General features: G+C 45.7%; 1 protein-coding gene and 1 long non-coding RNA gene across 2 annotated transcripts; both read left to right on the top strand.

The window, feature by feature from the left end:
* Nucleotides 1-21,405: 21,405 nt before the first annotated feature.
* Nucleotides 21,406-26,978, top strand: FOXQ1 (forkhead box Q1). Its single transcript, XM_082234595.1, has one exon. The coding sequence runs from the start codon at nucleotides 24,017-24,019 to the stop codon at nucleotides 25,148-25,150; it is 1,134 nt and encodes a 377-aa protein (XP_082090721.1). The 5' UTR covers nucleotides 21,406-24,016; the 3' UTR covers nucleotides 25,151-26,978.
* A 9,892-nt stretch (nucleotides 26,979-36,870) lies between these two features.
* On the top strand, nucleotides 36,871-40,224 carry LOC309538933. The gene is made up of 3 exons (XR_014222522.1): nucleotides 36,871-36,996; nucleotides 37,434-39,475; nucleotides 39,698-40,224. It is a non-coding gene; the product is annotated as an uncharacterized lncRNA (long non-coding RNA).
* Nucleotides 40,225-72,089: the final 31,865 nt, after the last annotated feature.

The raw sequence follows: 72,089 nt of genomic DNA, 5'->3' as shown, positions 1-72,089 counted from the left end.
CCTGCAGACATCTGAAACCAGGTTGCTATCCCGTCATCATTTACACTTATCCATATGTAAGAAAGGTTATCTGTGATGACATAACAAAAGCCCGCAGGATCAGGCCAATGGCCCAGCTATGACAGCGTCCTGTTCTCAAAGCAGCCAACTGGATGCCTGTCGGACACTTTCAGGCAGGACCCGAGAACATGAGCGCTCTCTCCTGTGGTCTGCAGCATTACTGCCTCTGACCATAATATGCTCCAAATTTGTCATCACCATCTTTAGCACTTACATGGTACTTTGGGTCCACAAAGTTAAGAACTTTGCTTCAGGATGAGAACAGAAATCGTGCTCCGGCGGCACGGCAACAGCGGGAGGCCCCATTAGCTAAAGTGGTGCTTCAGGTTATGAACAGTTTCAGGTTAAGAACGGACCTCTGGAACAAATTAAGTACTTAACCCGAGGTACCACTGTAATGCTCTCCAGGTAGCTGTCTATTCTCAGTGTGAAGTGAACTTAATGCGGTGTTTCCCAGCCTTGGGACTCCAGATTACAGTTCCCATCATCTCTGACCACTGGTCTTGCTAGCTAGGGATGATGGGAGTTGTAGTCCAAAAACAGTTGGACACCTAAGACTGGGAAACACTGATCCACAAGCCTACTCAAAACAGTTGCTTCAAAGTAACTGGGGTTGCTTCCAGATAGCTGCTGAATACTCAGTAGGAAGAGATCTGGGAAACATTTGCTGACAGGCCAATACATTCAAATATCTAGAAATATTTATTAGCAAATAAAAATTGCTACTTTTACTATTTCACAGTTGTCAATCACAATGTTGCTTGCTAAAAGGTAGTGTTCATTGGAAATAGTCTTATTGTTAAGTCAATTGAACTGCTTGATTGAATTGTTAAAACTCGGCCGTTCTTACATAACTTGCTGAGTGACGATCTTTCGTCAAGTGAAACTGCTGTGCCAGGAAACCGTGTCTAGAGGATGAATGAGCATGAGCCACCAGAAGCCTGACCCATTTTCATAGCTTTTATGCCCATGTGTACAACACACTTCCCCATTAGTCTATATTGCAGTACACATATTATGCCACATTACATACGCAGTATTACAGGAAGCTGGAGGTGAATCACAAGTGGAAAATCCAATGAGTTTTTTAAAGGTACTTGAATCCTTACCTGTGTTGCTTCCCACAAGCAACAAGCTCTGGAGTGCTTTCGAACTGCTAGGTTGGCAGGAGCTGGGACAGAGCAACGGAAGCTCACCGCGTCATGGGGATTCGAAGCACCGACTGTCTGATTGGCAAGCCCAAGAGGCTCAGTGGTTTAGACCACAGCCCCGGACATGTTGAATGTAAAGAGATAATGTAGCGCATGTGGAGGAAATTCCCGTTGGGGGTTCAGCTTCAGAAGCTCACAGCAAATTCCCAATTGGTCAGACTTTATTCAGTAATGCATTACTGAAGAGATTTCAAAGAGTCTGAGAGAACATTTCCATTAGGACACACACTATATAGGAAATATATGACATCTTAGCTGCTCAGCCTCTACCAAACCACCTTCTGTCGCCAGCACCCCATAATCTCTCATTCAAGCACAATCCTTGAAATACTTCCTCAACTCATCCCCCCCCCGTACATATCAGAACCCTCCTTGTACATTATATGGAGGTGTTGTTGTTGTTTTTTCACTTTAGCATTCAGCTGTTAGGTTCCTACTTAGCTGATTGTTACTAGTTTTGTGGTCAGCTCACACTCTTGCATGCATGATGCTGGCTCCACTTTAATGGGCCTAAGAAAAATCCCGCATCATGTGCATTAAGTCCCCAGTACTAATCATGGATAGCTTCACTAAAACCTCTGTCGATAGAAAAATTGACTGTACCAATCTCGTATTGGAGTCAAATGTACCTGAAGAAAGCCATACAAAAATAAATAACTGGTTGAAGTTACTAAGCATCACACCAGGGTAGCCAACAGGGATCACACCAGACGTTTGGGACTACAACTCCCATCCTCCCTGGCTATTGACTTAGCAAAGGGAGTCTCACTTGTTTCCCCAAATTCTGGAGGCATTAGCCAGCCCTGCCTTTATGGATAATATATGTCAAGCACCGTGGAAACACAGAAAAGCCAGAGAGCAGGACTGAAATTCCCCTCCGACACACACACATCAGCTTCTTGGGCAGTATCTCCTGCTACCCCTAAGGGCAATTTTATCAGCTGGGTGGAACAACCTGCCTTTCAGCCACCTAACATCAAATGATTGACCACCTACGTATCAAAGCTGCTCCATAGTGGTCAATAAGGTTTTCCCACCCCCTGGTCTACAGTGACTGTCAATGGCTTTGCAAAGTTTCAGAAAGGTGTCTTTCCCAAGCCCTGGAGATTGCTCAGATTGCACCTAGGGGTTTCTGCTCAGTTGGTTAGAGCGTAGTGATGATAACGCCAAGGTTTCAGGTTCAATCCTTGTATGGGACAGCTGTCCATTCCTGCATTGCGGGGTCCCTCCCAACTCTACAATTCTACGATTCTGCGAAAGATGTGCTCTGCCACTGAGCTATGGCCCTTTCCCACATGTCTCCACAAACCATTTGTACTGAACCTATTGAGAGAGCTTCAAATGGGACCCAATGCTCTAAAAATATTGCATCTTTCTTCGCCGTGAGTGATTGAGAGAGGGGAGGGAAAGCCACAGTGAACAACCCAAGAGGTGTACAAAACTGAACTTGCTACTCCTATTAATATCATTTCAACTTGCCTCGACATTTCTTCCAATGTTTCACCTGATGCACCTTCCAAATTTGCCTGCAATTTCACTTTAGGCAAACTGCAGTGGCAACTCTAGTAAACATGAAAAGACAGGTTCCCCAAAATTTCTCCTGACAGGTCTTATCACAACCAGGATAAACAGCTTGGGGAGCCAAGTAGGGCATACTTCATCTATCTGTCATCAAATCTGGAATCCCCAGCATTTACTAGCTCAGTCTAGTTGAAATGTTCTGGCACTCTTTCAGTGGAAACCAGTGCTGCCATCATGATTATTGATTAGCTAAGGCAACTGGTGGTGGCACACACCTTTTTCCTGGACCAAGGAAGATGCAATGGAAAGCCTTTTTTGAAAAAAACCCCATCTCGTTGCTGATGATCTAAAGCATGAGTCAGATTGCAAAGAAAGAATGAAGAAACTCTGGAGAGACATCCAGACAAGAAAAGGAAAAAGGAAAAGAGCAGCTGTGATGCTCGGGGATATATACAGCCCTAATGAACTGAAACGAATAATGCCTAAGATGACGTGTCAAACCAAACTTCCCATATAGTTCATTGGTCTTCCTTACATGGCTGGGGCAACCCAGCCAGATGGAAGGGGTATAAATAAATTGTTGTTGTTGTTGTTGTTGTTGTTGTTGTTTATGTTGTTGTTGTTGTTGTTGCTGCTGCTGCTGCTGTTAGTCAATGGCTTCATTGTTCATAGTAGGTTTCTAAGAAATGCCCATGGATTCTGGATGTAACAAGGAAGAAGAGAGCTTTGTTGTCATGAAAGGGACTCAGCTCATCAAAGTAAGGAAATATCTGTTTATTTACCAAACTGATTTCTTTACCACCTTTCAAATGAATTTTCCAAAGGGGCTTACATTTAAATATATAGGGACAACAATGAAATGCAATATAAAAATCGCATAGAATTATAACTACCATTTTTTAAAAAATAATAAAGGTAAAGGTAAAGGTACCCCTGCCCGAACGGGCCAGTCTTGACAGACTCTGGGGTTTGTGCGCCCATCTCACATCTATTGGCCGGGGGCCAGCGCTGTCCGAAGACACTTCCGGGTCACGTGGCCAGCGTGACAACGCTGCTCTGGCGAGCCAGAGCCGCACACGGAACGCCGTTTACCTTCCCGCTGGTAAGCGGTACCTATTTATCTACTTGCCCCCGGGGGTGCTTTCGAACTGCTAGGTGGGCAGGCGCTGGGACCGAGCAACGGGAGCGCACCCCGCCGCGGGGATTCGAACCGCCGACCTTTCGATGATAAAAACAGCAGAAAGTAATAAAAGCAAGAAAAGGAGCCTATTGCACTTCCCCTGGGAGAGAATCCCACAATCCAAAAAGACCACATTTCCAGCATCCACCAATCAGCCCCCCCCCCCATGCTGAACGTGAGGCTTGGATAGGTTCACATGAGTGAAGATGGCCATGTAGATAGCCTTTCAAGTCCAGGTAGTTATCAGCCCATCAAACTGAGTCTGGAACAAATTGACAACCAGTGCAATTGATTTCAAATTGAGGCATTCAACAGTTCCCTTAGCTGGGAGGAGGTCTATGAGAAATATTGAAACAGCAGTCGTTGCTCGTTCCATCCTGAAGCAACACTTCCAGAAAGAAAGGAAGACGTTTCCATATGTGAAAAATAGTATGTATCTTCAGGAGGCTGCAGAGCTTCAAGCCGACCCTTCCATTATGTGTTTAGCTGTTTTTACAGTGACACAATATTCCCTAAGTGCCAGTAAGCTCTGTAAGCATTGCTGGTCCCAGGATATGGGTTGAAGGTACATGAGGCTACCACATTGCAGAAGCTAAGTAGTTCTGGGTCTGCTCAGTGCCTGGATAGGAGACCTTCTGAGAATCACACATTTGATTTATTGAGCTCATAGAAGAAAGGCGGGATATAAATATAAAACAATTTAAAAATAGCGGGATCAATTTGTTGATTTCTCAAGCGCACTTTTATATGTCAGATATGTTTGCTCATGATAAATCCATGTTTCAAGCCTGAATATTAAAATATTTAGGCAAATTACATTGTAACTGCTGTAATGGTTTTAGGGGTGGTAGAGTCTTTGGTCATGGTTTGGCTGAGTTGCCCTTGTGTCACAGAGGAGTGGGGCAGGAAGAACAGATTTTAGCTACCATTGCTATGCTCTAGATGAGAGAAAGTCAGGGTAGGCAGAAGAGAACAATATTGCAATCCTACACATCCTGCACATCCTTACCTCCCATGGAAGGGCTTGCTTCTGAGTCGACATGCATAGGGTTGCATTGTAAGACAGGTGGGGTAGACAATGCATGGGGCAGGAAAAGCAAGTGGGTTTGGACATGAGGGTTGGTCCTTGCAAGAGTGAGTGCCCTGGAGCAGGTGTGACCCTCCAGATATTGTTGAACTCCCATCAGTCCCAGCCAGCACAGCTGAAATATACTTGGAGTCCTGTAGTGATTTCATGCTCTTTATTGCAGCTTGTAAAACAGGGATTGAATTGCCCCCCAAAAAACCTCAGGCTTTTATATACATTATTTACACAATGAGTCCCATCTGATTGGCTGATTCTGCTTCCCTCCTGGAACCTGATTGGTCTTTTCCTGCAGGCCAATCAGTTGTTGCATTCTAAGATCCTACCAGCCTATTGTTCTAGGATCCAAGCTTAGTACATAACAATAGCCAATGGTTAAGAATGATGGGAGTTGTAGCCAATGACATCTGGTGGGTCACACTTTAGCCACCCCTATACTACTGGACAGGGGAAGTGGATAAGACCATATCTACCAGTCTGAGGAAAGAAAGAAAAGTGGAAGAGACAAAGCAGAGTGGGAACTTTGCACAGCCAATTGCTAAAAAGCTGAATAATTCACCTACTGGTTTTGAAATAACCATCCAACTCTTTAGCTGCAGGCCTCTATCAGAGAAAAAACACACAATTAAAAGCAGAATAATCCCTCCATACTGTTCTGATGGTCCCTTTGCTGTGTCCACAAGCGCTCCCTTATAGCGATGACTTTTATAGATTTTAATGCCTTTAAGAACCTGAGAGCTGTATAAAGATCCTTAAAGCCAGTCTAAGCCCTCAGATCTGTAGAAAAGACAAACAGGAGAGGTGATGATTTGGTGGTAATGCAGGAAGATGGACTGGCTGCTTAGGTCATCGGGGTTCAAATTGCTCTTACTCAGCAACTCTGATGGTGCACTCTGAATACACCTGCAAGCAGCTGGAGAGAGTGTTGATATGCCATTTCTCTGCCTGTCTTGAACCCAGTAAGAGGCTTCAGATTGGCCAGGCAATATGTGGCTAGCTAGAAAAATAGAAGTCCTCTAGACAAGCATGGTCTGTATGCTGGCATCCCTCTTACAAAGGATTCTGTAAACCACCAGCTGGTTTCAATCCACCACTTACGAACGGCTGCTCTGCAGTGTTCCCTGTATAACTGTTCCAAAATTTGGAAAGACAATCTGTCTCATTTAACATGTACAGGGCAACTTGTTTAACATGTTCATTTGGGTAGCCCCAGCTGGTTAGCAATGCATCACAAAAATTGCAGCCAATTGGTTAGTTTTGTCTGTCACTGTGTCGTGTTTGAAGCATCACCATGAATGACCAGCAATCAGCATGCAGGGAAATGGCTTCCAGGGTGTGAGAGATATGCTCTGGCATAGACCACAGATATATATGGCTTCAGGAGGCAGTAGGGGGAAATAGTATGGTAGAAGAAGAGGAGGTGGAGGAGTTTGGATTTGATATCCCGCTTTATCACTACCCTAAGGAGTCTCAAAGCAGCTAACATTCTCCTTTCCCTTCCTCCCCCACAACAAACACTCTGTGAGGTGAGTGGGGCTGAGAGACTTCAGAGAAGTGTGACTGGCCCAAAGTCACCCAGCAGCTGCATGTGGAGGAGCGGAGACTCGAACCCGGTTCACCAGATTACAAGTCCACCGCTCTTAACCACTACACCACGCTGGCTAATAGTTGTTTGTACTGACCCTTTAGTTCAATTGGTAGGGAACCTACCGTGGATGGTTAGAGCTGCAGCAGTGGACATCTTTGTGGGCAGGTTAGACAGCAGTGCACAGGCCAAGGAGATACGGATCTGCTGCTCCTCTTTAACTGCCATCTGGGGCAAGGGATTCACCTCCGCTATTGGGTGGGCCAGCGCTGCTCCCAGGAGGTGCAGGTGTGTGGTGAAATTGTAGCCCGGTTGTGCTTGGATAAACAGCAGACCACAGTGGCGTAGCGTGGGGGGTGCAGGGGGGGCCGGCCGCACCGGGCGCAACATCTGGGGGTTAGGGTTAGGGGGCGCAAATCCACGGGTTAGGGGGCACAAATTACTTGCCTTGCCCCGGGTGCTGACAACCCATGCTACGCCACTGGCAGACCAAGCAGTTACATGGCCTCTGTTAGTAAGAAGAGTTTGGACTTGATATCCTGCCTTTCACTCCCCTTAAGGAGTCTCAAAGTGGCTAACAATCTCCTTTCCTCCCCCACAACCAACACTCTGTGAGGTGAGGGAGGATGAGAGACTTCAGAGAAGTGTGACTAGCCCAAGGTCACCCTGCAGCTGCATGTGGAGGAGTGGGGAATCGAACCAAGTTCACCAGATTACGAGTCCGCTGCTCTTAACCACTACACCACACTGGCTTCTTGCAATCTATGAATTTGTCTTATGCAAAAGGCAACTAATCTCCAGCCTACTTATTGGGTGTGGTGCAAGCTGGTTGTGCCACATTCACCTCCAACAGTGGTCCTCTTGTCAAGTGCGATAGACATATAAACTAGTGGAGCTTGTAAGAAGACAACTGACAGTCAACTAATTGTTGCATCACAGACACCTTTAGAGAATCTTAGTAAGGCTTTGTTTTAAGCAAACAAACCAGAACCGCTGATAGATGTGTACAAAAGGTTGCATTGGGTGTGCCAGGTTATGGAATCACTGGCAGACAGCAAATTGGCTCCAAACTCCAAATAATATTTTACTTTCTGATCCTGTACTAAACCCTGGTATTTCTCCCCCTCCCTTCTGTTTAGCATGACGTAAGGGTGATGGCAGCTCTTAAGACTGTGCAACATGGCCCAGAGGCTCTGAGCAGGTGTGGTTAATAGTTATTTAATGATTCTTCACAATTACATGTATCTGTCTGAACATAAAGGCTGTCTGATCGTAATCTCTCTCTCTCTCTTTCTCGTTCTCTCTTCCCCCTGTACACTTTGTGCTGGCATCTTAGCAACAGTTTTTTTCTATTCTCATCCAATGTTCCTATTCTCAAAATGCTTGCCTGCAGGAACACTTTGGAACTGCAGCGCTGTGCACCGTTTGGTAGCAATTTATTGTTGTCCTCTTGACCGAAGCACAAAATGGGAATTGCAAAAGGGAGGGGGGTTGCCCCACACACAAACAAACAGAATTCTTTTTTTTTTCTTCCTTCCTTCAAGATCCATGAATGAGCCAAACAACTCAGATCTCACAAAGTTCTAATTTTGTACTTTTCTCTTGCCCCAGCAGTGACTCATCTAAGTCAGATCTCCACCCGTCCGCATGTTTACACAATGAATACAAGCACTGTTTAAGTTGCTAAGAATACAGTTATCAGTCAACAGAGCATGAGCTACTTGCTGAAGCACCTGAACATGCCCCTCCACTGCATAAAAGGGACACGAGATTTTCGTTATTAGCAAAGATGATCCAAGTTCTTCTGTCAAGCCATTCCTATGCTGAGATGGCAGAAAGAAAGAACGAAAGAAAGAAAGAATGTAAGTCGCCATAATCACTCACTTCGCCTGATATGGCACAGACTCCTGGAGTAATCTCAAAAGTTAGATAAAGTTTATCTGCATGCCTCATTGAAATGAGTGCACACACCCTCCCTGCCAATCTGATCTGAATAAAAACCAAGTGCTGATTTTATAATTGCCACAAAATGCCCCATGTAACGTTGATTAGCAGCGTGCCAAGATGGGAGTGCAAAACCCATGTTGGAGCCATGCCTGGAACCTCACCAGTGCAGGCTCAACTGGGCCACCAAACCATTACACCGCCTCTCTCAAAGATGCAATACAGTACAATTTTAGGGAGCGGGTGGCACTGTGGTCTAACCCACTGAGCCTCTTGGGCCTGCCAATCAGAAGGTCAGTGGTTCAAATCGCCGTGATGGGGTGAGGTCCTGTTGCTCAGTCCCAGCTTCTGCCAACCTAGCAGTTCGAAAGCACACCAGTGCATGTAGATAAATAGGTACCACTGCGACATTTCCGTACACTCTGGTTTCTGTCACTGTGTTCCATTGCACCAGAAGCAGTTTAGTCCTGCTGGCCACATGACCAGGAAAGCTATTTGTGGACAAGCGCCAGCTCCCTTGGCCTAAAGTGAGATGAGCACCGCACCCCATAGTTGCCTTTGACTGGACTTAACTGTCCAGCAGAGGTCCTTTACCTTTACCCTTTTTTTTACAGTACAGTTTTGAAGGCACAGCAAGGCAGGATACAGTGAATGACCAGCCACATCCCCCCCCAGTTGTGCAGGAAGCAGTTCTTCACTGTAGGTCAACTCCTAAAGTCAGCCATGCCTTCTCTTGTCAAGAGGTGTGTCCGGCACCAACATTACAAGCTGTTTGACACCAGACAAAGACCTTCGTATTTGCTCATGAATTTTAAATTAACATCACATCCACAACATACATTTAAAGCCCATGGGTACCTCCCCAAAATCCTGAGAACTGTAATTTGTTCAGTGTGCTGGGAACTGTTACCGCTGTCAGGGCTAAATTACAGTTCCCAACATTATTTGGGGAAAACAATGTGCTTGAAGTGAATGGTGCAGGTGTGGCCTTTTTAAAAATCCTATTCTGCTTTGTTCGGTTTCAAGTTCTTGTTTCTATTTGCCTCTTGGCATATTGCATTTTGTTACATTGGTTAGTTTTTAATCCTATTTATATATTCATAGAATCATAGAAGGCAATATAAGGGTCATCTAGTCCAATATTTTGCCCAATGTGGGGCTCGAACCCACAACCTTGAGATTAAGAGCCTTGTGCTCTACTGGCTGAGCTATCCCCTTTGTGTGCATTGGTTAGGCTCAGACTTTTGTACTCCCCCAGAATCCTTTGAAGAAAGGTGGTTGAAGTATATTTTAAGTAAAATACAGATGCAATCCTGTGGTCTCTTGAGAGAGCATTTATGGGGTGAGCAAATAGAATGACTCTCCCCCTCTGCCCATGGCCAAGGAGGTATGTGAATGGAAAGGGGAATCTTCTCTTATAAGCTCCTCCGATTTGGGCACAGCTCTTGGCGCTCTGTTGCCATAGCACCAGCAAAAAGGAGGCATTCTGATCTGCTGGGGAAAGATCTGGAAAGTTCTTTGGATCTTCTGGATTTGAAGTTGTCCTGTTGCCTTGACGTGTCCCTAGAATTTGGGGAAGGGTATAAAGAACTACAACAGCACCGAAGCTAGTACTGTATATTGATTATCCTCCCACTCAGACCAATGGGAGGAAGCAATTCATAAATGGTGGCACACACGCACACGACTGATGGCTTTCAATTTGGTGGTTCTTCTGTCTTAGATTCCTCCCTCTCCAGAGCCTCCTTTGGATAGTTCTGCCCATAAATAAAATATTCCTCAGGCATTCTCCAAAGTTCCAGAAAGAATATAAGAAGAGATTATGTAATATTGCCTAGACATCTTGCTGATCCACATTTAGAAGGCAAGGAGGAACCCTGTGTAACAACACACTTGCTTTAACATGCTGGCAAAAGCAGGCAGGAGGGAGAAATAAGACTATTGTGCTTCATTTCACTGTTTCCTTCTGCATTTGCATAAAGCAAAATCTTACGCAACTATGGAATTCTGCTGTTTGAGCAATTATCAGAGATACACTGCATTTGCTATGACTACAGTCATAAGCGATACTGTAACTTAATTCAGTAAAATATGTGCAACATACAAGGCATGATTTCACAACCACACGTAGAAATAGAATGTGATTCTATTTCATAGAAAGATCACCAGGTCAAGGGCAATGTGTCATTTCATAACTTTTAAGAAAACAGGCTTCGTGGTTAAAATATTTATTAAAAATTAGTCATTTTTGCTGTCCTATTTCTGTACAGAGAAGAACCAAGTGCTGGTAGCACTTGGCCACATATTCTAAAAAACTAAATTGCAGTATCTGTGTGGAGATGTACGTTTTCTGCTTGCCTTCGGCTTGTTGGACCTGCCAGTCATGTGACAATGTGTAATTCAAGTTGCACATCTTAATTATATCAGAGAAAAGGGTGTTCCTACAATTCTGTAAGATTGCAAGATAAGGATTCAGCTCCACTGACGCTTTAGGCTGCGCTCTTTTTCCATTTCTATCCCATCTTCCGACTGCATTTCCTTCCATTTCAAGTTAGGTCCAGCAAATGGCTGACACATTATAGTGCAATCTGCAAACTCGATGGCTTGTTTAGGTCACTCGGGGCTGCTTCCCCATCAACACACTTTGCTTGGTTGCCTAACTTTTGATGATTCACAGCTGACGATGAACTTGTTCCACTGAAAGCCATTGTGCTTGAGGTGATGTAACTTGATACAAAGATCTGTTACTGGTGCTTGATTTGTGAAGACTCGTTCCCATTTTCAACCACCATCAAGTAATAAACACGCAGGCATGAAGTGGACCCTGGACTAGCGATGGGACCTTGTGGTCCTCAGAAATTGCTGGACTATAACTCACATAATTTTTAAACATTTGCTATGGTGGCTGGGATATGATGAAAATTCCATGTCTAACTACATCTAGAGGGACGCCAGCTCTACATTCCTTCTTTAGAGAGGACTCATGCAAAAGCTGCCACAGGTCTTTGATCTGATCTGTGGTTTTCATTATTACTACCTTAGCAATTTAGAGTTCTTACAGGTGAGCACAAGGGTGGCGCTGTGGGTTAAGCCACAGGGCCTAGGACTTGCCAATCAGAAGGTTGGTGGTTCAAAACCCCACAACGGGGTGAGCTCCCGTTGCTCAGTCCCAACTCCTGCCAACCTAGCAGTTTGAAAGCACGTCAAAGTACAAGTAGATAAATAGGTACCGCTTCAGAGGGAAGGTAAATGGCGTTTCCGTGCGCTGCTCTGGTTTGCCAGAAGCGGCTTAGTCATGCTGGCCACATGACCCGGAAGCTGTACGCCAGCTCCCTCGGCCAATAAAGCAAGATGAGCACCGTAACCCCAGAGTCGGTCATGACTGGACCTAATAGTCAGGGGTCCCTTTACCTTTACAGGTGAGCACTGGTGTTCCACATACATGCAAATCTTTTGCAGCATCCACATGATGTCATTGTCATGAAAATGCCAGCCCATATTCCACCACCACTACATAATCCATATTTACCTTTTCTGAGGGAATCCCTTAAATTAAAAGACAACCCTATTGTCAATACCCATCTAAGGTATCCCAGTGATCTGTTTATAATATTAGGTCTTGAAGCACCTTTGCAAGCACTTTTGAAAGACAGCTGAGAGGCATTCCATCTGGGCCAGAGGAATATGGTATCAAATAATAATAACAGCCAGATGGGTGGGCTATAAATAATAAATAATAAACCAGACGAAACCAGAGGTATCAAATAATAATAATAATAATAATTTGATACCATATTCCTCTGGTTTATTATTTATTATTTATACCCCACCCATTTAGCTGGGTTTCCCCAGCCACTCTGGGCAGCTCCCAACAGAATATTAAAAACACGATAAAAGATCAAACATTAAAAATTTCTCTAAGCAGGGCTGCCTTCAGATGTCTTCTAAAAGTCGAGTAGTTGTTTATTTCCTTGACATCTGACAGGAGGGCCCTCTTCCTACTTCCCTATGCCCTGTCACCTATAGGACTTCTCAGGATTCCAAAAGGTGAAAAGTATTTTGACAACTCATTGGGAATCTCATTCTATTCACAATCTAGTTCCACAGATGTAACTTTTTGTCTGGGCTGCTTCGATGAACTGTTGGACTGCCATAATACAGTCCAACATAGTACATCCTCTGGATAGTGATGTGTATTACAGATTGATCGTATCTCAAATAAAATGATGATGTCACTAGAAGTCTTTTGCGCAAATCCTAAGAGCAACCTAAAATGTTGCCGGAGGGGATTGTTGGGCTGATTATGCAAACCTCAATTGTGAAGGAAGATAGAGAAGAAACTTAATGGGATTGTTTTGGAAGACATATTTCCGTTGCAAAGGAATAAGCGTAGCATCAATACTAGGCTGTGATCATAAGCCCATCTGCATGGAACTCAAGTTCCACTGAAGTCAAGGAGACTTGTTTTCACACATAATGTTTGGAAATGGGGTACCACTTCCTCTTCTTTTACTTGCTTCTCCTTTTATGAATGTTTTTCTCTCCACAATATTCAAGATTGCCGAAAAACCTGGGGCAATTTTCATTTTAGAACAAAGAACTGAAGATACGCACTCCAACATGTTTATTAAAGGGTGTTTTTTTCTAACAAATAAATACTTATACTATAAAACGGGACATCAAAGTGCTTTTGATGTAAAGTTTATTTAGCAGGCTCAGCTTTTTCCTATGATTGTACTAATCCTCATAGATCCAACGGCAATACTATGTCTATTTAAACTATAACAGGAAGAGCCATGGGGTGATCATCTACACAGCTTACATGAAAGAGCCATGTGCTCTTCACAGCAAGTTATGATACATTATGGGAAAAATTCACGTACTTCAAATATTGTCTGCTGCTTTTATGAAATCTGTAAATAAAAGCACTCACTTCCATGATACAGGATTTCACCAAGGTGAAGTGTATTCCGTTATTCTATGCAGTATTAGTAATGTGGAACATGGTTCTGAGCAAAGAATTTTAAATTTCCTGAGAATCTTAACTATCTGCCATGTAGATGGAGATTTCTAGTCCACAAAAGTCTCATTGAGTTCAATTGGGCTTCCTTATCTAGGATTGCAGCCGTAATTGTGACTTTGTTGTATTTAGATGAGCTGGTGATAAGCAGGTTTTGAGCTTGATTGTTTTAGTGGGGCTATAAAAAATAATAACTAAACTATGCAAGAAATTCTTGGCTACAATATACAGTCATACCTTGGAAGTTGAACGGAATCCGTTCCGGAAGTCCGTTCAACTACCAAAATGTTCGGAAACCAAGGCGGAACCTGTACCGGACATTTGGTTTCCAAAAATAGTTCACAAACTGAAACAGTCACTTCCGGGTTTGCAGTGTTCGGGAGCCAAAACGTTTGAGAACTAAGCTGTTCAAAAACCAAGGTACGACTTTACTATAAAAATCTATGGGCTACAGTACAGCTCATATAGCTGAGAAGAATGCTGAACTGGGGATGGGGGCTGGGACTGTGAAAAGGGAGGGAAATGCCATAAACCCCAGCAATGACAAAAAGTCTGTGGTAATTATGGGCTGTGTTGTAGATCAGAAATTGAATAGGAAGGATGATTTTGAAAGGAAAGGAGAGCAATTTTTCCTCATTTGGAAGAGATACAGTCGTACCTCTGGTTACGTACTTAATTCGCTCCAGAGGTCCGTTCTTAACCTGAAACTGTTCTTAACCTGAAGCACCACTTTAGCTAATGGGGCCTCCTGCTTCTGCTGCGCCTCTGCCGTGCGATTCCTGTTCTCATCCTAAGCAAAGTTCTTAACCCAAGGTACTATGTCTGGGTTAGCGGAGTCTGTAACCTGAAGCGTATGTAACCTGAAGCGTATGTAACCCGAGGTACCACTGTATATGAATAAATACCTTAAAAAATCAGCAAGAAATACTATCCCAAAGTCCTTACGCCGCAGCAAGGTTACTGTTTATGATTTTATTGCAGGTTGTACTTTTATTGTTCGAAATGTGGCTTATTGAATATGGCCAATGTAAATAGTGTGGCCTATTAATAATAATTAAACAATGTGGGGGTAGGAGGGAGAAGGGAATGGGAAAGAGAGAGAAATCTGGAGATGTTTCCGAATGTCAGTTGCTAGGGAACTGCCATGGGAGATATGGTGATTGCCCTCCTGGTGTCCCTCTTGTGGGCTTCACAGAGGCGTCCGAGTGGCTGGGCTCTGTGGGCCTCTAGGAAGACGTGGCTTACAGGGTAAGAGGAGGGCAGTCAATGTGGGCAAAGGACCAGAAGGGGAGAGTGAGCGTCTGCTTGTTTGCTGACAGCATGGGGTGGACTTTTAGATCCCTTACACAAAAGCTCAGAAGCCAAAGGGGGTGGGAAGTGTACGCTTTAGTCACAAAAGGTGGAAAGGTAATAAAATAAACATCAAAAGGTATGCTTGCCAGATTCTCACTTCTCCACTACCACTTACAACAAAAGCAGGAAAGAGGAGGAAACCTACCCTCTTCGACCTGCCATGGGGGTTTGAGCACACAAGACTGGGGACAGGAAGCCTTACCCTGAAACTTCAACACAAACACAGGCACTTGTGAAGGCAACTGGAGGGGGAGTGGAGGAAAAATCAGATCTCGCTCAGCGAAGTTTAAAAGAAAATGGCTATGAGATGCAGAGGGGCAAGCTACATGTTGCACATTGCAAACTACCACAGAGAGAGAGAGAGAGAGAGAGAGAGAGAGAGAGAGAGAGATATCACTCCTCCTTTGCAAAATGTCCTTAGAAGGGGAGATGGAGATGGTAGGGATGTGCTTTGCTCTTCCCTCTGCCAGCCAATTTACCTCTGCCACTGACTGCATCTCTACTAGTATTACTCTAGACCTGCATTTACTTGACAGGGAAAATTAACTAAGGGTGGTGGGTTATCGCTCCCCTTGCTTGTACCCTTTTCAGGGGCTTTGCAAAGGAGGAGGGGTGATTGGAGACTTTGTCACATGCATCATCAGTGTAACATGTAGTTTTCCCCAGAGCAAAGTCAGTTGTAGTCTTCCTTTGTTCCTTCCTTCCTTCCTTCCTTCCTTCCTTCCATGGTCCACCTATAGTGGTTACTCTAGGACAATGGTGGCCAAACTTGGCCCTCTGGCTGTTTTGGCACTACAATTCCCATCATCCCTGACCACTGATCCTGTTAGCTAGGGATGGTGGGAGTTTAGTCCCAAAACAGCTGGAGGACCAAGTTTGGCCACCACTGCTCTAGGACAAGGATGGGAAAATTAGGTTCTTCCAGTTGTTGTTGGAGTACAACTCCCATCATCCCTGATCATGGTTCATGCTAGCTGGAGTTGGTTCCTGGGTCCAACCACATCTGAAAGGCCACAAGTTTCCCATCCATGGTGTACTGGGTTGGACAACTCTGAAACAAGGCAAGTGAAATGCTGACAACCACCAACTCACAAGACTGCAACAGCATATGGATCAGAATCATTATCTTGGGGCTTACATCTTGCCATCTTTCTGACTACCCAAGTTTCATGTCACATTTACATGTCATTGATGGGCATTTAGGAGGTCTCTTAGGGAAGGCTACCCTTATGATGAAGCATAGTGAAGCTTCAACATGCAGAGGTCGAATTTTAATGTGAATTAAAGTAATGTCCCCTAATCTGCCAAAAGACAGCTGCTTGGGGATGATGGCCATGGCAGGATAGTGCTGCAATCTACAGGTACATTATGTCCTAGATTGGGGTGAGGAACGTGTGGTCATCACTGATCATTGATCATGGAGGCTGGAGCTGGTGAGAGCTGTGGTCCAACAACTTTTATCAGCCCCGTGACAACATCTGGAGGGGCACAGTTTCTCCACCCTTGATTTAAGGGATCTCATCTATGATTCTTGAACATCTGCTGCAAATCAGAATAGACAGTAGAGAACTAGATGAACTAATGGCCTGATATAGGACAGCTTCATGTGTCCTTATAAATCAGCAGTTAAGGCCGGCCCTACCATGGGGCAGAGTGAGACAGCTAAGTGTGACTTCCATGGAATAGCACTAGATGCTTAGTTCTTTCAGTTATTGTGTTGGATCTTGCCCTCTGAAGCATAAATCTGTTACCACTAGCTGGATGCTGCACAGGTGGCAAAAGGGGGCAGAATTTCAGCAATTCACCCTTTTCTCAACAGCTCTCTGTGCCCCTCCAAAAAAAAAAAAATCTCCTGTAGGATTGGGAGACCCTCTGGAACAGGTAGAAGATGGCAGAGGAGTTCCCGAGAGAGGCGTAAAATTCCCGCCCATTTGTTCCACAGTGGAATCTCCTCTGGATCCTAGTCACTTCCACAAATGGGGATTTGTCCTCCCTTTACATCCAACCTCTTGTTTATTTTTGCTGACAAGGATGGAGTGATATGCTTGGGTACACTATGTGCCTTGACCTGAGGGTAAGGAATCATTCGCCGCTCCATGTCAGGTAGCAAAATGCCTTGGGCCAGCCCTAGCTGTGTTGCAACACGGCTCTTGGTTTTGTTTTTTGCAGAATGTGTAGCAAACTCTCTTTTCCCTCATCAGATCCCTGAGATCTCCAGCTACATGTTGTTTCCTCAGTCATACCGATCAACCCAAGCCGATGAGTCTTACTCTGGCATGCAAACAAGCCACCTTGCAAGAGGAAGGAAATGCAAGGACCGTTGTTTGGAGTTCCTTTCACCACTCCAAGCTTCCCAGTCAAGCTGGTGTTGCTTGCAACTATCAAAGTACGGCTTGCTTGAGACTTCCAATACAGCACCACCTACTCAAACATACCCATAACACATTGGCAAGGTTGTTGCTGCTGATTCTTCTGTGATTGTTCCTACAATGGTTTCTTCTGCCCACGTTGTTCGACTTCCTGGTATTGTTTAAGCAAACCACGTATATAATGAAGAGAGCCCTGATGGATCAACCCAAAGGCCAACGTAGTCTCACAACCTGCTTCCCCACAGCAGCCATCCTTGTGGCTATGGGAAGCCACAAACAGAACCTCCCTTCGCTGCTGTTTGTTCCCCATCAACTATTATTAAGAAACATGGAGCCTCCAAACCTGGTAGCCATCAATACCCTTGTCCTCCATAAATCTGTCTAACTTCCATTTTAAAGCCACCAAGACACATGGGAGTAGCCAGGATTTATGTTAGGGGAGGTCAGGACAGCCCCTGGTACTATTCCAGAACCAACGTACCTGCGACACAATTGTTCAGTTCACGGAAGAAACACCTATCGCTCAGTCAGGTTGCCAGTTGCGTTGCTAGAATGTGCCACAACAACATCCAAGTGACCTCAGAGAGTGTTTTCAGTTACAAATATTCCAATCATTCCTACTTTTAGTTATGTACTTTTATATATTTGCTTTATTTAGGGGGACAGCTGCCCGCGTGCGTCCCCCCGGCTATGCCCATGCCAAGACAGTTGGTGGCCCTCGCCACAACTTATGGAAGCAAGCTCTGCAGTTTCACTGTGGGCTCTTGAAGGTGATCAGAATGGAAAAGCCAACTTTAAAGTAATGCCACTGTTCAAATGTTCAAAGTGCTTTGTATGCCTTATCCAGGCACACACAGGTCCCGCTAACCAAACACAATTTGTTTCCTGTAAATTGTTTGTCAGATGAGTATTTGCATAATGAGTCAATGGTTTCCATTGATTCCTATGGGAAACTTTCTAATGCATTCCGGACCATGGAATTTTGACCCCAAAAATAAATTTAAAAAACAGGAAAACCCTCTGAGGAAGGGGAAAGTGCTTATTTGTCCAGTCACTCTACCTTCCTCCCTTCATTCCTCAGCCAACCAACAGAAGGCAAACAAGGAAGTTAAAAAAAAATTCTCTCTGTTTGGATATCTGAATCTGTGGTGTGTAGGTTTGGTTACTAATTCCTCATGTTCAGATAAGGGAACTTTCGCATAGCAAGCATTCGGAAATTAGGGTCTGTGTGTAGCAGATAGGAGGCTGAAGCAATAATTACTTGCCTAGGATCATCTAATGAAGTCCATGGCCAAGGAGATATTTTAACCAGGAATGAAATTTTCTAGCACACATTCTTAGTAATGTTAAGTACACTAGCTAACAAGAATGTAATATTATATGAAGGGTTTGAGTTTGGGACTTTTCGACAGAATCTGGTTGGTGATTTTGATTGCTGAGAATCTCAGCTTTTATTTACAAGGGTTACACGCAGCCCAATCCTATGCATGTTTACTTGGAAGCAAGACCCACTATATTCAATGGTGCTTACTCACAGATAGGTGTCTATTGCAATGTAAATGACTCACCCTTCATGCTTATAAATCTCTTGTTAAAAAACAGATTGTAACCTGCACAAGTTGTCTGTTATTCTTGAATGCATTCCAAGCATGTTCTCCCTAACCAATATACCGCTCCTCACTTAGTCATACAGTTGCATTTTAAGATATTGCAAATTGCTGTCAACCTATGCGATTAAGGTGGGGAATGCATTCAAGCAAGTATCTGTCCGCAAGTCTTTTTTCCCAGGCAAACAAACAGAAATGCACACACCATCTTCTGTCATGCCTAATCTCTTGGAATTATCCTTGGCTTGGTTGAAGCATAAATATATAATCCACAGAAGAAATCCTGGCAAATCTGAAACCTGAATTCACGTGTGTACAAAGATATAGCTGGTTTATTAGCAGCTACCAATTGCTTAAGCTTTTTTTTTTTTTTAAAAAAAAAAAGAATGTTCATATTGCTGGTAGAAAATGTTCATATTTGGGTTTTGGATAACCTCCAGCAGAAGGGAGTTTTAAAGCAGGGGTGCTACTAAGCCCACCACATATTTAGGTACCGCAGACAAAGGATGCTATGGTGAATGAGTCTAGCATAAAGCATATTTACCTATATGACCAGGTATCATTTGGAAAACTAGTCATGGTCACAGTTATAAATAATGATGTACCTAACACAATGGATAACTTGATGTATGAAACCTATTTCACATTAGTGCTTTGAAAATATGCAAGAAGTGTAACATTTCACAGCATAATCTTGCAAAGAATGTAGCATCTTTGACCAGCAACTTCAAAAATCAGAGATGAACCATAGCCACTCATCAGAGTTTGTTGGAAATCCACCAGTACAGCATTTGCAGAAGCATGTGTATGTCGTTAATTTTATGGTACTACACTTATTTTTTGTCAGGGCATCATTTATTAAATTAATTGCTTTCAAATATAATTGAGATTTACATGCAGCCTAAGGATACAATCCTAAACAAAAGCACTTCTAAACTCAGGTTTCTGAGATTAAGAACCTGGTCCTGTGCCCATTTACTCCACTGATCCTGTGTAGACAATATAGGATTGCACTACCAACCTCATTCTACTCAGTGGAATGTACTTCTGAGAAAACACGCCTAGGATTGGGTCACGTCAATACTTACTTGGTTGGAATCTCCCCTGAAATTCGTAGGACTTCCTTTCAAGTAAACGCACTTAACAGACATATTGCACATTAGCCACAAGACTATTGAAGCCGACATCTTTGTCCTTAAGCCAATTTCCTGAAATGACATTGCCACTGACATTCTGAAATGTCAGGTTAAGAACTTTGCTTCAGGATGAGAACATAAATCATGCTCCGGTGGCGCAGCGGCAGCAGGAGGCCCCGTTAGCTAAAGTGGTGCTTCAGTTTAAGTACAGTTTCAGGTTAAGAAGGGACCTCCAGAATGAATTAAATGCTTAACCTGAGGTACCACTGTATTATAATTATTATAAAGTTACACCAGATCTAAACCCCATTCAGCACTGGGGCTGCTGCTGCTCTGCCTAAGCCTGGCAGAGGGACAACCCTTTCAAAGAGTGTTTTAGGCCAGGTGGCCAGGTCACGTGACTGAGCTGAATAGACTAAGTGCGCCCTCTCTGTTCCAGCCCCTACCACCCTTTTGAGGGACTTATACCTGCTTCAGCTCAGCTATCTTTGGCTCAGCCCCAGTTGAGCTGGGACAGGGGTGCCAACTTGAACAAAATATTGGGGGGGGGGGTCAGGGCTTACCTAATAATAATCAATCACATGATGTGGTGCATGCACACCATTTGAATGATAATGCCTATCAATGACAATGCCCTGGCCCCCTCCAATATTTTATTGGGAGGGAGATAAAGACCTCTCAGTCCCTGGGAGTTGGCTCCTATGATCCAAATATCTTTAGCTGAGCAGAGGTTAGGAACTTAAAACACTGACTGGACTAGAGATGCATGTATCCTAAGCCACTCATCACAGTGATTCTTGCCATAATGTTGCCTACTACCTCTCAATATTTTTGGATACATTTCTTCCCCATCCCCACCTAACAGGAAAGTAGTAGCAAAGCGGCCACTCTTTTCAGAAGGAGATAATTTTTAGGGAGAAGATTTTGTTGTAGTTTTTGTTTTAAAGTGCAAAGCCCAAGTTATGCACCTGGAAAGCCAGACTGATTTCAATGAAAGAACTAAGCACATGCTAATATCTCTCATGCTGAAATCCAATGCAGTTTAAAAGTGATTTAACTTTGGTTGAAATGTATGGATCATTTGGAATATACCACGGAAGTCAACTTCCAAAGAGTGGGCACAATTCACTCAAATTTAAGCATGTTTAAGTCCCAATGAAAAATGAAGGAAAGGGGAAAGGGGACTTCAAGTGCTAAGTTGTGCTTGACATGTTTAAGACCGGAGTTTCATTTTTCACAGCTGTATGAAATGGAGAAAGCAAAAATAAATGTGGACAATTCAAATAAAAACAGAAAATGAATTGCGAGTCCAGACAAACCACAACACTCTTTTAATGAATTTTATTTTACTACATGAATACGATTTGTCAATTTAAAATATCATTATTTCACCTTGGCACAAAATGGCAGAACAGCAGTCGTGTGTTCAAGCAGCTTTCATTTACAGACTGGCAGTAACAAAGTCAGTCCTGGGGACGCTCTTACACATTTGTGACTTCCATTGTCACTTTGCAACAAGGGGGGGGGGGAGCACACTGAGTGACTTTTAAGAGCATCCTGTTTTTTTGAAATCATTTCACAGCATTTGGCTCTCCTGGCTGAAGATGGTGACTCCTACTGAATTGGAGTATTTATCAATAGCAGGTCTTTATTTCACTTTACCCTGATCTTCCTCCAAGGGTCTCAGGCTGACATACATGGCCCTTATCTCTCCCTCACTACATTGTCACAATGATCTTGCAAAGAGTCAAGTGGTGAATTTCACAAACCTGGGTCTTTCCAGCTATAGCTACCATATTACACAGATATAACTTTCAGCAGGACCACAGTGGATAAAACTGCTATCCCCATGTACACCCATGATTGGGAACGAACATTTCTTTAAGAATCCTATGATTATGAATATTAATTGCATCTATACCCTGTCCTTCCTTGAACTTGGGACTCATATTGCATCGCTCACCCCTCTACCTTCCCAACAACCCTGCCAGCATACTCTCCAACATTTCTCAGATGAAAATAGGGGTGTCCTATTCCATAATAAGAGTTTTACTATTTATACCCTGCCCATCTGACTGGGCTGCCCCAGCCACTCCAGGCGACTTCCATAAAAATGTAATGAAACATTAAACAAAAAACTCCTATACAGGGCTGCCTCTAGATGACTCAGGGGTCAGGTAAGTCCACACCCTCCAACATTTCTCTGATGATAATAGGGACGTCCTAAGGAAAAGTGGGACATTCTGGGATTAAATCAAGGGTTGTCTCTAGGAAAATAGGGAGGGTCTGTGTCAGGTAGTCAATCATTAGCTCTCAGCCCAGGTCTACCAGAGAGTTTCAGGACTGAGTGGGCATTTGAATGGACACTCTAATCGCTCTCAGTTCTAATGAATGGTTGCGAATTCAAAGTTCGGAACTCAAAACCGTAATAGGAAAGTGTTGCAATACCTTCTATAGGAGGCTGTGTGTATTTATTTACTAATTGCAAAGTAATTTCCAAGATAGGGGAGGGGGGAGCACCATCCCTCAACAGGTTGGACTCTGCCACCTATAAATCAATTTGCACTTTACACCTGAGAAGAGTAACCTGCTATGCAAAGTGGGAGGAGAAGGGGTGGGGCCTGACTGGGCTCCTTTCATTGGAGGAACCCCAAGGAGAGGGCGGGACTTGGCCAGAGCCAAACAAACAACCTGCCCGCCCCAGCTTTCCAACAAGCTCTCCCTGTCATCGAGGCTGTCTCTCGGGAGATGCCCACCTTTGTCTGACTTACCTTGCATCTCCACCCAGCAGCCGCTCGGAAGCCTGGCGGGGGGTAGCTCCGCCTCCTCCTCCCCAACTGGGCTGAGCGTTATAATGGGCTGGCCTGAGAGTAGTGGAGAGAGATAATGACAATGCCACTTGATGACAACAGCCGCTCGAGGGTTGCTCTCGCCAGCAGACAGCTCGCAAGCGCCAGGCTCTTCAAGCGGGAGCGCCACTAACGTGGGGGAAAGGAGAGCAGAAAGACACGGATTCAGCACATCAGGTTTCCATTTTTCTTTTTTAAATCCTAACCGGAGTCAACTTGCTGCCGATCTTCCCCTGGAAGCCTATGAAGATCTAAGAGTACACTCCTAGAAAGAGAATCGCACCACCAGGATATATCGTTTAAAAAAAAGTTGACGCAAAGTTTCTTCAGTCACCTGTTACCTTCAGCTTTGCGTCCGAGACTCTCAAGATAAAATACCACCGGCTGCGGGGGAGGGGAGAGCGCGCATCTTCCTTGGAAGGATCCTCCCCCACGCGGACCAGATACTTATTTTGGGCCGAAGAGAAAAGCCTACCTTCAAGGGATCATCATCCAGGTGGGAAAAGCCAGCAGAGGCTGGCTTTGCTCAGCAACGCACCATCCAGGACTGCCGAGAGAAAACGCTTGAAAACCAGCCGACTCCACGCGCGCTAGAAGCGCAACGCGCTGGTTTTGACTTCGAAGGAGGAGACTTGGGGTGTGGAAACAAGCCCCCTTTTTGCTCACAAACTAAGGAGGGGGCAGAAAGAGACCTCACCGCTACATTCCGCCCCGACACCCTTTCCCAAAGGAATTCGGGCTTCGGAAACTTCTACCGTAGCTCTGCTTTTTTTTTTTTTTTAGGGTTGCTAGCGTGGGAACCCCGATTTTTGCTCTCGTCCTCCAGGGAGGCGGAGACGTTGCTCTGAAGCCGCGAGACACATTCCGTGACTCCCCCCGTGGAAGAAAGGGAACTGTCGCCCCTTAGGGGAGCTCCGCCACCACCGCGTAAAAGGAGAGATGCACCTCAACTTTTGTTAGCGTCCCCTCTCCCCGGAGATCCGAGCCTACACCGCCCCATTGCTGCGCTCGGAAGGCCCACCGATCATCCCTGGGGAAGAAGAGACCCGTGGGCGGGGGGAGCCGACCTGGGCCCCTTCGAGGCTGGAGGCGCCACCATGAAGCTGGAGATCTTCGCCCCGCGTTACGAGGACAAACTCAGCAGCGACCAGGAAAGCAGCAGCGCGGCGTCGCCACTGCCCGGCGACAGCGAGCTGGGCTCCGACGGTGACTGCGCCGCCCTCAGCCCGGCCAGTGGCGTCGGGGCCTCTCCGCCGCGCCAGGGCTCGGAGCCTTCGCCCGGCAACGCGAAAGCAGCTCCGGGGAAGCCTTACACGCGTCGCCCGAAGCCTCCCTATTCGTACATCGCGCTGATCGCCATGGCTATCCGGGACTCCGCCGGGGGGCGCCTGACTCTGGCCGAGATCAACGAGTACCTGATGGGCCGTTTCCCCTTCTTCCGCGGCGCCTACACGGGCTGGCGCAACTCCGTGCGCCACAACCTGTCGCTCAACGACTGCTTCGTCAAGGTGCTCCGCGACCCGGCCCGGCCGTGGGGCAAGGACAACTACTGGATGCTCAACCCCAGCTCCGAGTACACGTTCGCCGACGGCGTCTTCCGCAGGCGGAGGAAGCGCCTCAGCAGGCCCGGCGCCGCGGAGCCTGCCCAGGCGCACCAGCCCTCGGCCTCGCCCTCTCCAAGCGCCGACCACGAGCCCCAGCCAGCGGCGTCCGGGACAGCCACGACGACGGCCGCCGCCTCGGTCTCGCCGTCGTGCTCCTCGTCGGGCCCGAAATTCTCCAGCTCCTTCGCCATCGAGAGCATCTTGAGCCGCCCTTTCCAGCCGTCCGAGAAGCAGCAGCAGCAGCAGCGCCCCGCAACCCCAGCGGGAGACAGGGCGATGCTGTGGCCCGTCCCGTCGGGCTATTCTCGCCTTCTGCCCCAGTCCGCCGTCTCCTTCGGGCTCCTTCCTCCTCCTCCTCCGTTCCCACCCGCGGCGGCCTCTTCTCTGTATTCCTACAGGCTGCCCGACCCGCTCCTCCTGGAGGTCTCCGCGGGGGAGGCCTCGACGTCCGGGGATCCCCAACAACTCTTCCCCCAGAGGACCTCCCTCCTCGCCGCTTCCACCGCGGCATCGGAATCGCTGCAAGGGGTCCCGCTCGGCGTCGCTCAGCTCTACTGCCCCCTCCGGCTGCCCGGGTCGTTGCAGCAGGTCTATCGGCCTTATCCCACGGAGACCCTACCGGTGTAACCGTAGAACTAGCCAAGCCCCCTCCCTCATGAAGGGGTGACTTGAGGACAGGCGATGGGAAAGGTCTCTACGCACATTTTTATTTTATTTTAAATCCAGTGACTGAAAAGTACAAAGACTCTGTGCCTTAAGGATGGATTTCCCCTGAGATAAAAACCCAAAGTCATTCGATCTGATTTTAACCCGAACTTTCAAATGGACCAGAGTGTGTCTCTCTCCTGGCAATAGTGCCCTGCTAATAGGTTGGGGGGGGGCATTCGTCCAATTGTTTTTGTTTCCCATTCACAAGACTAGGAGGCGCGCCCAACCCGCAGATTTTAAGCCATTTTTATAGCCGTGAGTTTCCAGGGTGAACTCCTTACTCTGGTATAGTCGTTAAAGCGCAGTCCTGTCTTCTATGTTTATTCCGAAGAAAGGCTGCTCAGCGGGTCTTATTCCGAAGTGGGCGTGGCAAGGGTGGCAACTGCGATTATCCAAACCGCTTCCTCGAGAACTCTGTATACAGTACGTATGCTGCAAACTTTAGCAGGGTTGCCAACTTCTTGTTGAAGGGGGCTCCTGTGCCTTTAGCAGTCTTGATGCTTGGTCAGACTGCTGTCAAAGGCCCCAAAACTGGGCTAGTAAAAAGTTGGCAACCCTAAGAGCTCCACTGATTTCAACAGAAGCTAAATACACATGGAGGGGGGCAGAGATTAAGCCCCATTTAACTCAAAGGGTCTTGTTTTTTCGGGAGGGTAACATAGGGTTGTGGTCAATTAACCTTTACTCAGAGTAGACTCTTTGAAATGGATGGACCTAAGTTAATCATGGTAAGAGTTAGTTGACTACAACCCATCACACAGCAGGACTGCAGCCTGCGCTTCTAAGCGTACATTAAGTTAGGGATCGACCCATTGGATTTCAGGGGAACTTACTCCTGAGTAAGCAGCCAGCCGTAAGACTGAATTCCTCCGCAGCCTCTTAAGGGTAGTCCAAACCAGCTAGTGGAGTGGGGTGGGAATGGGAATAGAATCACAGGAAGGTGGGTTGTGAACTTGCGTGGGGCGAATCACTATTTGCAATATCCATCGTTCAAAAACGAATAACTTTAAAAGCACCGCCCCGATTCTAGCGCATATTTACGCAGAGGTAAGCCTGTTTGACTTCACCTCTGCGTAGACTCTAGATGCGAGGCGCAGTGAACTGGTGAGATTCCCTGCTGGCGAGAGATCAGTCCAGAGAGATGTACATGGAGACAGAAAAGACAAAACAGCTTTTATATTTATTTAAATGAAAGCCTCTTTCCGATGGAGGGGAGAGGCGGCTTTGATGGAAATCTTGAACGTAGGCAATGTCTAACCCATTCAGGGTTTCGTTCCTAAATTCTTTATACTTTTCCTCTAGTTTCCGAGTACTCCGAATACAGAAGGAAGGGCTCCTTTAAAAATGCACGTGTGAGCCTTCCCAGAATGAGCACTGCGGTTAGCCTTTCGTGGAAGAGGGAGGGGGTAACTTATTTATAACTTTTTTTATTGTTTCAGCAAATACAGGCTGCCGTCGCTTTTTATTTTTTCCAATGAAAGAACGAATTTGATATTTGGGGTGTGTCCGCGTGAGTCTGCTAAAAGTTGATTCATAACCATCACCCCCGCCCCACAAAAATAAAAAAAAATGGGTTTCTGTGACTATCCAGAGATACCCAAGCGGAACCCTATTTTTTAAAAAAATGCTGCCACCGAAAAGGGAGACTGCTTTCAGGAAATGTGTCTGTGGTGATGTGTGTGCGTGTGCGCGCGTTATGAAGCTGTGGATCCTGGTTATTTTCAAATAAAAGTTGGAATGAAAATTATCAAGTGTGTGCTGGCATCTCTGTGCATAGCTCAAGGGGGTTGTGGCGGCTTCACGGAATGCATAGGAGGCCAGGAGAGTGGGGGAGGGAGGGAGAGAGAGAGAGAGAGAGAGAGAGAGAGAGAGAGAGAGAGAAAGCGCCGGGGTGGAAAACACATTAAAAGCACCAGCAGCTGGGACCTTGTGGATAGCATCCCTGCTAGATTTGCAGACGCCCTGTTTGAAATTGACATGGGCCACCAAATATTAGACATCGCAGATGTGGAGGTACCGGGTACAGTTCCCTATCTAACCATGCCTGGTGGTGATTATAAGCGCAGGTGCAGAGGACATCAGTTTCTTAAGATTCGTCAGTCTTAAGATACACTGGGGAAAGATGCGATCTTGTCCCAGGCACCCCACTTTGTATACAGCTGGGGGGTTTTGGCCTTTGGCGGCTGCGCCAAAAGGATGGCGCTGAACATAGCTGTAGGAAGCTGCATTTGTTGCACTGTTGCCTGTAAGTAAAGGTAAAGGGACCCCTGACCATTAGGTCCAGTCTTGGCCGACTCTGGGGTTGCGGCGCTCATCTTGCTTTATTGGCCAAGGGAGCCGGCATACAGCTTCCGGGTCATGTGGCCAGCAAGACTAAGCCACTTCTGGCGAACCAGAGCAGCCCACGGAAACGCCATTTACCTTCCCGCTGCAGTGGTACCTATTTATCTACTTGCACTTTGACATGCTTTGGAACTGCTAGGTGAGCAGGAGCAGGGATCGAGCAACGGGAGCTCACCCTATAGCAGGGATTCAAACCGCCGACCTGATCGGCAAGTCCTAGGCTCTGTTGTTTAACTGCCTGTAGCTGCTCTTAAAAGACATAGATGATGATGATTAATAAATTTGTATATCCATCGGAAGATCCCAGGGCGGTTCACAACAGAAAAATACATAATGCATAATGAAACAAAAACAAATAAATAGTTTTCACTCCCACGAACACATTTAAAAGGGCCTGGGAATGTTAATCAACCGAAAAACGGGTTGAAGAGAAAAGATTTCTCCTGGTGCCTCTGTCACCCCAGTGATCGCCAGGGTTGATTCAGCTGATCTGAGTGGCTAGGCGGGTGTCCCCTTCCTTCCCCTTCCTCCGTCACTGCTCCATGTGCGCGCCCCTCAGGAAGCTGCGTGGAAGAGAGTGACCACCCCAAACAGGAGTGCACCGTTCTTTGGTCAAGGATATAGGATAGCTGCTCTATGAAGGCGCCAGAAGAGCATCCCAAGAGGGGGAGCATTCCACAAATGGGGAGCCACCGCAGAAAAGGCCATTTTCGTGTTGCCCACTCTCCGGACCTCTCCAGCGGGAGGCACAGGAAGAAGGGCTTCAGATAATTATTGGAGGGTGCTGGCCGGTTCAGATGGAGTGGGGGAGATGGGGGAAGGCGGCAATCCGGCCTTGTCTCTGAAAGGAGGCGTCCACACTTCCATCACAAGCCCTTTCTACTCAACGCTAAATCTGCAGTAGGCTGACTCAGTCAGCCATACACACCCAACACACTCACACACTTTGGTGTTTGAACTCGAGGTGCTTCGACGCACTGCGCGTGTCCCACGGAGAACAGGGCGAAGCGACTCATTTCCCACCTAGAAGGAGTAGTAAAACTGAAGCCTCGGGGCTGCCATGGTGCCGAGGTGCCCTAGTCCTGCTCAGTCAGCCATTGGCCGGCCAGCTGGCTTGTAGTCAAAGGCGGCGGCGGCGGACAATTGTTGCATTCTGCCAAGCCTAGAACCATTTTTGGAAAGACCTTAGGATGCCTGACAGCGTGCATTCCTACACACGTCGACTCAGAAGCAAACGCCAGTGAGTTCAGCGGCCTTACTTCTAAGTGTGTACAGGATTGTAGCCTCGACTTCACTCTTACTCAAACCGCAAAATATTCGACGGGGCGGGCGGAGGCGTGGACAGCGAAAGACCGCTTCGCCAGGGACAAGCCCGAGTTGAAACCTAATCCTTTTGTGCCGCCTGCCAGATTCTCCAGGAAGGTTGTCGGGGGACAATTTGTTTATGACCTCTTGGGTTCGAGGTGGTGGTGGTGTTTGCGTTTTCAGGAATGCAGTTCAGGCGGCAGGGCGGGTACCTGACCCGGGGAATGTTTTCCTGCTTAGAGTATGTGGTAAATTTAGAAAAATGTACACAGGATGGAACAGCTGAGTCCATCCACAAGCGAATTCCAACGCAGCTACTCCCCGTCTACTCGGGAGTAAGTACCATTGATTTTAAAATGAAGTTTACTTTCAGGTAAATAGATTTAGGACAGCAGCCTTCGTTTTAACCGATTGGGAAAGGAGATAGTTGCCCCTGTCTTACGCTGGAGGAATTCTATTTACCTCAATAGAACGACTCCAACACTGGCTTAATTAGGAACCGGAGCTTTTATGGTTTCAGGATGCAATCCTGTACACACACATTTGGGAGTAAATCTCACAGAGCTCAAATAAGACTTGCATTGTAGAAGACGTCAATAGGATCCGGCTGTCAGTTCCAGTAATTTGACATTACCTCAGCGTCCCTACCATCATCATTAAGGCAAATCTCTAAACCAACTAGCTGGGGAACGGGAAATCTGGCCTAAAATTGATTTAAAAAACAAACAAAAAGGATGGGAAAGGCAACAGAACTGCAGAAGTTGAGCAAAACGTCCTCTGCTGATTTTCTGGTTGTTACAAAGACACAACCGTCATTGATAAAGTTGCTATCTTTTGCTCGCTCGCTCCTTCACAATCGTGTTGGTTCCAAACAGCAGCAGTCCGATTCTTAAGGGCATTGTATGAAAGCAACCCTCTCTGAGTTAAGTCAGGAGTGTCCGAAGTATAAAAGCAAAGAGATACAAGCTTTGGAGTTCCTCACGTTTCTTCATCGGATTTCTTCAATCCGGCAGACAGCGGTGCAGCCAAACCTGTGCGCTACTTTCCCCAGCAGCCACAGTCCGCCTCCCCCAAGAGAACAGGCCACTTTTGCGTGTGCAGATTGAAAAACCACGGTCAGGTCTCAATTCCAGCCTGTTCGCCTTTATCAAGCGCAGCATCGCACAAGCTATTGAACGGGATTACATTGCGCTCTTAGCAAGGAAACCCTCGATCTCGCATTCATTGGCAGGAGAGCTAATTCCATGGAAAGGTGAATATTTCTTCGGCGCCTTTTGTTTAAAAGTTTGCTCTTGTTTTCGAAGGCGAATGGACAAGCTGAGTGTAAATGGACCGTTTCACGGTGCCGCCTCCCTCGGGGCATGTATGATCTCCTTGAGATTTCTGCTTTGCAGGGGGTTGGTCTAGATGGCCCTCGGGATCCCTTCCAACTCGACAATTCTATGAATCTATGTGTCGTCTTCCCATCTGCTTGAGAGCTTCCTTCACTCGGCTGTTTGCACAACGCTAGCGAAGGAGTGGTGAAACCGTCTCTTTTTCTTTCTCCGCGAGCAATAAAACAACATGTTACGATGTACGTATGTCTATGCAAACGCAGCATAAGGCTCTGGTGCACGAAATACGTGTCAGTCAGTTTCTCTCCTGAGATTTTATCGGGGCCCTTTGTGAGCCATGCAAAACGCGCAAAATAGGAGACGTTCCCTCCCCACAAAGCCCATTTCGCACCAAGTTCGCTTCCAGTCCAGAAATACCCACTAAACACAAAAACGAAGCCACAAGAATCTTTAGACTCGCCCAACCTTAGAAGACTATTGTTTCCATTAAAAGTGCTGTTTAGAAGCTAGACGCTGTTTTAGGCGAAACAGCTTCCCAATGCCGTCGCCCCCCCCCCGCATCTTTTCCTAGAAATGCTTTTAAGTTGGAGCCAAAATGTTTGGAGACACTTGCGGGTATCCTGTTGAAAAGGAATAGCATTCTAAGGCTGCAACGCTAAGAGAACTTACTTGAGAGCACCCCCCATTGAATTCAATGGGACTTCAATGGGGCATTGCTAGGGCTGCAGCTCGTGTTGTCCATGACACTCAAATTAGGTAGCAGCCCCTTCCCAGTTGCCGTGCCTTTAACAGCTGCGGGGCAGGCAGAAATTCAGCAGGTGATGTTTCCCCACTATATAGATCAGGGGTGCCAACTTGAATAAAATATTGGGGGCCGGCCCTGCATAATCGATCACACGATGCAGTGCAATGACACCATTTGAATGGCACTGCCCATCAACTTGGAGGGGGCCGTCAAATATTTTATGGGGGAGCCGAAGACACCCCCCCTCGGCCCCTAGGAATTGGTTCTTGTGATATAGATGCAGCAATTGGGACAACTTCACCTGTTGAATCCAGGAACACAAAGCCTTGTCAGGAAAAGCGTAAGCAACGCTGCACTCAGATGCTTCTTTTGCAGAGAATTCTCCCACGGGATCTTATATAGCTATATTTATATAAAGCTGTGAACGAGGCAAAATTGCTTTAATGCCATGACTGAATTTGAAAATATGTCCCATTAATTAGAACCCTCATAATGTCAAAGCGTTGAGTTTGAGTAGGCTGCCATAATCCCTCTCGGTTTGTAAAGCAATCGCCTATTAAAGAAGAAAATTGTGTAAATTCGGGGAAACCTATCTGGACTGGGGTGCACTACCATCTGCCTAGTACCATAGGGTTGGAAGGGACCCTGAGGGTCATCTAGTCCAACCCCCTGCAATGCTGGAATCCTTTACCCAACGTGGGACTCGAACCCATTACCCTGAGATTAAGAGTCTCAGCCTCTATTTATTAGGCTATCCCTGTCATGTGCTTGGATTAAAACCGCACATGGCTTCACAAATCTCCAGTCCCAACTAAAACGGACAAGTCCGGGAAGAATTAAGTCCCGAGATTACTTGGAAGTAACTGCAGATGAAGCCAATGGGGTCTACACTAAGTTAGCATCCCTAGAACGTGTGAGTGGGGGGGGGGAAACAACAGCAAATCCTTTTGCTATCTGCGGGACCTGCTTTTGAGTACACGTGCTCAGGAGGCTGCCGGGCGCAACTTGATCCCGAATGCTTAGGAGTGCAGCAATTTCACACCCCGGTCTTAAAACGTAATTGTTGAGGAGTAGCACTGTTCAGAGCTGTTGGAACGGAGCTTATCTGGCTGCAAGGCGAGGGTTGTGTGTGCGCGCGCACGTGTGTCTGTGTGTGTGTGTGTGTGTGTGTGTGTGTGTGTGTGTGTTTAACCAAGGAAGATGGAGGAGCGAGTCTCCCTTTTCTTTCCAGCTGTAAATCAAGCCTGTCAGATGGCAGAGACGGATGGGGCGGCCAGCACCTGCCCAAACACACTCCAGCGGCAGGTAAGCAGAGAGCCAGGATACTTTTACATCGGCGGGGCTGGGTGGAAATTACCCTCTCCAGAACAGAGAAGGGTTTTGTGCGGGGAGACTTTGTCTTGCGAAGCGCTTAATAAATCAGACTGACAGAAAGGGAGGCACAGAGCCCTCCCGGAGAGCCCTGGAAGAAGCTAGCCAGGGCAGCGTTGCCCTGCGGGCACCAGACAGCTTTAGCTCCTCCTCCTCCTCCCTCCTCAAACAAACTAAACCCTGCCAATCATTCTGAATAGGAACAGTGTGCTGGGACTGAACTATGCACCCAAGTTGCCACTATGTTGTAGAAACTTATCCTTATCCTGAGTCAGCCTCGCCCTTGCTTGTACAGTGGTACCTCGGGTTACATACGCTTCAGGTTACAGACCCTGTGGCCCTCCCTCAATTCACAGATATTTAGAAAGACTGAGCCAGAGTTTAGAGTTGAGGTTTGCAGTGACAGGTAAAGGTGAAGGACCCCAGGATGGTTAAGTCCAGTCAAAGGTGATTATGGAGTTGTGTCACTCACCTTGCTTCAGGATGAGGGAGCCGGCATTTGTCCACAGACAGCTTTCTGGGTCATGTGGCCAGCATGACTAAACTTGTGCAACAGAACACTGTGATGGAAACCAGAGCGCATGGAAACACAGTTTACCTTCCTGCCGCAGCAGTACCTATTTATCTACTTGCACTGGTGTGCTTTCAAATTGCTAGGTTGGCAGGAGCTGGGAACAGAGCAACAGGAGCTCACCCCCCATCGCATAGATTCGAACCGCCGACCTTCCGATTGGCAAACCCAAGAGCCTCAGTGGTTTAGACCACAGCAGCACCAGCATTGTACTAGAAGTACAACTGGAGGAGAAGACAGAGACAGATCAGTGCAATAAACCATACATCTTAAAGACACCCAAAACTCAATTGTGCCTCATTCCAAAAGGAAACACCAAATCCTGGAACCCTTGGAATCTTGTACTGCTCAGAGATTGGGGTGGCATGCCACAATTTGCTTTTCACCTTACATACTGACCAAGGCAAGGGTGGGGAACCTTTTGCAAATGGAGGGCCACATTCCAATCTGGGCCACATTCCAGGGGCCACATACTGGTGGCAGGCCTGACCAGAAGCTGTCACCACCTGTACGAAGGTAACATTTGCAATGGATGCAAATGTTACCTTTGTACAGTAGCCTAGCTTCTACAAACACACATGTACACACACCAAGAGGCATTATCAGAGTTCAATGATACATTGCAGCTGTGCAGTGTGGGAATGTTGTGCATAGTAGGAGAGGATATATTGATTAAATATTATCCTTCCTCACTCACGCTAGTGAGACAGTAGCAGAGTACATTCCCCAATACATTGCAGGAAACTAGTTGGTAGATTCGTTTGAATCTCTTGAGTTAAGCAGTCCAGTCTGGCTTGTCCAGATTGCATTGTTCCTGGTAATTCCCCTTTATTCGCTCTCAAAAACAATAAAGGCACAACAGTCTTCTTTGAAAGTTATGATAAGAAGTTTACTTACGTTCAGTTCACAGTTGGTTCCCTGAAGGCAGGCATCAGCTTGTAGTTACAGAAAAGAGTATGTAGGGAAATGTGCCCATGTGCTGCTGGCTGAGGGCCAGCACACAGCAAAATACATCAAGAGAGCTTGGCATCAAAGAGTCAAAGAGGAATATGGCTGCGTGACTGGCCCTTTTACAGGGTCTACCTGACCACACGCAAGGGGAGGATGCTCCAGACCAGGTGTGACAGGAAGTCCTCCTAACTGGACCAAAATTCCCCTGTGTGTCCACTCTGGGCAAACAGGAAATGTTGTACAGTGGTACCTCAGGTTAAGAACTTAATTCGTTCTGGAGGTCTGTTCTTAACCTGAAACTGTTCTTAACCTGAAGCACCACTTTAAGCTAATGGGGCCTCCTGCTGCTGCTGCACGATTTCTGTTCTCATCCTGAAGCAACGTTCTTAACCTGAGGTACTATTTCTGGGTTAGCGGAGTCTGTAACCTGAAGCATATGTAACCTGAAACGTATGTAACCTGAGGTACCACTGTACTTGACTGCTTATGTTATATCCCACATGCAGAAACACTAAAAAAGGGCTGTCGATGAGTACAGGGTGGGGAGAATCCTGAGGGCCAAAGAGAGATGCCTGAGTGGGCACACGTGGCCCCTGGGCATGAGATTCTCCACCCCTAGGAGAAGGGATTTTATTTCTGCCATGTATGAGCTAGTGGAGGTTCCTGCACTGCACTGGGGTTGCCCTAGATGACCCTCATGGTCCCTCCTACTCCATCCCTTAGCAGAGTGCCTCACCTGCTTAATTCTGTGTGCCGGGTTTCTGTTAAGAATCAGAACATGTAATTTGTTTAAAACAGAGGCCAGACTTCTCTCCAGGCAGGCGTACTGTTGCTGAAAGCAGCAGCGTGACAGGTAGGAATCCAACAGGTGTTCATGTCTGCTTTATTTCTACCCACTATGCTGCTGTTGATTAGACAATCTGTCAATGCAACTTATTATACCATTGTTAACATACATCATGTACCCTTGGGGGGGAGCAGTTTAGGATGATTGTGGAGAAAGATTAAGCACCCTGTCTCCCCTTCACTCTCTTCTCTGCCCTTAACCCTCAGTTTCTGGTGCTGTTTCATCCTTTAAAACAAAACAGGCAGAGAGCTGGAGCGCTGCTACAGTCACTAGGAGGTAAGATGCTGGTAGATTCAGAGGCACATGAAACCTGTTATGAACAAATGGCAAACCTCATCAGAAGTGTAATGTTCCTGGCACAGAATTCCACTAAGCAAGTCCAGGCCAATCAATGTTTCAAGCTTAAATCATATTCTATTTACAATACGTGCACAGGCAAACTTTGCAATTATGCATATAACAAAAGTCCCATAGGTATCAATGCTGGGTAAAGGGAGAAATTCCTATTCACTACTAGAAACAAGACAGCAGCTGTAATGGACTAAAAGCCTTTGAAGGCCTTTCTAGCCCAGCATCCTAGACCCAATCAGATGCCTCTCTGGGAAGTCGACAAGCAGAACAGAAGGGCAATAACACTCTCCTGTTTTTCTTCCTCAGCAATTGGTATTACAGGGACCTCTGAACCTGGAGGTACTATTTCCATTGTGACTACACTGGTACCTTGGTTCTCAAACGTAATCTGTTCCAGAAGTCCGTTCCAAAACCAAAGCGTTCCAAAACCAAGGCAAGCTTTCCCATAGAAGATAATGCAAAATGGATTAATCTGTTCCAGACTTTTAAAAACAACCCCTAAAACAGCAATTTAACATGAATTTTACTATCTAACGAGACCATTGATCCATAAAATGAAAGCAATAAACAATTTACTGCAGTCACACAATCAATCAATCAGTCAGTAGCTGAACTGGGTTCCACACAGTCACAAAAACAGAACGAAAAAGCCACAAAAACAAATATGCAAAATAAATAATAAAAACTGACAGACCTCAGTGTAACACTCAAAATGGAAGTGTGGCACTCAAATCGTCAGCATAACACTCAAAATGGAAGTGTGGCACTCAAAACAGAGCACGTTTGGCTTCTGAAAAAAGTTTGCAAACCTGAACACTTACTTCCGGGTTTACAGTTTTTGGGTTCCAAGTTGTTTGAGTACCAAGGTGTTTGAGAACCAAGGTACCACTGTAATAGCCAGAGAAGCTTTATTGTACTAGCCAAAACCATGGCAAAACCGCACAGGCACTATCAAATGAAGAAATATCTATAAATCTATATATCCATATATATATAAACAGAACCTCTTCCTAAACTATCAGAATCATAAATTGCAGGCACACAGAGAAATTAGGGGTCTCCACACAGCATACAGTATTTTTCTATTTAGAGCTCAGAATCCCCCTTACAGCTTACTGCAATTTTATCCAGATTCTTCTTCCTAATCTGTCTTGCCGCCAGCGCAAAGAGGGCCACATTATGGGGCATTAATGTCACTGAGCAGCCATAGAACCCTCTCTGCTAGAGAGAGACAGCTTTCCTGGATAAACAAGGGATTTAGAAAGGGTCTCCTAGGTTCTGTGTATAGTGAACAATGTAACAAATAATGCCGATGTCCTCCACCTGTGATTGCCCACATATAATTTGATATACCTCCCTTACTCAGTGGCGTAGCGTGGGGGGTGGCAGGGGTGCCGGGCGCAACATTTGGGGGGGCGCGCTCGCTGCCTCCGGAGTCGCCGAAGAGCCTCGGGCGCAGGCTGTAGCGGAGCCGCATGTCTCGCGGAACCGACGAGCTGTGCGTGCGTCCGGGCTGAAGGCGCCCGGCAGGCAGCGGCTCTCAGCGCTCGCCGCGGAAGACGCGCCAGGCAGCCCCTCCTCACAGCCCCGCCTCTGCCGGTGCTGCTGCAGCTGCTGGGCCGTTGCATTTTCCTCGCCTCTCTGCCCCCCTCCTCCTCCGGGCAAGCGGCGTCGTTTGGGTGGCAGCGGGGGGCGCAAATTACTTGCCTTGCCCCGGGTTAGGGGGCGCAAATTACTTGCGTTGCCCCGGGTGCTGACAACTCACGCTACGCCGCTGCCCTTACTTGCCTATTTTTCTGAACTAAAAAAGGCGCACGTAACTTTTATTTATAGGAGAGCCACTCCAGATGCCCGATAATTTTACTGATCCATTTCTGCACATTTCACAGCCCTACAATATCCTTTTAGAGGTGCAGCAACCAGAACCATGCACAGTATTTTCCAAGGGTAGTGTCAGGGAACTGACATCGGAACCAGAGGCGGAGGGAAGGCTCCCAAGTGATGCTGGAGAAGGACCCAGCAGGGAGAGAGGTAGCTCAGCGGGGGAAGGAAATCAGCGCAACACCAGGGATAAAGGGGGGCAGATGGGGGAATCGGCGAGAGGGCTCCAGGACTCTTCTCTGGACACCAGCAGGGAGAGCACGGGTCCTCCGCTACCCACACCCTCCCTGCGCAGAAGACTTCCACGCAGGGAGAGTAGGAGGAGACTTGGCGTCAAACAGCTTTTATGCTGGAAAAGGTTTAAGAAACGCCCACTGACGGATTCTGCTAGCGACTGAGGCAGCCACGAAGTGAAGGGCTGTCCAGACAGAAAAGGTTTAACAAGGCAACATAGCCAGGAGTGGCGGCAACTTACGCACGAGCAACCCCTATATTCATTACAGGTAGTCACCTTCATGATCACAAAACCTTCAGAACCCCGCCTTTCATCTACAAAAATGCCCTCCCCCAATCTTACAAAATAATCAGATAAAAAGGACTTGCAGTTACAATAAAACAATGAATTGTAAAGTACCATTTAAAAAGCTCTTGTGAGTAGTAGAAACTGGGCCTGGCATCTAAAAAGATAACTCGGATGACACCAGGAAATTTTCCCTGGGGAAATAATTCAAAAAGTCAGAAACTATCTTCCTTGCAGCCATTCACAACTTCTGAATGTAGGAATACCAATATGGGGGTATACCAGGCAGGCTCAAACAGGAGAATGCGTTTTTCAGATAACCTCCTCCCAGAATTGCAGTTGTCTTGCCAAATGCAAAGTGGTTACAGTGGTACATCAGGTTAAGTACTTAATTCATTCCAGAGGTCCGTTCTTAACCTGAAACTGTGCTTAACCTGAAGCACCACTTTAGCTAATGGGGCCTCCTGCTGCCCCGCCGGAGCCCGATTTCTGTTCTCATCCTGAAGCAAAGTTCTTAACCCGAGGTACTATTTCTGGGTTAGCGGAGTCTGTAACCTGAAGGGTCTGTAATCTAAAGTGTATGTAACCCAAGGTACCACTGTATTTTAAAATGAGATTCAGAAGTAATGCAAAACACAAGTGAGTGAGAAGATTAAATATTTTGTTCTAAACAGCAAGCAATATATACATACCACGCATGCGTGTCAATCTGCCATGGAAGCCCTCAAGAAGTGGTGAAGTGACTCCTCTAGGTAGACTAAAAACCCTGCCCGAAAACATCCAATTTATAGATAGCTACCCCATGTTGCTTGCCTGACTGGCTTCCAGTCATACATTACTGGCCACTTGCAGATTATTCATTAGCTACCCTCTCCCAGTGCCTCACTTTCTCCAAACAATGTCCAACATCAAAGAAGGTAAAGGTAAAGGTACCCCTGCCCATACAGGCCAGTCTTGACAGACTCTAGGGTTGTGCACTCATCTCACTCTATAGGCCGGGAGCCAGCACTGTCCGCAGACACTTCCGGGTCACGTGGCCAGCGTGACGAAGCTACTCTGGCGAGCCAGAGCCGCACACGGAAACGCCGTTTACCTTCCCGCTAGTAAGTGGTCCCTATTTATCTACTTGCACTTTGAGGTGCTTTCGAACTGCTAGGTTGGCAGGTGCTGGGATCGAGCAATGGGAGCGCACCCCACCACGGGGATTCGAACCGCCGACCATGCGATCGGCAAGTCCTAGGCGCTGAGGTTTTACCCACAGTGCCACCCGCGTCCCAGGGGTACTCATCACTATCTCTTCCTTCCAACAGATGTAGGACACTAAAGGCTGTTCTCAGCCATCAAAGAGCTTAACAAGAGATAGGGAGGGAGAAGGAACAAGAGGCAGGAAGAGGGCAACCAAGTCAGATCACTAACTCCTCAAAATACAGATATCTTCCGGATAGATTGCCCATACACCAGTATCTTGAATTATGGCTGGAAGTCAACTAGTAGCCAACATTTAGGACAGGGTTGGGAAATCTGGATTTAAGGGTCCTGAATAACCTGGGCACTTCCATTAAAAACGCGTCCCTGCCCTCTCCCTGCCCCATTTCTGCAAATGAAGAAAAGGGCATCTGTACCAGAAAATAGAAAACACAAAGCAAAAGGCTATCATTAAGCAAGTACAGAACTGGAAGGTTGTTTTCATAAATCTGCCTAAGGGACAATGGAATCAAGTGTTCTTTCCCCTCAAGGAGAAGGCACTTGGAAATACTTCTCAAGAAAGAGGATTTTTGAAAAAGTGACCCTAGTGGTGTCAGAGCTAGGAGTTATTTCATTATGCAGAAGCAAACCCAGACTTGCCATCTATTGTACTCTCAAGAGATACACTTGGAACAGCTTGGAGCTGTTGCTTCAACCTCAGCTACTTGACAAGCCTTATTATTTGTACAATAACATGCACATTTAGAAACCCTCATTTGTCATATTCACAGTTTGCTTGTATAGAGCCGTGTTTAAAACAACCTAAAAAGACTGGTTCCAGTTGTAGATAGGTAGCCGTGTTGGTCTGCCATAGTCAAAATAAAAAAATTCCTTCCAGTAGCACCTTAAAGACCAACTAAGTTAGTTCTTGGTATGAGCTTTCGTGTGCATGTGTATCTGAAGAAGTGTGCATGCACACGAAAGCTCATACCAAGAACTAACTTAGTTGGTCTTTAAGGTGCTACTGGAAGGAATTTTTTTATTTTAAAAAGACTGGGTTAGATTCGGGCAAAGTTAATTATTAAATTATTTTTGTATGCCACAACTGCCGCTCGTATTTTGTTAGCTAAAAAGTGGAAAACCCAAGAATTACCAACAATAGAAGAATGGCAGATGAAGGTGATGGATTTTTCGGAGCTAGCCAACCTGACCGGAAGAGTCCGCGACCAGGAGGAGGAGGAGTATCAGGAAGAATGGAATAAATTTAATGATTATTTAGTTAAATTTGTTAAGTTAAACTAACTGGAAATAGCTTGCAGATACTTAATGGGCTTAGGATTTTATTTATGTTAAGTGATGAATTAATATGTTTAATTCTATAAGGTGAAGATTTAAGAATGTTAATGTTTAAGTTAAATTTCATAAAAATTGGGATTTGGAAAACCGTTAAAAGGACATGCAATGAAATTCAACCAAGGGGAAGCAAGGAAGTCACTTAACAAAGTTAATAACTGTAATTTTTAATAAGGCTATGATTTATGTTGGTTGTGTTTGTTTGTCTTGTGTGTTTGTTTGTTTATAATATTGTGAAAACCAATAAAAATTTTAGATTCGGGCAAAGTTAGTCGAACTCCAAGCAGCCTTGTAGCATGAAAGGCAGCATGTAAATTATTGTAATAAATTATCTTTTTAAAAAACTTTTATTGATAAATACAATACTTACAAACACAAAACAAAACACAAAACAAAACAAACTTATTATACATACATACATACATACATACACACTTACATACACCTCTCAACTTAGATTACAAAAAAAGAAAACAAACTAAACATGCAAACATAAATCTTGACTTCCCTCCTCCTATGTGTGGCTTTCTTTATTTCTTTTCTTCTTTTCACCGTGTTATCAATATTATTTTTGACCATCTCATCTTATACCCATTTCTTCTTAATTTTTTACTCTATAAGTTTCATTCATTGCATATTGATATATTAATACCAGAACAATGTTTTTTGATGTATTCCTTCACGCAAGCCCACTCCTCTATCAGTTTTTGGTCTGATTGTCATCTTACCACTGCTGTAAGTCTTGCTGATTCTATGTATTTACAAAATCTTATTGAGGGAGTTTTTTCTCTCTTCCAGTTTTTTGCTATAATCATTCTGGCTGCAGCGGTTGCATAGAAGAAAACTTTTTTCCTAGTGGCAGGAATGTCAGTCGATATAATTATCAATGTAATATAACTCACAGTGCATGGGCTTAGCCAGTGGGGCAGGGCGTGGCTGTCCCCCCCCCCATCAAGTAAATAAATAAAAATACTTAACTAAAAGTAGAAATAATCAGAATATTTGAAACTGAAATGCTCACAATTGGGTGGTGATGTGGCACATTCTTGCGACACAATTGGCAATTGGACTGAGGGATAGGTGTGGCTTCTGCCAATCGACCAATTGCATTGCAGATAGCTCAGTCCTATTCCCACTGACATAAATCCTGGCTGCTCTCTGGCTTGCCTGAGTTGCCCTTAAACTGCCTTAAACTTATCCCAGTGGAAGTTATGTTGGGGCAAATGGCAAAAGGGTGTGTGTCAGGAGTGGGGGATGAGTATGCTGGGGGTAGGGAAATGGAGAAACAAAGTTGTACTGCATCCTCACTCCCTTCATTTCCTGGTCCCATCCACAGAGCTTGGCCTAACATACAGCACCTAAAATTCAGGGCTAACCAGATTCATCCCATGGGAATCAATGGAAGGGCAGAAAATAACTCCATAGCAGAGCATCTCTTGGGCATGCAGATGATCCTCTGGTTCAGTCTCCCATATTTCAAGGTAAGACTGGGCATGTCTCCTACCTGAAACCCTGGAGAGAAACTGCCAGCAAGTTCAAGCAATAACCTAGCTTGATGGATCAACAGTCTTATTCAGTATGTCTGGGGGATCAAGTGTGGTTTAAACAGGCAACGGAAGCCCACCAACAATGTGGCCATCCATGCCTCAATAGAGAGGAAGCCACACAACTGCGGTGCAACTATCAAGAAGGCCTTACCCCATGTCCAGTGGTGGAGAGCAGAAGGAAGACAGACAGAAGCAAAGGGGGGAAAGTGGTGAGCTTAAGGTTGAAAGCATTTTGAGGTGCGATGTCCTTTTTCTTGAGAACTGATGTTTGGTCGGAGAGTACAGTGGTACCTCGGGTTAAGAACTTAATTCATTCTGGAGGTCCGTTCTTAACCTGAAACTGTTCTTAACCTGAGGTTCCGCTTTAGCTAATGGGGCCTTCCACCACGCAATTTCTGTTCTCATCCTGAAGCAAAATTCTTAACCCAAGGTACTATTTATGGGTTAGCGGAGTCTGTAACCTGACGCGTCTGTAACCTGAAGCATCTGTAACCCGATGTACCACTGTATACGTTGCTTGCCTCCACCATCTGTATAGTTGTAAACAGAGCAAATATTGCAAACAGCCAAAAGTCTCCAATGATCTCACCTCCAAAGGGAAGCCAAGCCCAGGTAGTGCTGCCCCTGGAGCTTCTCACTACTTTGGGAAGTTAAGTGCAGGTTGCACCACAATGTGTGAAGTGGGTTTTAACACTGCTAACAAAGGACCCCTGGATGGTTAAGTCCAGTCAAAGGTGACTATGGGGTTGTGGCGCTCATCTTGCTTTCAGGCCAAGGGAGCCACAGTTTTTCCACAGACAGCTTTCCGGGTCATGTGGCCAGCAGGACTAAACCGCTTCTGGCGCAATGGGACACCATGACGGAAACCAGAGTGCACAGAAATGCCATTTACCTTCTCACCGCAGCGGTACCTAGTTTGGCAGGAGCTGGGACAGAGCAATGGAAGCTCACCCCGTTGCAGGGATTTGAACTTCCGACCTTCCGATTGGCAAGCCCAAGAGCAGGGGCCAGCAAACTTTTTCAGCAGGGGGCCAGTCCACTGTCCCTCACACCTTGTGGGGAGCCAGACTATATTTTGAAAATAAAAATAAAAATGAATTCCTATGCCCCACAAATAACCCAGAGATGCATTTTAAATAAAAGGGCACATTCTACTCATGTAAAAACATGCTGATTCCCAGACTGTCTGTGGGCCGGATTTAGATTGGGCCGGATCTGGCCTTAGTTTGCCTACCCATGCCCAAGAGGCTCAGTGTTTAGACCACAGCACCACCCGCGTTTAGACCACATCAGCAACCCACTGCCTGCATGGGGGTGTGGAATCACTGGTGATTAACTGCTAAGAAGATTCTCATTCATGTTCTGCTACTTTATTGCAGCTTGTTTTGTGGGGCAGCCAGTAACAGGCAGGGAAATATCTTGTTGTGGATTGTCCAAATCCAAGCCCACATCAATGTTAAAGAGCTACGCAACACACGTACCTAGACCAGTGGCACTTGTCATGAAATGAAAATGCTGACAACTGTGAAGTGCTAACCTTCTCATAACAAAACCAGGCTCTCCTTTGAGCAATCACGTCTATTGTACAACTCAAGGAAGCTGCCAGCTTGTTCCAGGGAAAAGGCGTGCTTCTCTCATGCAATGTCTCATGATGTGTGATACTCTATAAGTGTTCCCACATGACAGTTCTTAATTAAATTGCAAACTAATGGATTGTTGTGGACGTAGGTGGCAATCCAGGATTTTTCTTTATTTCTTCAGTGAGAAAGAGCTCCTCAAAACCTACAAGAGACTGAAGGGATGTGAGTTCTGTAAATCTAATGCAATGGGGGTAGCTGGAATAATTGGCGATGCTACGAAGTTTTTAAGTGAAACATACAGTTGCTGAGAATTTCTCTAAAAAGCTGATGTTTATAAGTGTTGTTGTTGTTTAGTCATTTAGCCGTGTCTGACTCTTCGTGACCCCATGGACCAGAGCATGCCAGGCACTCCTACAGTACAATAAAAAAAACTATTCAACGTGCCCTTCATAATCCAGTGATTGCCCTTTGTTAAAGTCAGGGCCTATCTTGTGTCATTTACAGTGCAATCCTAAATAGAACCAATATCCACTGAGTTCAATGGGTCTCAGTCCTCGCTGGGTTTAGAACTGCAGCCTTACTTGCTATATTTATTTTTTTTTATAATAGTTTTTTATTGCTTTTTTTCCAGGTTAAAAATACATCATCAATGACACAACAAAAGCGATTTTACAGAAAAAAGAAGAGATTATAGAAAGAAAGAAAAAACATTCACTTTTTCAAATCAATTTTCATAATCAACCGGACTTCCCCACGTCCTCCGTCCCCTGCTTTCTTTGCAATAAAAATAAACAGCAAATTAATACCTTATTTTGAATGTTTTTGTGTTTTCATTTAATTATATAATCTTCAATTTATACTTTTCTAAATCATAACTTAATTTCCATCATTTACCAATCTCAATACTGAAGCATGTTTTTCCCGAAAGCTTAGCAAATTCTCAACATTCATATAACTTATAATGTTTTTGTAAATAGTCCTTAAATTTTTTCCAGTCCTCTTCCACTGCCTCTTCTCCCAGATCTCGGATTCTGCCTGTCATTTCGGCTAATTCCATGTAGTCGATCAGCTGCGAATGCCATTCTTCCAGCGTGGGTAGCTCCTGTGCCTTCCAATATTTGGCTATAAGGATTCTTGCTGCTGTAGTTGCATATAAAAAGAAGGTTCTATCTTTTTTTAACACTCTCTGGCCCACAATGCCCAGGAGGAAGGCCTCTGGTTTCTTATGAAAGGTGTATTTAAACACCTTTTTCAACTCATTGTAAATCATTTCCCAAAAAGCCTTCACCCTCGGGCATGTCCACCAGAGGTGAAAAAATGTTCCTTCAGCCTCCTTGCATTTCCAACATTTATTATCAGACAAATGATATATCTTTGCCAGTTTGACTGGGGTCATGTACCACCTGTATACCATTTTCATAATGTTTTCTTTTAAGGCACTACATGCCGTGAATTTCATACCGGTGGTCCACAACCTTTCCCAGTCTTCAGACATAATGTTGTACCCAATGTCTTGTGCCCATTTTATCATAGCTGATTTAACTGTCTCATCTTGAGTATTCCATTTAAGCAACAAGTTATACATTCTTGAAAGCACTTTCGTCTTAGGTTCAAGTAATTCTGTCTCTAGTTTTGATTTTTCCATCTGGAAACCAATTTTTTTGTCCTTTTTGAAAATCTCTAAAATTTGGGCATAATGAAACCAGTCTCGCACCTTTCCTTTCAATTTTTCGAAACTCTGCAACCTCCAAGTATCACCATCTCTTTCTATTATCTCACAGTATTTTGCCCAGCCACTCTCCATATTACGTAGTTTTATGGCCTTAGCCTCCGTCGGTGATAACCACCTCGGGGTCTTACTTTCAAGTAAGTCCTTGTATTTAGTCCAGACAATGAATAGAGCTTTCCTGACAATATGGTTTTTAAACAATCTATGAGACTTTGCCTTGTCGTACCACAAATATGCATGCCACCCAAAAGCATTACTATGCCCTTCCAGATCTAGGACATCAGTGTTTTCTAACAGAAACCAATCTTTCATCCAGCAGAAGGATGCAGCTTCATAATACAGTCTTAAGTCCGGCAGGGCAAACCCCCCTCTTTCCTTTGCATCTGTTAATATCTTAAATTTTATTCGGGGCTTTTTGCCCTGCCAGACAAACTTCGTGATATCCCTCTGCCACTTTCCAAAACATTCCACTCTGTCCACGATCTGAAGGGTTTGAAACAGAAACAACATTCTTGGCAATACATTCATCTTTACTGCTGCAATTCTTCCTGACAAGGAAAGTTTCAATCTTGACCAAATTTCTAAGTCCTTTTTAATTTCCGACCAGCATTTTTCATAATTATCCTTAAATAAATTCAAATTTCTCCCAGTCAAGTTAACCCCCAGGTATTTCACTTTTGTAACCACATTTAATTCTGTTTCCTTCCGAAACCCATCTATTTCTAAAGGTGTCAAGTTTTTTGCTAAAACCTTAGATTTTTGTTTGTTCAACTTGAATCCTGCCACCCGACCAAACTCAGAAATTAGTTCTAAAGCTCTTTTTGTACTGGTTTCTGGCTCCTGTAATGTCAAAACCAAATCATCTGCAAAGGCCTTAAGTTTGTATTGTTTTTCTCCGACCTGTATTCCTTCCACCAGCCGATCCCTCCTGATCAAGTTCAGCAACACCTCCAGGACAGAAATAAATAGCAAGGGTGATAGGGGGCACCCCTGTCGTGTCCCTTTTTCAATTTTAAACTCCTCTGTCACCACACCATTTACTATCAATTTAGCCTTTTGTTCTGAATAGATTGCTTCGATACCATTTTGAAACGCCCCTCCCACTCCCATCCCTTCCAAATTTTTCTTCATAAATTTCCAAGATATATTGTCAAAGGCCTTCTCTGCGTCTATAAAAATCAAGACTGCTCTCGTGTTCATATTTGTCTGTAGTAACTCCAAAACGTCAATAATGTTCCTAGTGTTGTCAGACAAATGTCTACCAGGGAGAAAGCCGGCTTGGTCCTTATGAATTACTTCATTCAAAACTTTTTTCAGTCTGTTTGCTAAGATGTCAGCAAAGATTTTGTAATCCACATTTAGGAGTGAGATAGGACGATAATTCTTGAGTTGAGTCTTTTCAGATTCCAATTTTGGTATCAGAGTAATGAATGCTTCTTTCCACGATTCTGGTGCCCCCTTCCCTTCCATAATCTGATTGCATACCTCCATTAATGGCTGTGTCAAATATTCCGTCAGTGTCTTATAATATTTGGAGGTAAGTCCGTCTGGGCCTGGGGATTTGCCTGTTTGCATGTTCTGAATGGCTCTTTCAATTTCCTGTTGTGTTATTTTATAGTTCAGGGCTGTTTGTTTATCTTGTGTTAACTTTTGCAGGCCATAGCGTTTTAAGAAGTTATTTATTTCAGTCTCTACTTGTGGTCCTTGGGTATACAGTTTTTTAAAGTATCTCTGGAAGCACTTTCTAATTTCTTCTGGTTTCTGAATACATTCTCCTTCGACCTCCAGATTGGTAACAAAGTTCAATTTTTGTCTCTTTTTCAGCTGCCCTTACTTGCTATATTTATATAAGACCACCAGAAGCATTGTTCTCTGGACTATAAGCAATAAAATAAATGTCAAAAGTATTTTAATATCATAAATATCAACAAAATAAGAACAGCGCTTGCAACTTTTTGAATTGGATTCTTTCTTTTAAAATGGTTTGCCCCCACTTTTTCTTTTGTTTTCTTTTTACATCCTCAGGATGTAAGGGTTATAATACGAATACAATAAATTATCCATAATCTCATACCTCCTGGAGCAGACTATGATTCACCTATCTGCAGTCCCTTTGCATTTATTTTTTAGGAATGTTGTTCTTGTGGTCCAACTTCTGGCATTTGCTCTTTCCGTCTGTTACAGTCATTCATCAGCCCCGTGACAAAACCCAGCAAAGCTGTTTTCCACAGGTGTGCAGAAAATCAACGCAACACTGCAGCCTGCAGGTAACAATTAAGATAACAGCAGTGTTTCTTAAAAACAACAAAGTACAGTAATAACTTCCCAGTTGGAGGGAAAGAGCAGGGAGGGAAGGAGAGACAGACACTTTTCTTTCCTCTTTAGAAAAAATCTCTAAATAAAATTCTGTCCTCAAAAGTTTGGAACGGGTTGCAGAGGGAAGTGCAGTGTAAAATTATACTGTAAAATTAATGAATGTTAAAGGGATGTTGGATTGAAAATAAGCGGTATTGGTAAAAAGATTAATAAGAATATGTAAATACGGATTGACAATGGTTGGAAATATATAGTTATAATAGGTTAAGATATTAAGTAAAGATAAATGATAGAGGGTAAGGATTTGCTGAACTAACTATGTGAACTGGAATACAAAAAAGGGGTGTGTGAGGAGGTCAGGAAACAAGTAAATGAAATATAAGACATGAAAATATTGATTTCTTTTTATTTTTTCTAATTTTTATGTATTTTGCCTTTGTATTTTTGTATTTCCTTTTCTTTTATTATTGTTGCTCTTTTTTATTTCCTATTTTTAATTTTGTAACTTTTTATTGTCTGTAAAATCTCAATAAATATCATTAAAAAAAATTATACAATTAGCACAAAAGATGTGGATATATATATATTTATTTATTTCATGGGCTCCATACAAATTTTAAAAAACATGATGCAGATTTATGAAAATACTTCTTCACACAGCACATAGTTCCACTCCCACAAGTAAATGGCCGTGGCCACCAACTCAAATGGCTCTAAAAGAGAATTAGATAAATTCATGGGGGATAAGTCTCCAATGCCTCTGAATACCAGTTGCTGGAAACCAAAGGAGGGGACGGTGCTCTTGTACTTGGGTCCTGCTTGCAGGCTTTCCATAGGTGGCTGATTGTCACTAAAAGAACAGGATGCTGAACTTGGTGGGCCACTGGGACTGAGCTAGCAGGTTAGGTTGGCCCCCGCCAAGGGCGCAGGCCTAGGGGGAACTGTCCGTCCTGCCTTGGAGTGGCTAGGAGCCTGCACTTCCCTGGCTGCTCCTCTGCTGCTCTGGGCAGCCGGGCGAGGTGCACAGGCTCCTCTGGGTGCATTGGAGGGGCCCCTCCCCAGTGAAAGGCAATGGGAAGCAAAGTTTTGGAGTTTCTGGCAGATGGCCTTTCTCGGCTTCAGAGGCACTAATGCAGCTCCTTGCCAATTGTGCGAGGGAGGCTCTGATTTCAGGACACCCACAGAGGGTGCTGCTCAGGGCCATCTTTACCCGGGGGTGCAAGGGGGCAGGGCACCCGGGCACCGAATTCTGGGGGGCACCAGGCACCCACCACTGAAGCCGCCTAAGCTCTTAACTATCTACCTGTTATGAAACAATAAATAATTTTGATCAAGCTAGAAAAACAAAATACATATATACCTAGGTATTACTGAAATGTATACCTACTGTTTCACAAAAGGACTTTCGACTTTGTGCATTCATTGCCAAAGACGCGACGCACCAGTGGCGGCGCTTGTCATTCACAATGGCGGTGCTTGTCAGACTCAATGACACGCTCACAACTAAATTTGGGGGCGCTGGGCGGATCTTTGCACCCCAGCAGCGCATATGCTAAAGGCTTGCCTGGTGCTGCTCTTCAGTTTTGGTACAGCATGGACAATATTCTCATCTTTTCAGGCCAGGACAAGAGCAGCTGATTGAAGACTCTGGCTGCATTTGGTACCCAGGTCGTACCATATTCTTGTAGCACCAGGAACCAGGCCAACAGAGGGCATTTCTCCAGAACGGTTTGGGGCTTGACTGTGGACGTTATCAGCTCCCGGTTTTGTGGGTCATCTTGAGTAAGGCACTCTCTGGTCAGCACCTCTCTTCCTCCTCCTCTCCAAGGTCCTTCTGCTCACTCACTGGCTCTCTCCATCTGGGTCTAGTCCATGCAACTGTCCAGAGCAGGAGCACAGGAGAGCAAGGGGAAATTCTGCTGCGCCTCCTTCCCTTCTTTGCAGCTTGCATGCTCAGATAGGGGAGCAGCAGCAAAAAGGAAGAGGCAGATCTCTGGCAGACAGTTCCACAGAGTGGCAATAGACTCCTTATTGAAATGTGGGCCTTGGCAGGTACCCAGCAGTGCCTTCCCTTGGTGCCATCTCTGACTCTTGCCAGCAGAACTTCTCCATCCCTAATTTGTGGCATTCAGCCCAGCCTCAAGTTCCCAGTCTCCAGCTCCTCTCCCTGCGCCGCTTTGGATTTACAGAGAATATTGTAAACCAGACACATGCTGTCTTGGCCACCCTTGTGGGCCTGGGGCAAAGGGTGACAAACAGAAATAGCAGCCACATTGTGTCTCCTTTTAGTTTCCAGCCCAGAAGGGTCACAGGAGACTCTGAAAACAATATTTTTAGCCAGGTTTAGAAGGAGGCACAATTTTAGGAAATCCAAACAACCTTCTGGCCCATTGACCTCTAGATAACCCGTTCAATAACAATGAAACTTAACAATGCCGGGGGGGGGGCATAGAGAAAACAAAAGCCAGCTAGAAAACTAGGCCAACCCAAACTCCCTTCACTGCTGCTATTCTGCTGATGAGGTTGCAAAAAGTAAACTTGATTATACAAAGTTGTTCAGATTTGAAGTACAAGCACTTCATTTCAGCAACTCCCACAGCCTGTTTCCCCTTATGAGAATAGAGAGCTGGAGGCAAAAAAACTATGTATGTATGTATGTATGTATTTAAAGCTTTTTCTGTCTGCTCTCAGGTCAACAAAGACTCCCAGATCAGCTCACAAATTAGCCCCCTGGCTTACAATCTAAAAGGCACAGCACAAGAGGAAAGTGGATTGAGAAGGGAGGAAGAAAACAACACACTCGGGCACCATTTCTTAATTTCGCAGTTATTGTATTGAGCAGCTGGAATTGAAAGATTTCAAAGAGAGGAGGAGCCAAATGTTGCTGGTCTTTCAGCAGAGCCGAGGGAGAAGTCCCATATCTGAGGAGGAAACTCTTTCAATGGGAGGTTGATGTTGCTTCCTTAAAAAATGCAATTATTATTATTATTATTATTATTAGTAGTAGTAGTAGTAGTAGTACCTCGCCCATCTGGCTGGATTTCCCCAGCCACTCTGGGTGGCTTCCAACAAAGATTAAAAATACATTAAAATATCACACATTAAAAACTTCCCTGAACAGGGCTGCCTTCAGGTGCAGTGTGCAAGTGTGGGGCCCCCATTCCAGATCAAAACCTGAATTAAATTCCAGATTAAAATTCCCCTCTGCACAACATGAAGGTGTGGCTCCATCAGGCCCAAAACTGCCCCCCCCCAAAAAAAAATTGTGCAGAAAAAACCTCTACAGTTGAAGGCACAGCCACACAGCTAAAATCACATGTGGTTTAGCCTTGATTCACTGACCTAGCCTTGCCTACTTCCAACCAGTCTCAGTAATTCTGTGCATTCCCTTAGGTAATTCAGTCACTGCCAGAGAGAAGACTTGCCATCAGTGAAGCAAGGGCAGGCAGGAACCCCTTGATTTCACAGCCCAGATGATGTCATATCCAGGGGCACGATTTGCCAATCTTCTGCATGCCAATTAAATAAGCTTTTTTCAGAGAGAAACCCACCACATAAACTAAGCAGGGGAAGAGGCAAGTTGCATCAGCATGTGTGGCTAAGGTTTTAAGTCCCGGGGTCTCTTTGTTTTGATGAACCAGGATGTCACAAAAGGTTTCGAGTCCACCTTTTAAGAAAAAAGCTGGCTTCATACTGAAGCTATAATATCTACATTGGTCTTTGTACTGCGGATAGTCTTAGAATGGGTGTGAGTCACTACAAGGGTTGTCATGAAAAGAGCCTGCACTTCATAACTTGACACAGCACCACTGCAGTCCACTAAAACCCTGCATAAATCATTCTTCTGGGCTTGCTGGTTTCCAAGAAAGAGTCAAGCTGAGAGTAGGGCTCTTGCACAAGCACCGTGGATGATGAGTGTATGCCATTCTTATTCTTTCATATGCTAAATCAACCTAAACGCAACATGAAAATTATCCCCCCCCCTCAGCCCATTGGTTTTGTCAGTCATTTTTTCTAGTTCATCAGCACATTTACAATGGTACCTCAGGTTGCATACGCTTCAGGTTACAGACTCCGCTAGCCCAGAAATAGTGCTTCAGGTTAAGAACTTTGCTTCAGGATGAGAACAGAAATCGTGCTCCGGCAGCGCGGTGGCAGTGGGAGGCCCCGTTAGCTAAAGTGGTGCTTCAGGTTAAGAACAGTTTCAGGTTCAGTACAGACCTCCAGAACGAATTAAGTACTCAACCCGAGGTACCACTGTACTTGGGAACAAGTTCCATTGAACTCAGAGGGACTTACTTCTGCTGAGAAAATGGCTGCAAATATCTTCACGTTCCATAAGGAACTTTGCCAGACAGGTAGCTTCTGAGATCTCCTTTTTAAAAAATCCTGTAAGCTCTTTTTCTGCAGCATACAGGTTAAATTCTTTGTCTGGTAGGTAGCACACCTTGTTCTGGACCATTTTTGGTTTGGTAATGGTCCTGCCTTTGCACCTCCAAGAGTTAGGCTACATACCCATTTGCAGCACCTTAAACACATGCTCTGAACACACAATCCAAGGGGCAGGGAAGGGATAATGATAGTTTCCCACAAAAGAGCATTAGTATCTTAGACAAGAGACATCACCTTGCCGACAAAGGTCCATATAGTTAAAGCAATGGTTTTCCCAGTAGTGATGTATGGAAGTGAGAGCTGGACCATAAAGAAGGCTGATCGCCGAAGAATTGATGCTTTTGAATTATGGTGCTGTAGGAGACTCTTGAGAGTCCCATGGACTGCAAGAAGATCAAACCTATCCATTCTGAAGGAAATCAGCCCTGAGTGCTCACTGGAAGGACAGATCCTGAAGCTGAGGCTCCAATAGTTTAGCCACCTCATGAGAAGAGAAGACTCCCTGGAAAAGACCCTGATGTTGGGAAAGATGGAGGGCACAAGGAGAAGGGGACGACAGAGGACGAGATGGTTGGACAGTGTTCTCGAAGCTACCAGCATGAGTTTGACCAAACTGCGGGAGGCAGTGGAAGATAGGAGAGCCTGGCGTGCTCTAGTCCATGGTGTCACAAAGAGTCGGACACGACTAAATGACTAAATAACAACAACATCTTAAACAAATATTATGTTTGTCTCCTGCCCTCTCTCCCTTATTCCTACATATTGGTTCAGCAAGTTCTTTCATCCGAAACACCTGGATCTGCTCATATTTGCTAAACCCAGCCCACTTTACTCCCAGGTAAACGTGCAAGGGATTATAATCCCAGTAGCAGGGTTTCTAATGCACCCCAAGACTTTTCCAGTATCATCTCCCTGTCTCACAGCCAGAATGTTTAAAAGGCAGACCAGGAAGTTCAGAAAAGGGACCTTGCAAAGCGATTTTTTCTTATATTATTTATAAGAGAAATTTGGGCACGGGAAAGGGAGGAGGCGTTTTGCCCCAAGGTACATTTGCTCATAAATGATCTGGCAAGTGTAAGTACTTTGCCATATGATGTCAGATTTCATTATGTCCATGGGATATTTACAGCCTTGTAAAGCTGTAGACAAGGAAATTGTTGCTGAAATAAAGTCTCAGACTTTTAAACAGAATAATTCTGCTGAGATATTATAGTCTTTATGTATATAGATTTTTAAAAAAAGATTCTGAGGTCCCACTTACTGACTCAAAATCATTAAGACACTTCTCAGAGAAAATGTGGCACAGGTTTAGTCCTAACTTTAGGGATGCTTCCAAACTTCTGTTTATCCAATTTCCTCCCAAGACTTCTTCATCCCAAATTACCTGATTATGTTTTTGAGGTGGAATGTGACCTATTCATTTGTTATTTATGTATTGCATTTGTATCAATCCTTTCCTCCAAAAAGCTCAAGGTAGTGTACCTGATTCTCCCCCTTCCATTTTATCCTCACAACAGCCCAGTGACACATCAATGTCGCTCTTTGTGTGTGTGCAAATCCCATATGCCTGTCCATGCAAAAATGAACTAACAATACAATGCTATATATGCACATCCAGAAGCAAGTTCCACTGAATTTGTTCAGTGAGGTAAGGGGGTAAAATAGATGTCTGTCTAATGTAGATGAAATTAATCCAGAATTGTTTAGTCCAACTCCTTGCAATACAGAAATCTTGCCCACAGCCGTCACTAGTTAGGCTCAAACCACCAACCTTCTGGTTAACAGCCAGAGGCACTGACCTATTGCACCACAGTAGGGACTTAGCTACATTAGTGAAGAAAACGCAATTTTGAATGCACTATAAACATGCAACACTGGATGGTGCCAAAGAGCAGGAAATTTTTAAACATGATTTTCCATAGGGATTCTCCCCCCCCCCTTTGTTATAATGATCTAATTTCTGACTTATTTATAGCGGGGGTTTTCCTGTGTTTAGATCCACCCTAGGTCTAGAACTAGTTATTGGTAGCGTTATGCTCCATGAAAACAAACTGAACTGACCACAGAAAATTTCCCTTGTGAAGGGAAAAAATATGTGAAGGTGCTTTATACAGTGGTACCTCAGGTTACAGACATTTCAGGTTACAGACTCTGCTAAGCCAGAAATAGTACCTCGGGTTAAGAACTTTGCTTCAGGATGAGAACAGAAATCGTGCTTCGGTGGCGCGGTGGCAGCAGGGGGCCCCATTAGCTAAAGTGGTGCTTCAGGTTAAGAACAGTTTCAGGTTAAGAACGGACCTCCAGAACGAATTAAGTTCTTAACCCAAGGTACCACTGTACTGAGTCAGAGCCTTGGCCTATCAAGTTAGAAATTAATTTAATCACGTAAATGTTTGGTGTTTGCTACATTGCTGCTATGATTGAGCACATGCCAGTATTTCCTTCAGAATCACTTTTTAAAATACTTCCTCCTTCTGCAAATTCAAATTGTTTGCATACTCTGGCTGAGATCACTTAATGTATTGCATTAAATATTCCATTTATTTTCATTTTTATGGATGGGGGGGTTGTGTTCATAATGTTGTGCATGTGAATCAGATGCCCACACACATCCCTCAAAACTCCATCCAATATCTTGACATCATGATAAGGAGCACAGCCTATCAGACTCCACTAGTATTGCAGTGAATGGGGGGAATAAGAAGAGAATCAATTCACAGCTACAGAAAAGGACCCCAGCAAAGGCAAGCAGCCAGACTCAACGACAGCATCCCTCCATTTTGAGTGCTTCTTCTGTCCTTGCCGAATCTGTCACCGCCCCTCTCCTGCATCAGTCGCTTCTTGTATCAAAACGGATATTGATGTGAAAGCTCTTGCACATGATTTGTTTGACAGAGAAACTGGCTAGACAAGACGCCTTTTCATTCTATTTGGCATCCTTTGATTACTTGTTGTGAATCAAAACAGACCAGATAGGCTCCGCCTCCTCGGCATCAATCATTCTAGGCAAAATCAAATTTGCTGGAGGATGGATGGATGGATGGATGGCATTCCTCATCTGTTTTCTTTATTGCACACAATGGAACTCTTAGATGTAATTTCTCGAGATTGCATTGACCACTTTTGTTATGGTTTTGCCAAAAATGTGTTTGTGTATGTTGTCTTCTTCTGTCACTCTACATTAGGATGATAATTCAAGGTCTGTAAACTAGATGAACACAACTTAAGAAAAGTTGTTGCTTTGAAAGTAAGGGGAAGGGGGCAGGGAAGGGGAGGTTTTCATAAGAACACAAGAAGAGCCCGTTGGAACAGGCCAAAAACTCATCAGAGCCAGCATCCTATTCTAACAGTGCCCAACCAAATAAATGCCTATGGGTATCCTACAAGCGGGATGCGGGTGGCGCTGAGGGTTAAACCACAGAGCCTAGGACTTGCCGATCAGAAGGTCAGCGGTTCGAATCCCCGCGACAGGGTGAGCTCCTGTGGCTCGGTCCCTGCTCCTGCCAACCTAGCAGTTTGAAAGCACGTCAAAGTGTAAGTAGATAAACAGGTACCGCTCCGGGGGGAAGGTAAATGGTGTTTCCGTGCGCTGCTCTGGTTCACCAGAAGCGGCTTAGTCATGCTGGCCACATGACCCGGAAGCTGTACGCTGGCTCCCTCGGCCAATAAAGTGAGATGAGCACCGCAACCCCAGAGTTGTCCGCGACTGGACCTAATGGTGTTCATAATGTTGTGCATGTGAATCAGATGCCCACACACATCACTCAAATGGACCCTTTACCTTTATCCTACAAGCAGAACCTGAGTACAATAGCATGCAGCCCCCCTGGAATATCTAGCAACTTATATTTCGAGCCATACTGTCTCGGTTCTCCTCACCTGTGTGGGAATGTTGAAGAAAGTAGGAGAGGATATATTGACTAAGTATTATCCTCACTCAGGCTAGTGAGCAAACAGCAGAGCACGTTCTCTTGCAGGTTGCTGGAAGCAAATTGATGATTTGTTAGAATCATTTAAGTTAAGCAATCCAGTCTGGCTTGTCCAGTCTGGATTGTTCCTGGTAACCTTCCCCTTTATTTCCCTCTTAAAATAATAATAACACAACAGTCTTGTTTAGAAGTATGAGTAAAGTTTACTTACATTCAGTTCACAGTCGTATTCTGAAGACAGGTTTTATCTTGTGGTCACAGTTACATTTGTAGAGAAGAGAAGTCTGAGATAGGCCTCAAACTTTCTACCTTGTGGCTTCCATCCTCTGTAAGGATGAACCATGTGCTGGCTAAGAGGTCCAAGAGAGAAGTCTGAAAAGAGAAAATGGAAAAAGAGGGGAAGATGGTTTTGTGGCTAGCCCTTTTTGTAGGGTCTGCTAGGGTCACACCCATCTACCTGGTCACACACAAGGGGAAGAGGCTCCAGAGCAGGTATGACAGGAAGTCCTCCCTGTCTGGAGCCACATTCCCCTGTGTGTCCACTCTAGGCAACAGGAAATGTTGTATTTGACTGCTTCAGTGATGATACATCCCACATCCTGCACCATCACAACCAATGATACATAGCATGAGTTGCCAGTGCCCAGGCCAAGGCAAGTGCCCTGTACCCCGTGGTTCCTGTCAGGGTTGGGTGGCAGTGGCAATTGTGGTGGGGAAGGGTTTACCCAGCAGGGAGAGGGAAGCTGGGGAGGAGACAGCAGCAGCAACTGTTGATTGATTGATTGATTGATTGATTGATTGATTGATTATTGATTTCATGAAATTTTTACACCTCTTGATTTTTTTAAAATTAAAAAACACCCTCAAAAACACCATTTTCTTTTGAAATTTTGCACACACACCCAAAAAAGCACCCTCCCCCTAGAAAATTGCACCTGGGGAAACAGCCCCTCTGCCACTGCCCCCAAAACTATGCCACTGATCACAACTTTAACTTCTCTGTTCTCTGTCCGCTAACAGTTGGGGCAGAAATTATTACTGAAGCAGCCCAAATCTTACTCAGAAGGAAGTCCTGTTGGCTTAGTGGGAAAGTTCAGGCCTTGCGTGCAAAAAGCATCCAATCTGAAGCCCTGCCAGGTTGCGTGTGCACAATATCCACACCAGGCATTTAAATAGTGTGTCTAACACTCATTTAAAGCGCAACGCTTCCCCCAAAGAATCCTGGGAAATGTAGTTTCCCCCTTAAAAAGGTAAAGGTACCCCTGCCCGTACAGGCCAGTCTTGACAGACTCTGGGGTTTGTGCGCCCATCTCACATCTATTGGCCGGGGGCCAGCGCTGTCCGGAGACACTTCCGGGTCACGTGGCCAGCGTGACAAAGCTGCATCTGGTGAGCCAGCGCAGCACACGGAACGCCGTTTACCTTCCCGCTGGTAAGCGGTCCCTATTTATCTACTTGCCCCCGGGGGTGCTTTCGAACTGCTAGGTTGGCAGGCGCTGGGACCGAGCAGCGGGAGCGCACCCCGCCGCGGGGATTCGAACCGCCGACCTTTCGATCGGCAAGTCCTAGGCGCTGAGGCTTTAACCCACAGCGCCACCCGCGTCCCCCTTATGGAGTTACAATTCCCAGCACCCATATCAAACTATAGTTCCCAGAATTCTTTTTACTTTTCTTTTTTGTGGGGAGCCATGTCCTTTAAAAGTGAATTGGACGTGCTTTAAAAGTATGGTGTGCCTTAGATAATCTGAGTCAGTAGGAGAACCGCTTCCTGCGTTACATGGTGTTTACTCCGAAGTAAGCATGCGTAGGATTGCAGCCCTACTTGGACTGAGACCCAGCCCTTAACATGCTTCCTTGGAAGTCTGAAATTAGATTTACTTCCAAGAAAACGTGCTCAGCCGGCTCGATTCCAGCCTCCACACAGAGAGTTCTGTTTATTGTAAGTGCACTTAAATAGATCGCTCTCGAGCGTAGATCCTTGCAAAAGAGACGGGGAAGGCGGCATTGGGTCAACTCTTGATCAGAAACGAATGTCAGCGGCTTCGCTCTTTCACCTACGAGCGCCCTTTGCGCTCCTCCGAGTCTGCAACAGACCCTGGCGTTCGGGTTGCAGCTCAGCTCTTGCAAAGCCAGATTCCCCCGGGATCCAGGAACAGCCCGAGAAAGTATGAGCAGGGTAAGAAACAGAAGGGAGAGACCACCGCCTTCCTCCTGTGACACAAAAGCGAAACAAAATAAACGGGTTGAAACAGTCCTTCCCACCCCACCAACCTCTCCTGAGACATAAATCATCAGGGGAAGCTCCCTGTTGGATTGACCAGACCCTCTGGCTTGTAAACTTGCCTTCAGATGTGTGTACATTTTTTTAAAAAATCGACTCAAGAGAAGGACACTCTCTCCGCAGTTGAAGGCTGAAATTGACGGAGATTTATTCCCCCACTTGCCTGGAGGCAGCGACTAAGTTTGCTTGCCTGCTAATTTTTGTAAACCGAGGGGTTTGTGGTTTTTTTTTTGGGGGGGGGGGTTGTAAGCTGACATTGCAGCGTTGCTGTTGCCTTTTGAAAACGCAAACTTCTTCTTGTTCCATACAGTGGTACCTCGGGTTACATACGCTTCAGGTTACATACGCTTCAGGTTACAGACTCCGCTAACCCAGAAATAGTACCTTGGGTTAAGAACTTTGCTTCAGGATGAGAACAGAAATCGTGGCAGCGGGATGCCGCATTAGCTAAAGTGGTTACCTTAGGTTAAGAACAGTTTCAGGTTAAGAACGGACCTCCAGAACGAATTAAGTTCTAACCCGAGGTACCACTGTATTGTTATTTTCTATCGCGCTGCTGCTTTCACTTCTTTTTTTGTTTTTGTTTTTCGGTGTGTGAATCCTTTTAGGAGACCGGCAGCTTCTTGCTAGTCCGAGGTACGCTGTACAGTCGCGACAACTGAATCACAGAATCGCAGCGTTGGAAGGGATCCTGAGGATCATCCAGACCAACCCCCGGCAGTGCAGAAATATGCAGCTGTCCCATAGGGAAATTGAACCTGCGACCTTGGTACTGTCTTATTATCACCAACTGAGCTATCCAGGGCCACTATTACTATTGGTATTCCAAATTTAACTCACATTTCTACATTCCTCCAAGGGGCGCGTTGTTCTCCCGTTTCCCCATTTTATCCTCACAACAACAACAACAACCCTGAGAGGTAGGTGGGGCGAAAGGCCAATAGGTGGTCCAGGGTTATCCAGAGAACTTCGTGCCTGAGGGTGAGGATTTAAACCCTGATCTTCCAGGAACTGGTCCAACGCTCTAACCACTTCTTGTTGTTGTTTGGTCGTTTAGTCGTGTCCAACTCTTCGTAACCCCATGGACCAGAGCACGCCAGGCACTCCTGTCTTCCACTGCCTCCCGCAGTTTGGTCAAACTCATGCTAGTAGTTTCGAGAACACTGTCCAACCATCTCGTCCTCTGCCGTCCCCTTCTCCTTGTGCCCTCCATCTTTCCCAACATCAGGGTCTTTTCCAGGGAGTCTTCTCTTCTCATGAGGTGGCCAAAGTACTGGAGCCTCAGCTTCAGGATCTGTCCTTCCAGTGAGCACTCAGGGCTGATTTCCTTCAGAATGGAGAGGTTTGATCTTCTTGCAGTCCATGGGACTCTCAAGAGTCTCCTCTAGCACCATAACTCAAAAGCATCAATTCTTCGGTGATCAGCCTTCTTTATGGTCCAGCTCTCACTTCCATACATCACTACTGGGAAAACCATTAACCTTTAACTATACGGACCTTTGTTGGCAAGGTGATGTCTCTGTTTTTTAAGCTGCTGTCTAGGTTTGTCATTGCTTTTCACCCAAGAAGCAGGCGTCTTTTAACTCTAACCACTACACCGCATTGTCTCCTCATGCTCCATTCCCACTACGTGATAGACCAAGGGAAGAAGGGTTTCATTCCCACAGTAACTTGATCCGCAAATCAGTTGTTCCTAAAAGGATAGGGGATCTCGGACTCCAACTCCCATCATTCCTGGCTTTGGGTCATGCTGACTGGGGCTGATGGGAGTTGAAGTCTAACCACTTGGTGAGTGAGGGCGGTTTCCTGCCATGACTTACGAGCTTGAAGTCTCGGGTTCGGCCATGTCCTGAGAACTAGTTAAAGCTGAGGCATAATGAAGAGGTAGACTAAGGAGGTAGAATCTTGGACCCTACCACTACAGGCTGAAAGTTTGGGTTTTCCTTATTTTTATTGCTTCCATCCTGCTAATAAAACTTTAAAAATCATCCCTGCATGCAGTAAGCTAGCTCACCCGGCGGAAAGGTTTGGCACAGTCGCCTCCCTGCTGTTCTAGCTTATTACATGCAGGGAGAGATTGGTTTTGTTTTTTTAACCAGATTGAAAGCAGACAAAGTGCTTCTCCTTTATAACATGATGTGGTAACATCCAAAATTGTGCCATCTTCCCCTGTGCAAAATGCAGAAGGGCTCAGGGCTTTCCACATTTTCATTTCCCAACCCTTTCTTTCTTTATTTATTTTTAGAATCGTTCCTTAAAGCCACAGCAAAAGCCAGCTTCAAAACCCTAAAGCTATGGAAGGGGGGGGGGAAGGTTCAGAAGGAAAACGAGACTCCCACAGCGACGTTTTCCCACAACAGAAAGAGTTAGGATTTTGAGAGTTAACGTTTCTCTAGGGACTCAGAGAATCGCAGCCCATTTAAGACAAGAATTTACTGAGAAGTAAATTTCCACCGTGTTCAGTGGGCATACTCCCAAGAAGTGTATAATAGGTTTGCAAACCCAGTTTGTTTTATTTGCAAATTGCAATCGACAGAACTTTCTTTCTTTCTTCAATGGCACCTCGATGTGACGACTGCTTCAGGGCGCCTCTCTACCTTCCTAACGACTTTCAGTTAATCTATTCATGTAAATATTATTTGATACGTTTTGAAACAAAAACGTTAGCAGTTGGAGTTTGCTTTTTAATAATCAACAGCACGCGTGTTCGCTGTGTGCTTTATTCCTAATCGATGCCATCATGTTGGCCGAAACGCAGAGCTCATGCATGCATACATAACTGCACAGAACACTTAATCAAATACGAAAAACGTCACCTTTCATTTTTGAAAAAGGACATGTGCGTTCCTAGTCCTCAAGATCGCCAGTATAAACTTTTAAAAAAAAATCTGTTGGAAGGAATAATGGGATTCTGTTAATTCCCCTTCCTTTCTTTTAGGATTAGTAATCGCTTAAAGCGATTGAAACATTTTACATGCACAACCCGGGTGGTAAAAAGGATGGATTTGCTTCGCTTTTTCGGTGTTTATAAGACTAGCAGTGCTTCCAAAGCGGTTTTGGGCTGCGGTTTGATGCACATGTATAGCCCAACCCTATGCATGTTTACTGCGAAGTTTAGTGCCTTCGAGCTCAGAGAGGCATTCTGCCACATGGACGGACAATCCTGCTCAGGAGGAAGTCGATTTGAGTTCGGTGGGGGTTTACTAACAGGGAGTGAGCCCCATTGAACTGAATGGGGCAAACGTCTGAGCCACGCACATGCACTGAATTGCACTTCACGTTTGATCTTCTTTATGTATTTCAGTCGAGCCAATCAACTCCCAGCTTCCCCCTTTCTTTGTTCCAAGGCACCCAGATCCCAGGGAGCTAAAGAGCGCGCGTGCCGGGCTTTTCAGCATGTGTCAATGGCAGGGGCGACGCTTCAAGGGCCCCAGCGCTCTTCAAACTCTCCGTCCCCTTATCAGCCACTTCAATGCCTTAAGTGGCTCTGCAGAGTGACGGGAGGCCGGTGGGAGCAAAAGGGACCATCAGCCGCCTAAGGCGGTGGTGGGCTGATGGTGCGCTCTGGTCCTCGGTTTCCGCAAGAGCCCAGCGCCCCCTAGCGGGAAGGACGAGCCGAGAGACAGAAGAAGCTAGAAGCGCCTCCCGAGGTTTGGGAGATCCTTGATGAACGCAAGAGCTTAGATGACAAAGCCATTCTGATACAGGGAAGTTCCTGGTCGCGCCACCAACGCCTCCCCTCCCTCGCAATTATGTGCAAGGAGTCACTGACCTCCCAACCTTCTTGTCTCTTGCTTCCTCTGAGTGACTATATAAACGTCCTTTCCTGAGTCTGGTCAGTTCGGAGTAAAATTGTTAGATTAGGAGTATATAGCATTGCAGGCAGACTCTTCTAAGCATAGGAGCCAATTCCTAGAGGCCCAAGGATCTTTGCCCCCCCCAATAAAATAGTTGAGGGCCCCCCCCAAAGTTGATTGGGCATTGTCATTCAAGTGGTGTGCGTGAACCACATCATGTGATTGATTATGTGAGGCGGGGCTTACCTGCCCCCCACCCATATTTTATTCAGTTTGGCCCCCCTGCTTCTAAGCAATCAGCCTGACCTTTGAGCTATTTCAGCACTCCAGGTAGCATGGGATTAGTCTGGCCAGGATAGTGTGCCAATTTCCTAGGAGACGGTTGCAAATGTTCGCTGTAAGCAAAGTAACGATAATATTGCGTGATCTCTCTAAAGAAATCAAAAAGTTCATGATTTCACTGTAAACAAGGGCAAGGAGGAAAACTCTGTAGTCCTCCAAAGGCTGGTGGACTCTTTATCACCCAGATCCAAGATTCAATTAAGCAGTGACAACTGTGTGAAAAATAGTTAATACTTCTATATGTACACTTCAAGTCCAATTATTAATGGGGGGCAGTTACAGGAGCCTTGTTGTCTATTGCTTGTGGTTTTTGTAGCCCACATACATGGCTGAGTGTAGCTCTACAGGCCTTTCCTTGACCTGTATTAACCCTTTGCGTAGCATAGTTGGAAAGGACTGGAATGAAACTCTAGAAGGATGAGGAATGAATGGATGTGTCTTGGTGGACATTGTTTGGGCAGTCAAGAGACATTTGTGAGAAAGATATGAAGTGTCCGTAGGCTTCCTTTCATCATTGTGTCTAGCAACAGGTATACCACTCAGTAGTGCTGACATACTTTAATTTAAGCCACTGGTCTTCTTCAAGTGATGAGTCAGGACCCACAACTGGGTCATGGCCCGATCTATGGTGGGTTGCAACAGCAGCACTTGTTGTTGTTGTTTAGTCATTTAGTCATGTCCAACTCTTCGTGACCCCATGGACCAGAGCACGCCAGGCACTCCTGTCTTCCATTGCCTCCCGCAGTCTCATGCTGGTAGCTTCGAGAACACTGTCCAACCATCTCGTCCTCTGTCGTCCCCTTCTCCTTGTGCCCTCCATCTTTCCCAACATCAGGGTCTTTTCCAGGGAGTCTTCTCTTCTCATGAGATGGCCAAAGTTGTGGAGCCTCAGCTTCAGGATCTGTCCTTCCAGTGAGCACTCGGCTGATTTCCTTCAGAATGGAGAGGTTTGATCTTCTTGCAGTCCATGGGACTCTCAAGAGTCTCCTCCAGAACCATAATTCAAAAGCATCTATGCTTCGGCGATCAGCAGCACTACCACCATACAAATACATGGTGAGATTAAGAAATGCGTCCAGTTTACAGGTGGGACCCAAATCTGAAAAGGCTGAATGTGACTGATTTAAGCCATTTGATTCATTTTGGTGGAACTAAATGGCTTCTTATCAAAGTCCTTGTCTTAGATGAGCCAAGGCTGTTGTGAGAGGGCATTTCAAGGTCCGTGTGCCATGTCATTCATGCTGGACCAAGATCTCCTGAGCCTTCTGCCTTTTTTTCAGCTTTTGCTTATGGGTGATTGGGTATCCTATGAAGCACAGTGCTGGTGAGACCCAGCCAGTCACCATTGTAATTTGGCCAAAGATACATGCAATAGCTCCATGTTCATCACTTTTGGCTCCCTGGGTATTCCTATCTGCCACTTCCATCATCCCTGACCATTGGCAAAGGTGGTGGAAGTTGTAGTTCAACAATGGGGGAAGAGAGGTTCAAGGCTGAAGAACACTGCAATTGTTGGATGAGATGGCCAAGCAAAAGGTCCAGAAAATCCCATTGGTAGCCTATGGCTTAGACTAATCTTGGACAGCGAGAGAAGCCAGAGTTTTTGTTCTTCGTCTTCTGAAAGTTGGCCTAAATGTTCCATCTACTTATATAAAACAGCATCTGCAAAGCTTATGCAAATCTTAGTCACAGACCTTTGGTCCAAGTTGTTTTTGGTTTTTTTAAGTACCTAGCAATGCATCCTTCCAAAGCATACTTCCTGGGAAGTATGTTCCATTTAAATCAGTGAGATGCGGTTATGATGGAAAATCAAAAATCCTGTACACGGGTATTGGAAAAGAAGTCCCACAGGTTTCAGTACAGCTTACAGTACAGTAAACATGTGAGGAAACTGAAAGTCATTCTTGCCTGCCCCAAAATAGCCAATAAAATGGATTTAAAATAACTTATTGTTAATGCCCCACCCCCTACACCTGGTCATCATAGAGTCCAGGAGGGAGACTGGGTTTCCCACAAAGTTATTATCTCAGGACTTGGCAAACTTTTTAGAGGTGCTTATATTTTTTTTCCAAACTATTTTCATAATTCATTTAATAATCCAACACTCGGTAACTCAGCCCTACCTTTGAGCATGGGTTGTTATATTTTACGGGCCTTGACTTTTAAAGACAAAATTAAATGAAAACCTCTCACGAACAAGGAAAGAGAGAGAAAGCCCCCAAACCTGCTGCTGATTATTAGCACATTTCCAAGTCTGGCTTGCGAACAGCTGGGAGAAGTGCAAAGCTTTCCATAGACTGGGCCAATCGTTCTCTTTGAATATGAATTAATCAATCTGCAATAACAACTGCCACCTGGTTCAGACTGGGTTCACACGAGCAAAGTGAAACAGCATTACTTCTGCAGCAATGACTTGGGCGCAATTCATTTTCGGTACTGACTAAATATTATCCATGCACAACTACTCTGTGTTTTTTGGGTAAGTAGGTGGCTGCTGACACACTGAGAGCCAGTGTGGTACAGCCGTTAGAATGCCAGGCGGAGAGTTGAGAAGACCCAGGTTGAAATCCCTCTTTAGTCATGCAAGCTCACTGGGTGACATTGAGCCAATTACTACCTCTCAGCATATTTTGCAGGGTTGTTGTGAACATAAAAGGGTGGAGGGCCATGTACGCCACCTTGCACTCCTCGGAAGAAAGCTGGCATATAGGTAAAGGGACCCCTGACCATTAGGTCCAGTCGTGGCCGACTCTAGGGTTGCGGCGCTCATCTCGCTTTATTGACCAAGGGAGCCGGCGTACAGCTTCCGGGTCATGTGGCCAGCATGACTAAGCCACTTCTGGCGAACCAGAGCAGTGCACGGAAATATCATTTACCTTCCCGCTGGAGCAGTACCTATTTATCTACTTGCACTTTGATGTGCTTTCGAACTGCTAGGTTGGCAGGAGCAGGGACCGAGGAACGGGAGCTCACTCCGTCGCAGGGATTCGAACCGCCGACCTTCTGATCGGCAAGTCCTAGGCTCTGTGGTTTAACTCACAGCGCCACTCGCGTCCCAAAGCTGGCATATACATGTGATCTAAAAAGTACTTTTGGAGGCAGCTGTGCGCCCATGGTGCACAAACACAGTGTCTCTTTTGATCTGTCACCTCTGGTCAAAATCAAGATGGGAAGGGCCATGGTTCAGTGGTTAAAGGACATGTTTGGATAGAAGAAGATGCTAGGTCCAGTTGGCAGCGTCTCCAGTTAAAAGTATGTAAGGTCATCACCCGTTTGGAAACCCCAGTGTACGACTTGGAAATTCCCTTCTCTATCTGTTTTAACCCATGTAAACCCTTCTCACCAAGCTGAGCTGTGTTCCACTTCAACAATGATCAGCTGGTTTCATCCTTGTCTTGCAAGTTTCTGAAGCAATAAGAAAGCATGCAAGACCAACTTACTACAAGCCAAAATAGGATGCCAAGAAGTGCAATCAAACCCTCTTTCAGTCTCTGGGAAGCGAATGTCCATCTCCAGCTCTAGCCATTCTCATTTCAGGCCCACCTTAACTACACGTTGAACTGATTTAATACTCATTCCCTCTTCCCAGTGAATGCTGTGAACTGTGAAGAGGGCCTGGAGAGTGCTAAAAGAGAGCTTTCAGCACCCTCCACAAACCATAGAAAAGGAATGGGGGAGGGGAATATTTAGAATCATAGAATTGGAAGGATCATATAATCCAACCCCCTGCAATGCAGTAATCTTTCGCTCAACATGGGAATTGAACCCACAACCCTAAGATTAAGAGTCTCATGCTCTGCCGAGATCCAGGGAATTGATCCAGTTCCAAAACAAAGGTTGACTTTTCAAGGATGGTGACTAGCGGAAGGCTCTAACTGTAAGCAATCTAATACATGATTGAGCTGATTGAGCTGATTAAAAAACTGAGCAGGAGCTGGTGGTCTGTATACTACCATTGCTAAATGGCATATGAGATGGAAGAGGGCATAGTTTATACTGGGGGGGGCCTTTGGCCCTCCAGATGTTGCTAAACTAAAACTCCCATCAGCCCCAGCAAACATGGTAAATGTCTAGGAATGATGGGAGTTGTAGTTCAGCAACAACTGGGGACCCACATCTGGTTTATACAGTGACCTTTGGTGACCTGTGCATGGTCAATGGACCATGCAGGGTGCTAGGAGAAACACCTGACATTTATTAGCCACCACACACATAGGAACACAGCAGCTGTCATATACAATGTGAGATGAGCTGGAAGGGATATTTTATTTATCAATTATCCTTCCTCTTCTTTCTTGTGTAAGAATGCAAATACATATTTCAGCAGAGTTGGGGGGGAAACCACCAGCTTTTATTTAGAAGCTTTTAGAAATGAGATTGTGTAGCCTAGAACAATCATGGAATTTAATTACACTTTGACAGGCTTGGCCCTTCTATGTTTCCCTCTTAACAAAGAAATCACTCTCAGACTTCTTGAGCAAACAAAAAAATATAAGTTTGACTCACATGGAAAGACATGCCAGTGATGAAAATCAGGCAGGCAACACTCCTCAAAAGTTACAGAAGTCCATTGTCAAGCTCAAATGGTGTGTGCTCCCTTGAGGAGAGATCACAAGACATCTTTACCCCATCACAGGTAAGAAAAAAGAGGAAGAAGATTAAGTTTCCTCTTCTTCCCTCTCTCGCCACAGGAGGTTAGAGGATGTGACATCATACAGTCCCCTGTTTGTGACTCTCTAGCAATCATGCATTTGTGATTTGGATTGCAGATCCTCCCACAAGACAACTGCTTCATTTATCCCAGTATTATAGCAACTGACAGCAGTCCCCCCACCCCCAGGGATTCAGAAAGAGGTATTTCACGTCAGCTAAAAAGATATTGTTGCTGCTTCTTTTATATGCAGTAGGTGCCAAGTTAAGTCCCTGATACCTTCAGTTAACATCTGATGTGAAAGACCCATTTGAGATGCTGGAGAGTCCCAAGGGCCTGATGGACAAATAATCTGACCTGATGAGAGGCCAGGGATGAGCAAAGTACATGCTTTATCACTCTGGTGTCGCCTAAAATATATTCCTAAAATATATTGGCTATTTTAGCACAAGAATACTCCAAAACCCAATGTAAAGGTAAAGGTAAAGGTAAAGGGACCCCTGACCATTAGGTCCAGTCGTAACTGACTCTGGGGTTGCGGTGCTCATCTCGCTTTATTGGCTGAGGATGCCAGTGTACAGCTTTCAGGTCATGTGGCCAGCATGACTAAGCCGCTTCTGGCGAACCAGAGCAGTACATGGAAACGCCATTTACCTTCCTGCCGGAGCGGTACTTATTTATCTACTTGCACTTTGACGTGCTTTCGAACTGCTAGGTTGGCAGGAGCTGGGACCAAGCAACGGGAGCTCACCCCATCGCGGGGTTTCGAACCACCGATTGGCAAGTCCTAGGCTCTGTGGTTTAACCCACAGCGCCACCCGCGTCCCTAAAACCCTATGTACTAGGGTTTAAACCAGGAATCTCTGGGTCTGGGTTTTATCCTGGAGAGCCTTCATATCACCCCAAAAACTTTCTGATGGTGGCAATTCAAGAATTCAGCTATGACATACACATGCATGTGTGAATCAGTCCTATACTCCGTGACACTTTCACATACAGTATGTGCATTCTGCCACTGGATGACCGTCAATGGAATATGTGAGTTACCTTGTTTTGATAGCAGTGTTTGAGAGAATAATGCTAAATTATACACTGACTGTGGTGTTGATATGGCTATTGCACACATGGAACTCATCAAGCAATGTTGCAGATCTCATGTGAATAAACATGCACTTATGAACATATCCTTAGTCGATATTGTGACCAGTCACTGACAGTCAACTGCAGTCAACCTTAGAAGTGAAAGCCCATTATCAGCTGTGGCTTTTGAGCATGGCATGAGTTAAATTTAGGATCAAAACTTTAACCAGCATCCCCAGTGTTGTCAGTTATACCTCCAGGCAGAATTGCTGTGAATCCTCACATAGGAACGTTGTGAATCTCAAAACCCAGACAGAATTTCTTTAAGAAGATGTTTCACATAGTTTACTTTATGTCACTTAGATTAGTTGCTCTTTAAACACAGTTTGGTCAGCAAGCAATGTTGATCGCAAGTGATTGACGGATAGATGTTGACTACACCGACAGAAAAAGAAAAAAGATTTTTGTTTTGCTTTGTGTTTTTAAACCAGGTTAATAATTGTAAGAAGAGAAACACGGAGTTAACAGTCATTTCAAATTAATGAATACTACCTTGAATTTAAAGCAGGCCGGCTACAGTGATGGTGATGTTAGGATTAATAACTTGGATTGGAAGGAGATCTTGTCTATGCACTCTTTTAATTTTACTACTCATAGTAGCCTCTCCAGCAGCCTGGGTTATTTCGCATTTACTTTTCCGCGGACGAAATCGTGGCGTTCAAAAGGGCCCCTCCCGCCTCTTTCAAGTCTGCAATCTGCATAGTTCTATATGAACTTTCCGGAGCATCAAAATAGACCCCCCGCCGCGGTCAGGATATAAAGCTGCCCTTGTCAAGGAAACATAACCCTTCCAAAAATATAAAAACTGCTCTGACGTTGCGGGGGGAGCAATCTTTTGTCCGGGCATCCTTTGCCTGTGTAAATAAAACGTGACCGAAGAGCCACAAGAAAACTCACTCCAGATTATATTTACTTGAATATATGGGAGCTAACCCTCAAGTAAGAGGGTTTAATTGGGGGTGGGGGGGAGGTATTCAAGACAGCGCAGGATCCCAGCCAGAGTTAAATAGGTTCAAGGAATAAACCCACGCTTAATTCTCCTGTTTAAATCAATGGCACGAGCAGCGGTTTCCCAACCCGTGTCTACTCAGAAGCAAATATTACTGAATTCAATGGGGCTTACTCCCAGGAAAGCGAGGTGAGATTCATCAATGGGATTTACATCCCAGTAAATCTGTTTAGGATCCTTCAGCAGGCGATTTTAAACTTGGCTGCGTCATTCCCACAAGAGACACGAGCCATTTTGCTCTCATTCGCAGCAGCGGGGGCTTGCGCAGGAGAATCTCCCAAGGGACTGAGCCCAGGGACTAAAAATGCTATTAATAATTCTCCACCGCTGGTCACGATTCCCTCTTCTAACTTTGTGGAAGTCGGGGCAGTCCACGTCCATGCGTCACGACGACGCTATCACGGACATAGCCAGGATTTATGTTAGGGGGGTAGGCTTCATGTTAGGGGGGCAGAACCTCAGTTGGTTAAGGATTTTTACTGATTTACTTGATGGGGGGGCAACTGCCCCCCCTCCCAGTCCTATGGACGCTATTCCTACTTTCGATAAATTGAACTGGGTCTGGCAGTAAGTCTGGTTTGATTTGGCCGGAATTTGGAAATAAGCTTCTAGGTTCTGCGACTTTATCTGAGAAAGAAATCCACCACCCCCCGCCCGAGATCGATGGGATTTCCTTTACAGGAGACACGGGTTGGTGACCTGATGGTGACACCCGTTTTTGGCTCTGATTTAAAGGACCCCTAACTGCACCATAAGAGCTGGACCATGAAGAAGGCTGATTGCCGAAGAATTGATGCTTTTGAATTATGGTTCTGGAGGAGACTCCTGAGAGTCCCATGGACTGCAAGAAGATCAAACCTCTCCATTCTTAAGGGAATCAGCCCTGAGTGCTCACTGGAAGGACAGATCCTGAAGCTGAGGCTCCAATACTTTGGCCACCTCATGAGAAGAGAAGACTCCCTGGAAAAGACCCTGGTGTTGGGAAAGATGGAGGGCACAAGGAGAAGGGGACGGCAGAGGAGGAGATGGTTGGACAGTGTTCTCGAAACTACTAGCATGAGTTAGAGCAAACTGCGGGAGGCAGTGGAAGACAGGAGTGCCTGGCGCGTAAACAACAACAACTGCACCATCCAGCCTCTCCTAGCTCAGTTAGAGCATGCTGTTGATAACGCCAAGATTTGATCCCCAAATGGGCCACCTGCATATTCCTGCATTACAGCGGGTTAGACTAAATGACCCTGGGCTCCCTTTCAACTCTACGAATCTATCATTCTATGCATGTGCCCGCTCCGAAATGAAACCCACTGAATTCCCCTGGGATTGGCTCCCAAGTCAGTGACTCAGTGTGCATAGAGCATCGCAGCCTTAAACCACTATCCTTTACGCCATAGGTGTCAACTCCTAGGGGCGAGGGGTCTTCGCCCCCCCATAAAATATTTGAGGGGGCTGGGTCCCCCAAAGTTCATAGGCATTGCCATTCAAATGGTGTGCAGCTGCCACATGTGGGGCAGGGTTTATGGGGGGGGTGGTATTTTATTCAAGTTGGCACCCCTGGAAAGAGGTGACCACGTAGCAACGAGTCCCACGCGCGACACCTTTGTGATTTCTTGTGGCAGAGCCTTCCGTGGACCAGACAAGTCCACGGAGGTCGACGCCACGCGAAACCGCGAAGAGGGCCGGCTACCGTTCGCCAGCGCTGCAGACGAGCCCCTGAGCTCCGAAAGAAACCCCACTGTTTTTCCATTCGATGCAGGGGGGGGGGAGGGGGCAGGCCACATCCTCCCACGCTTTCAGGTCCCGACATGGTCCGCCAGAGACAGCGGGGTTGATTCCTGGCCTGCCAAGCCGCAGCCCCGCTCGGCCTCGGAGCGCCTGAGCGCCAAGCCGAGTGTCGGAGGCTGCCTTGGCAAGCGCTCCAAGCGACGACGGGAAGAGACCGAGAGAGCCAAAAAGGTCCCGAACCTCGCGAAACTAAAGAACAGGATTTCCCACGGACTTCGGAGAAGGAGAGCGCAGTCCAAGGGAGGAGGCGGGTCAGTCTAACTCCGGGGAAAGACGAGGCCTAGCGCCCCACAGTCTGCAGCCTCTCGCTGGACCTTTATCAACGACTTGCACGCCTTGCCTGCATTGACGGGACGGGGCGGGGGGTGGGGAGATGGGAACAGTTGCTTCCCCACCCTCGGATCATAAACCTCGGATTCCCGGATTGCATATAAAAACAACTACTAAGTTTCTAGCTTTCGTAGAACCTGAGTTGGGAGGCAAAATGGACAGGCCCCAGGTTCTTCGCGTTACGCACGTGTAGCGCTAGGCTGCGAATCCTCTCTTGTGGATTTATGCACAGAGATAATTCACAGCCTCGTAAAACCAAGTTTTTTTGTGGTTTGAGATCATCGAGCACGTCCCAGCGCAGCACCTTCTATTGGTTTCAATGGAGCTTTCTTCTTAAGGAAAGGTTGGGTTCACACGTGCAGGTACATCAGCAAGTATGTCAGCAGTCCCACGGTTCAGCTCTGGTGGACTGCTTCCGTTTCGGAGGGGGCGAATATGAAACCTCGGATGTGTGGTCTGTGCTGACTGGTCAGGCACACTAACTAAGCAACGGTTTGCATGTGTGAATGAGCAACCCCAGCCCTAGCTCCGCCAGACGGAACCTGCGTGTCACGCAGAGTTGCCTCAGAAGCGAGGCTTATCGTTGGAGTCACTTCACAGGTGGAACTGCGAGTCACCAAATGTTGAACAATCGGCTGAAGAGTATGCGAGAGGTTTACATGTTGCACGTGTGAACGAGCTGGAGGGCGCTCTTTCTCGTGCGCTCCTTGGACACTGGAGCAGTTATGTTTGACCCTTCTCAGAAGTTATATCTGACCCGCCCTCCTTCCTCTTTGCCCAACCTCTCTCCTACTGCCGCCGCCGCCGCCCCCTGAGCGGCTCCAGGAGCGGCCCGTTTCCTTGCACGGGCCTTGAAGCGGAAGACAGTGCGATATTCACCCCGTGTGAAAACAGTGCCTCGAAAGGACGGGAACAGCAGCAACTAGCGGCTGCCTGCAAGGCGGCCTGCGGGCGAAGGGAAAGCTAAGAAACTCCTTCTCAGCAGGCCGAAGGGAAAAACGGTCTGAGAAGCAGAGATACAAGCAGACTGGAGAGTGAAAGTTGATGAACTTCGCCCACTTTCTTAGAAGCCCATCCCAAACAGATGAAAACTACACCAACCACCAAGGTCAAAATCCATGCACTGTTGAAGCAAACGAAAAGGGGGAACCGGCAACTTCTGGACTACAACTCACGTCATCCCTGATGAGCTGAGGCTCATGGGAACTGGAGTCCAACTACATGTGGAGAGCAATATAAACGATTCCACGCTGGGTGCTTTAATCTTGTTCCACAC

The sequence above is a fragment of the Podarcis vaucheri genome, assembly GCF_965113315.1.
Source record: "Podarcis vaucheri genome assembly, chromosome: 8".
In the NCBI taxonomy this organism is placed as follows: domain Eukaryota; kingdom Metazoa; phylum Chordata; class Lepidosauria; order Squamata; family Lacertidae; genus Podarcis; species Podarcis vaucheri.
Note: the sequence above shows the minus strand (reverse complement) of the source record. Positions and strands in the feature narration are given on the sequence as shown.

Coding starts and splice junctions, on each gene's coding strand:
- FOXQ1 (XM_082234595.1), top strand. CDS start 24,017: ATGAAGCTGGAGATCTTCGCCCCGCGTTACGAGGACAAACTCAGCAGC.